At 44.6% G+C, this 72,089-nt stretch overlaps 2 protein-coding genes across 2 annotated transcripts; both read left to right on the plus strand.

Annotated features, from left to right (window-relative positions):
• The first annotated feature begins 23,472 nt into the window (after positions 1 to 23,472).
• Positions 23,473 to 27,280, plus strand: LOC110520472 (protein ABHD13). The gene is made up of 2 exons (XM_021597815.2): positions 23,473 to 23,941; positions 25,029 to 27,280. Exon 2 carries the CDS (start codon positions 25,070 to 25,072, stop codon positions 26,129 to 26,131), a length of 1,062 nt encoding a protein of 353 aa, XP_021453490.1. The 5' UTR covers positions 23,473 to 23,941; positions 25,029 to 25,069; the 3' UTR covers positions 26,132 to 27,280.
• Positions 27,281 to 31,736: 4,456 nt separating this feature from the next.
• LOC110504548 (tumor necrosis factor ligand superfamily member 13B-like) lies at positions 31,737 to 35,702 on the plus strand. Its single transcript, XM_036965140.1, has 6 exons — positions 31,737 to 32,423; positions 32,617 to 32,698; positions 33,071 to 33,142; positions 33,340 to 33,464; positions 34,442 to 34,592; positions 34,675 to 35,702. Exons 1-6 carry the CDS (start codon positions 32,217 to 32,219, stop codon positions 34,785 to 34,787), a joined length of 750 nt encoding a protein of 249 aa, XP_036821035.1. The 5' UTR covers positions 31,737 to 32,216; the 3' UTR covers positions 34,788 to 35,702.
• Positions 35,703 to 72,089: the final 36,387 nt, after the last annotated feature.

Genomic DNA, 72,089 nt, shown 5'->3' on the forward strand with positions numbered 1-72,089 from the left:
AGACATCAGCACCGTGGTTCTCTCGGTGTGCATTAACAATAAGGATAATGACCCATACAAAACTTAAATCAAGCAGATTGCAGCCATGCATAAGGAAACCATAGCCTCTTTCCCCAATGCAATTATCTACATCCCCATTATTCACCATTCACACCTCCTTTCCACAGACCAGAAACGAAACCTTAGTCATTAATGATTGTTAGTTAGAGCAGAGCTTCCTTTATTCATGTGAAGAGGTCTTAAATTCAAACGGTCTCTTGATCATCACCAAGACCACAGACAAGAAGGCTGCTCATTCTGCTGTTCCCACTGCTACTCCCCTTAGCCCCCAACCAGACACACAAACACACACACACACACACACACACACACACACACACACACACACACACACACACACACACACACACACAAACATCAACCAAACACCCACCAGCCCACATTCCCCCACACATACCCCCCTCAACACAGCCCCTTCTCTGCCAATGCTCCCCATGGCTACTCAACCCTGCACCTTAAAGGATGCTGACCAAAATACATAGACTTGGAATCACTGGCCACTTTAATAATGGAACACTAGTCACTTTAATAATGGAACACTAGTCACTTTAATAATGGATCACTAGTCACTTTAATAATGTTTACATACTGCTTTACTCATCTCATATGTATATACTGTATTCTACTCTACTTTATTTAGCCAATGCCACTCCGACAGTACTTATCCTAACATTAATATTTTTCTTAATTCCATTCTTTTACTTTTTGATTTGTGTATTGTTGTGAATAGTTAGATAGTGCTCCACTGTTGGTGATAGGATCACAAGCATTTCGCTACACCCGCAATAACATCTGCTAAATATGTGTATGTGACCAATAAAATGTGATTTGATTTGACCTCCACTCTCAGATCCAGCAGGAGGGGGCAGGCCCCTGCTAGCTGTAGCGTTAGCACCAGTGTAAACAGCAGAAGGTTGGCACTCCAGGGCCCTAGGCTGAGACTGATCCTACACACCCCAGCAGAGAGAGATGGAACCCAGCCCGGAGCTCTCAACCTGCCCCCCATCCTACCCTTCACCCTCCAGCTGGTCAACGTTTGCTTAAGGAAAATACCATGTTAGACTGACTTGCTTGACTTCCCACAACCTTTACCAGTTTAATTGCTCTGAAAGCTGTATGATAATGGCGTCTCTTTCTTACCTAACCTCTATATTTTTGTTTGGATAGAGCTCAAAGAGAAGTATCTCCCCCTTCACACACACACACACACACACACACACACACACACACACACACACACACACACACACACACACACACACACACACACAATCTGTCTCACACACACACCGCCCCCTCATGCTGTGATTTTCACAGAGAACCTGTATGCCTACTAACAGGTGGTGGATCAGAAACGATCCGTGCTGATGGGATTTCCATGAGCGTACTGACATAGGAAGCCTTATCACTGTCACTGTAGATTCTACCAGTGCAGCAATTACATTCTATAATGTAGATTTCCATCGTAGTGATTCAATTAGATATAAAACAAAAGCAACAGCAGTACAGCATTACATTGAATGAGTCAATCAAAGCAGAACATAGTGAGTGAGTGTCTATTTGTGTATTTGGATCTCCATTAGCTCTTGCAGAAGCAGCAACTACTCTAGTGTGGGTAGAGATGATGAGCCAGTCTGCTCTAAATGTGTTTTCCTCTCCCTTGCTAATCTGCTCTGTCAGTGAAAAGCCTGTTCTGATGAAAGGGAGATGTCTGCCTGCCCCTCGAAGCAACACAGGAAACCCCACAGCACAGTCTTTGAAGACCTGGGAGCCCATTCAAGTCCCCATGTAGCTAGCCTGGCTCAGCTAACTGCCACAGAGCCACGCTACGATGCTACACTAGGATTCACCTCTCATCCAGTCCCAGTGGTGGAGTGGTAGTCACTACCACCTGAATAAACACACAGCTCATTCCAAGATCCCTCCCGGGGATATGAGGACTGGAGAGAGGCAAGCTCAGCTCTGCTCCGATGTTATGTCTTTCCCAGCCGGAATTCCGTGCTGAGCTTCAGGACCACAGGAGATGATTTTATTACACCCGCAATCCTCCCCGTCGGCCCTGTCCCCACATCCCCCTGTCCCCACATCCTCACATCCCCCTGTCCCCACATCCCCACATCCCCCTGTCCCCACATCCCCACATCCCCCTGGCCCCACATCCCCCTGTCCCCACATCCCCCTGTCCCCACATCTCCACATCCCCCTGTCCCCACATCTCCACATCCCCCTGTCCCCACATCCCCACATCCCCCTGTCCCCACATCCCCCTGTCCCCACATCCCCACATCCCCCTGTCCCCACATCCAGCCTGTCCCCACATCCCCACATCCCCCTGTCCCCACATCCCCCTGTCCCCACATCCCCACATCCCGCTGTCCCCACATCGCCCTTTCCCCACATCCCCCTTTCCCCACATCCCCCGTCCCCACATCCCCCTTTCCCGACATCCCCCTGTTCCCACATCCCCCTTTCCCCACATCCCCCTGTTCCCACATCCCCCTTTCCCCACACCCCCCTTTCCCCACATCCCCCTGTCCCCACATCCCCCTTTCCCGGCAAGGCAGCAAGAATACTATCAGAGCTCCACCACCATTTCCTCTCTATTACTCCAGGTTCTATCTCTTTCTCAATTGCTCGCTGACTTTCTAATTTTCTCATTCCTGCTGGCAATGCCAACTAAACTACAACAGAGCAGCAGAGGACGTGCTGACTTAACAAATTCAGTCACAGTAGATATATGGTGACTCTAACTTTGAATTAAAATGTCTTCCCTAATGTAGCACTACTCAACTACAACCATCCCAATCTTCCCACATCTCAATGTTCCCATTCTTCTGGCCTGAAACCCGAAAAGAGCAGTTAGCTCCTTGGCTGGGGGCATGTAGGTTACATCAGCATTTAGCTTAACCAGGAACAGTTTTGTCCTTGGTGTGTGTGCTGTGTGTGTTGACAGCCTGGGGGTTTTCAAACATAGCCACTCAAGTATGCAGTGTGTGTGTGTGTGTGTGTGTGTGTGTGTGTGTTTGTGTGTGTGTGTGTGTGTGTGTGTGTGTGTGTGTGTGTGTGTGTGTGTGTGTGTGTGTGTGTGTGTGTGTGTGTGTGTGTGTGTGTAAATCTGTACGTGTAATACTGCATGTACGTGTGTGTGTGTACTCACATATACAGATGTAGGATCTTAATTTGATCACTCTTTTGTTGCTGAGAATTTTCCTGAACAGCGGGAAGTACAAACTTGTTGTGTATTTGAGTTTTAAAAATACTTCTAAAGTTAGTAATTTCCACATAAAATTGTCAGACTTGATTTGCTGTAATGAAAAATGTATCAACCCCTACAAAAATGTCCATTAATTATTGTCCACATAATAATTCAAATGTCCTGTTGCTGCAGGAATATTTACCTACTGTAGCAAACTGGCTCAAATTAAGATCGTACATCTGTACATGCAGAGTGTGTTCTTGGTTCGAGCCTCATTGGGATTGGTAATAGGCAGCACATGCATGCCTCTGCATCAGCGACATCATCAGACAGGGACTAACTGGGTAGGTGACCTCAGATGACTTTGCAGACACAGTACTCTGCAGTCAGGGAGGGAGTCACGTGCAAACCTCACTCCCTGTGGTGGCCCAGCTGGCTGCTCCACTTCTCTTCTGATCACAGCAGCCTGATACATCTGTTGCCCTCTCCTCTCCTCTCCTCTCCTCTCCTCTCCTCTCCTCTCCTCTCCTCTCCTCTCCTCTCCTCTCCTCTCTTTCCTTCTACTTTCCTCTCCTCTCTTCTCTTCTCTTTTCTTCTCTTTGCTTATCCTTTCCTTTCCCCTCCTCTCATCTCCTCTTCTCTGCTCCTCTCCCCTCTACTCTCTTTGCCTCTCCTCTCATCTTCTCTTCTCCTCTCCCCTCTCCTCTCTTTGCCTCTCCTCTCCTCTCCTCTCCTCTTCTCGTCTCTTTGCCTCTTGTAAACTTCCAAACACAAAAATGACCTTGTGTTTGAAAGTGATGTTGATCAAACATGGTGGACAGCACAGAGGCAACAGTGGTGTGGGGTCTGTTGTTGCTGCTGCTGCTGATGCTGCTGTTGAACGTAGCTTTGATGAAATGTCTGGCTCCATGGCAGAACAGCATGACACAGAGTCGTGATCCCTTCCCCTCGCTATACACATCTCCCTCTCTCTTTCTCTCTCTCGCTCTCTCTCTTTCTCTCTGTCTTTCTCTCTCTCTATGTCTTTCTCTCTCTCTCGTCCTCTCTCTCTTTCTCAGACACTCGCCCATCCATCCATCCCTCTCTCTCTCTATCGCTTATCCCCTTCTCATTGGGAGGCTCTGTAAATATTGGCCTCAGACTGAGTAAAGTTTGGGAAAAGGTCAAAAGCGAGAAACGTATCTCTTGTCCCTGTCTTATCTTGCCAATGGAAAAGCTGCAAGACAGAACAAAGTGTGTGTGTGGGGGGGGGGGGGGGGGGGGGGGGGGGGGGTTCCTCTGCAGTGTTTTTGTAAAATGCATCAATTCTACTATATATTGTCCTCTAGGCCTCGCAAAAAGCATTTAGTTGTGACGTCTGATGCATTTCACTGCAGAGAGAAGCTGTATTTCCAGTAAGGAGCGAGGAGAGGGAGAAGAAGTGTTATGTTATGCTAAAATAATGTCTGCCATTAAATCAAGAAGCCGGTAAAGATGGGTATACTGACTCCACAAGTTCCCATCAGGAAGTGGGGCTGATTGATGGGGTCACAGTGGGGTCATGGCTGTCTGTGCTGAGAGACTGTGTAATCAGCCAGGGTCCTTCAGAGGGTGGGATGTAAATAATCAGTCACAGTCATATGCTGCTGAGTATAAGTGATAGTTTATACACATACACACAGTAACATACACACACCTATACACACTGCTCTCTCTTACCTTTAGAAGCCACCTAAACAGCAGACATACTTTTTCACACACTTATCTGTAAGAGAGTCCTACCACACACACACTGCCACGCACTGCCACACACTGCAGGACACTTCCGCACACTGCTGCTCTGCTCTGGATCGTCCTCCACCATTAAAGCAAAATGCCATGGTGTGTGTGTGTGTGCGTGCGTGCGTGCGTGTGTGTGTGTGTGTGTGTGTGTGCGCGTTGGTGCGTGCATGCATGCCTGTGCGAATGTGTGTGTGTGTGTGTGTGTGTGTGTGTGTGTGTGTGTGTGTGTGTGTGTGTGTGTGTGTGTGCGTGTGTGTGTGTTCCTGTCTTTTTACGTGTCTGTGTCCTATGTGTGTGTTTGTGCTTGAGTAATGATCTGAGCTGTGTTTCTGTCTCTATCTTTCCTGTTAAAAGCCTTGCAGTGGAATTATGCAGAGCACATGCAGAACAGCAATTATACTATGGTCAATTATTATTTCTTTCAGATAAATGGATTGTATCTCATCCCCATGAAAGGAGTGGGGAAATACAACAACGCCTCCAGTGTTCATTCACAAAACACAGAAAGTGAGGTGAAAATGATCACATGCTCATAAGGATGTACACTGATTGTACAAAACATTAGGAACACCTTCCTAATATTGAGATGCACAACCCCTCCCCCCCTTGCCCTCAGAACAGCCTCAATTTGTCGGGGTAATGAACTACAAGGTGTCGAAAGCGTTCCACAGGGATGCTGGCCCATGTTGACTCCAATGCTTCCCACAGTTGTGTCAAGTTGGCTGCATGTCGTTTGGGTAATGGACCATTGTTGAAACACACAGGAAACTGCTGAGCATGAAAAACCCAGCAGTGTTGCAGTTCTTGACAAGCTCAAACCGGTGTGCCTGGCACCTACTACCATTTCCTGTTCAAAGGCACTTAAATCTTTTGTCTTGCCCATTCACCCTCTGAATGTCACATATACTGTACACAATCCATGTCTCTACTGTCTCAAGGCTTACAAATCCTTGTTTAACCTGTCTCCTCACCTTCATTTACACTGATAGAGGTGGGTTTAACATGTGACATCAATAAGGGATCATAGCTTTCACCTGGATTCACCTGGACTGTCTGTCATGTAAAGATCAGGTATTCCTAATGTTTTGTACTATCAGTGTACAGGCACACACAAACACGCACACACACACACTCAAACACACAGACACAAACACACACACACACACACACACACACACAAACACACACAAACATACACAGTATGTAACGTATACGACAGTGTGGGTCATCCCCCGCTTACACACACACACACAAACACAAACACATACTTCTTCACATTAAGAGTTCATCACCATTAACTGTGACATTTATAGATGTCTTCCTGGCGCACAGCAGCCAGTCTAAAGTACCTTTTCATTAAGCTCTTACTGTGCTGGCCCCGGGGGCCAGTGTCTGTATGTGTATGTGTGTGTGCGTGTCTGTTGGATATGTGTGTGTGAGAGAAAGAGAGGGAGGGCGCAGTAGCGGGAGGGGAGTGATGTACACCTCAGATGTATAGGTTGAACTCTTGTCACAGGGCTCCCTGGGCAGTAGCCATTCCACTGACTTACTGCCAGGTCATGGGGGCTGCAGTGGGTGATGAGATATGGTGGGCAGACGTTTGGCAAAGCCTGCTGATCTGTCTCCCTCGCTCTACACCCCCCCCCCCCCCCCCCCCCCCCCGTCTCACTCTCTCCCTTTCTCCACACTTCCTTTCTCTTTCTCTGTCCATTCTTACTAACTTTCTGTATCCTTCTCTTCTATCTCATTCCTCTTTCTCTCACCCCCGCCTCATATTAATCCCCCTCTCTACCGCTGAGATCATGCCTTCATGAGTCTATATGGATTTTACATAAACATGATATTCACTTGAATAGCCCCCTCACTGTTATGCAACTTTCACTCCATGTTCTTTCCCATCTGCTGAGGAGTATTCCAGGGTTTGCTCACTGTTTGGTTAGTAATGGCTTTCTGTTATTGACTGTGTAGTGAATGGGCCATATTGAATGGTTGCTTCATTTATGGCTTGTTGTACGCTGGTCAGTTGCTCAGCTGACCGGTCAGTTGGGCGGTGATTTAATATCTTATTGATTTAGTTGGATGATTAACTGATCAATCAACTTGCCTAGTTGGACTTGAGAGCTTTTTAATTGGTTGGCTAAGTGATGAAGTAGATTATGGGCTTGACAGAATAGCCCTCCACAGTAAAGCTTAACAACCATGGTATAGTATGCCTTTATAGCCTTTATAACCTGCCTTAATTCTATGCCATTACGTAGTTGAACCCATTGTCATGCGGGACATTTGCCAACTGTGTTTGTATCACTTTGGGCCAGAGCAATGTACACAAGGAGTAGCCCAATCATCCTGCATTATAGAGCGTAGCCTGGTGACGCGTAGTGATAAATGACTCCCCTCCTCCCACATTGCACCAAATGAACACCAGTCTAAACTAATGGCAATGTTCAGATGAAGAGCACAGACCACAGCTCTGATTCACACACACACTGCCAGGCACTGCCACACACTACAGGACACTTCCGCACACTACTGCTCTGCTCTGGATCGTCCTCCACCATTAAAGCAAAATGCCATGGTCTGTGTGTGTGTGTGTGCGTGTGCGTGTGTGTGTGTGTGTGTGTGTGTGTGTGTGTGTGTGTGTGTGTGTGCGTGCGTGCGTGCGTGCGTTGGTGCGTGCATGCATGCCTGTGCGAATGTGCGTGTGTGTGTGCGTGCGTGTGTTCCTGTCTCTTTACGTGTGTCTGTGTCCTATGTGTGTGTTTGTGCTTGAGTAATGATCTGAGCTGTGTTTCTGCCTCTATCTTTCCTGTTAAAAGCCTTGCAGTGGAATTATGCAGAGCACATGCAGAACAGCAATTATACTATGGTCAATTATTATTTCTTTCAGATAAATGGATTGTATCTCATCCCCATGAAAGGAGTGGGGAAATACAACAACGCCTCCAGTGTTCATTCACAAAACACAGAAAGTGAGGTGAAAATGATCACATGCTCATAAGGATGTACACTGATTGTACAAAACATTAGGAACACCTTCCTAATATTGAGATGCACAACCCCTCCCCCTCTTGCCCTCAGAACAGCCTCAATTTGTCGGGGTAATGAACTACAAGGTGTCGAAAGCGTTCCACAGGGATGCTGGCCCATGTTGACTCCAATGCTTCCCACAGTTGTGTCAAGTTGGCTGCATGTCGTTTGGGTAATGGACCATTGTTGAAACACACAGGAAACTGCTGAGCATGAAAAACCCAGCAGTGTTGCAGTTCTTGACAAGCTCAAACCGGTGTGCCTGGCACCTACTACCATACCCCGTTCAAAGGCCCTTAAATCTTTTGTCTTTACCATTCACCCTCTGAATGTCACATATACTGTACACAATCCATGTCTCTACTGTCTCAAGTCTCCTCACCTCACCTTCATTTACACTGATAGAGGTGGGTTTAACATGTGACATCAATAAGGGATCATAGCTTTCACCTGGATTCACCTGGACAGTCTGTCATGTAAAGATCAGGTATTCCTAATGTTTTGTACACTCAGTGTACAGCCACACACAAACATGCACACACAGACACTCAAACACACACACAAACACACACACACACACACACACACACACACACACACACACAGACACACACACACACACACACACACACACACACAAACATACACAGTATATAACGTATAGACATACGACAGTGTGGGTTATCCCCCGCTTACACACACACACACACACACACACACACACACACACACACACACACACCCTGTGATGGCAAAATTGCAAGATTATGTTATAATACTTTTATTGCATCAAATGCTTGTGTTATGCAACAGAATAGAGTATTCTTAACTACTGTGTGTGTGTTCTACTGAGGATGGGCCTCTGGGAGATAACACTGACAAGAGATTTACCATGTCTTTAAAAAGCATTCCAGAGCATGAGTTAATGTTTCTGTTCTGTACCGTACCAGGGAGAGATGGTTCAAGTTTGGAGTCGGAGGGCCAGACACAGCAGATACTGAAAACTGTTGACACAGCAGATACTGTCTGCTACTGTATGTATTATAGGTATCTAGGTACCACCACCACAACAACAACACACACACACACACACACACACACACACACACACACACACACACACACACACACAGACAGTGATGATAGAATGCCTTTTCTCCACAGGCTTGCTCAGTAACCTTTAGTGTGGACTGCAGGCCTGTCCATTACTACTGGAGACCAGTGTCTCTGTGTCCCCAGACATCAAGTCAATCAGAGAAAAACACAAAACAACTCAAACCATCACTTATTATTGGGCTGAGTGACCTATACAACGTGACTGTGTCCTAGACAAAGGAGATGAACCTGCCTTTTCCCCATGACAGTAGTCTATGAATGGCACGAGGCTACCTTCCCACCCACACACACAAAGTGACTATGGCCTACAGAATGAAAGTGTGAACACAAAGCTAATCATAAGTACAGTGTGCCCTTCACAAAATGAATGTGTGCCCTTCACAAGCACAGTAAGTACCTTTTACAAATTGAGGGAGTGAGTGTCTTTCATGAGTGCAGTGTCTTCCAAACATCTGTAGAGTGAGTATAATTCTCCACATAGTCCACTCTCCACACCTTTAGCAAACTTAGTGTACCGTTCAAATAAAGAGAGTAGCACAAAACCCTCACTAAGTAACAGCACTCTACACAAAAAGAGAATGTCCTACTCTTCAATAAAACCTGCTACTGTAGAGTGGACTATAAAGTGCCGGTGCGATCAGGACTCCTCATGTCCACCAGATGCATCCAAATCTTTGCGTTCCGGCAGAAGTCATTCATTGTCATTGTAGCGGTCCACAATGCTATGTTGGGGATGCCGAACTAGGCTGTGGTGCATTCTGTGTACTGCATACGTTCAATATTTTCAACTTGAACATTGCTTTACCGTGTGGTGGTACAAATGGAAGTTCCATGGCGGGGTGGCACCGTACAGAAGCCAAATAATGACTATTGTGTAGTTAGTTAATTATAGCATATTTTATTGTGCCTTTATAGTCTATCTTTGAAAACTGATGAACTGATACATTTTGCAGGTAAATATGATGTTTTTCCTAAGCAGTCAGTAAATCCATGAAATGTAATCTGTCCTGTGTTTTGTCACATCAATACAGGCCTATGTGATTAAATGGAGGGTCCAGATGATGCCTACAAAATGTAACTATTTGTGCGCGAAAATGTCACATAAATAGCTGAGAGGGAAAGTTCTAGTCATTCCACCATGAGACCAAGGTTGAGGAAGCAAGTTGTGGCCTCTTTGCTGTACTGAAGAAACACAGCCAGCATGATGGTGTGCTAAATTACACACTGAACACTTCTGTGCACTTTTTAGCACGCTATTCTGTTGGTTGTTTTGTGCAGGGCAAGCTAGTGATTTGAAATCAGTACTCTATATCTGAACAGCCAGTTGTTGATGTTGCTGGAGATGAATGTAACAGAAGAATAGAAACCAGCTAGATTCATTGTTGTAGTGCACCCTTGTGCCCGTCAGTCTGTTGGCAGCTCTGCCAGCCTCTGAAACCAGTAGGTGAATGACTTTTCATCTGTTTTAATTCTTGTTTTGTTGATAATAATTATTATTTGCCTACGTTGCAGATTCCTACCATACCATCTTGTACAGCTGCTGTGGGTCACTGCACAGTGGGGAGAATTGTCTCCTCAGTGGCAACAGCCATCTGGAAAGGTCTGGTCGAGGAATACATACCTGTTCCAAAGAAGGATGACTGGGATGCCATTGCTGCAGCTTTCACAGAGAGGTGGGACTTCCCCCACCGTGTCGTGGCCATCAACGGCAAGCATGTCATTATCCAGGCACCACCCTGCTCAGGCTCAATGTACCACAATTACAAGGGGTCCTTTTCCATTGTTCTCCATGCCGTGGCGGATGCAAACTAACTCTTCCGGGTGATTGATGTGGGCGCCTATGGCAAGGCCAGTGATGGAGAGACCCTGAGCAACTGTGCCTTTGGGCAGGTTCTTCAAGGAGGCACCATTGGGCTACCACAGGACACACCACTCCCTTGGCCCAGTCCCCCGTATTTCTCCTCTGCAGCTGGAGCTGTTGTGTGGCAGCAGACGGTGGAGTGATCCATAACCAATACCCCCAAGCTGTAGTTGTTACCACCTTATACCCAAAGTCTCTTTTAAGAGGGGGCGGCCGGGTAGCCTAGTGGTTAGAGCGTTGGACTAGTAACTGCAAGTTCAAACCCCCGAGCTGACAAGGTACAAATCTGTCGTTCTGCCCCTGAACAGGCAGTTAACCCACTGTTCCTAGGCCGTCATTGAAAAAAAGAATTTGTTCTTAACTGACTTGCCTAGTTAAATAAAGGTAAAATAAAAATAAAAATAAAAAGAGCCACCCACTAAGTAAAAATAGCAATTTTCCATCCATATGTCTGCTGTCTGACTTATTCATCATGAATAAACCTCAGAGGCCCTATACGTTCTCCTTTCTTGATAAGCACACTTACTGAATTGATTAAGGGCTTGATAGTAAATAAACTCAAATGTATTCTAACCTTACACAAATGCATAATTTAGAATATCAATTTCCAGGTTTGTGCAGAACATTGTTTTGAGGAAATCTAACACTCATCTTCACTGCATATTGCTAGATATATTTAAAGTAACCAAACTATTCATATTTTATGAATGACAGAACTTAAAGACTTCAATGCCGCTACAATATTGTAGTTGTATTTTTTGTTGACTGGTAATCCAATTCCCTGGAACAGGTGAAGGTGTTCCCTCTGCGAATTGCAGAAGCCTGCAAACAGTCTGATGCTAGCCATAGCAGAGCATACTGCTGTCACTAACAAGATATGTGATAGTTAAGTGTCTGGCTTGTTCCTTTAGTCGTGGATTCTAAGTAGGTTGAAATGTTTGCTTTTGTGTTGGAGTGAAAAACTACATTCTAAGTAGGTTGAAATGTTTGCTTTTGTGTTGGAGTGAAAAACTACACTATACTGGCTTCTAGGAGGAGGATTGGACAGATGTGCTGTAAAGTGTAGGGAGGTGCTTGGTAGAATAGTGTGATTTGTTGCAAGAACCGTGTGCTCTAGCAAATGCTCTGTAGTTCAGTGGTAGGGTATATTGTGCATGTGTGTGTGTGTACGTGTGTGTGTGTGTGTGTGTGTGTTTTTGTGTGTGTGTGTGTGTGTGTGTGTGTGTGTGTGTGTGTGTGTGTGTGTGTGTGTGTGTGTGTGTGTGTGTGTGTGTGTGTGTGTGTGTGTCTGTGTGTGTGTGTGTGTGTGTGTGTGTGTGGAATAACACTTACATTTTAATTCCAAGTCATATAAAAGTTGACCAAGTCGTGGAACAGTCTACCCCTCAAAACATAAGGAGTCAGTGATGTAAAACTCTGTTCAATACAACAGAGACAAAAGGAACGGTTGGTCTACTTCCACCTGTGCTCCACTGATGTATATTAGACCTTGGCACCCGTTGTAATTATACAAACATAACAACCTCCAAGTTTTTTTTAATCTACTTATCTTTTAACAGAGGTGCGTGTTCAGCTAGGCTATCTTAACGTTGTGTCAGAGATTGGTACGCGAGGCTATAGTCATTTGTTGTTCTGATTTATTGAAGTTGAACATAGTCGTGGTGGTCAATTTGTAGGGTGTATGATGTGAATGTACAACTTACATTTGAAATCCAAGTGTTAGAACAGTTGAGCTTTAAAACACAAGGGGGCAGTGATGTCTCTGTAAAGCACAACAGAGAGGGTAAAGAAAAAAAGGGGGATGCCTCTAGGAAATCAGTTGGCCTCACACCGCTTCACGAAGGCTGGAACAGGCTCTTCCATGAGCAGTGCAATCAGCAGTGAGGTTTGTCTACATGATTGACAACAGTTAGAAAAGTGATGGAATTGGCAGCAGACATGGGGTTTGTGTCATATCATTTGCATTGTTTGAAGGTGGATCGAATAATCTGTGATTGAATTTTGACAAGGCCCCAAGGCTCTTACAGTGTCAAGCACAGACTGTCAAGTAAAGTGAAATGTAATGTGAGCGCTGTGGTCAGTCTGGTTAACCAGGATGACAGCAGAGCACAAGAAGACCTTTGTGATTGTTTATGTATAGTATATGTATTGTGTTAGATATGGAGTCTTGATGTTGGGGTCTTGGTCTCAAGAATAATCGACAATACATAAATGCGGTTGTGGTCTGGGATTCGAGAGTTCTGTAAGTGTGCTCGATGATCAATGATGTGTGTGAATGCACGGTACATTTGAAATCCAAGTCATGGAACAGTAGACCCTTGGAACATAAGGAGGCAGTGATGTCTCTGTAAAAGAGATTACAGAAAGACAAAAAGGAGGCAGTGGAGTATCTGTAAAAGATAACGGAGAAAGACAAACTTGAGACATCTATGGCATTGTGTTGTGTGACAAAACTCCACATTTTAAAGTGGCCTTTTATTGTTGCCAGCACAAGGTGCACCTGTGTAATGATAATGCTGTTTCATCAGCTTCTTGATATGCCACACCTGTCAGGTAGATGGATTATCTTGGAAAGTAGAAATGCTCGCTAACATGGATGTAAACACATTTGTGCAGAACATTTGAGAGAAATAGGCTTTTTGTGCATATAGAACATTTCTGTGATTTGCTTATTTCAGCTCATGAATCATGGGACCAACGCTTTACATGTAGCGTTTATATTTGTGTTCAGTGTAGATAGACCAGACATCTACAAAAGACAGACACACACAGACTCCAAATAGCTGGCTTTTAGCTAATTGAAGAGCAGTTTCTCAATTGAGCTAGACACATTTGATTACCTGCTCAATATTTCAAATACCAAACCAAAAACAGTCAAGCCAGGTAGCTAGCTAGCTATCTAACTACAAAGCTAACCACTTTGCTAGCTAGCTATCTAACTACAAAGCTAACCACTTTGCTAGCTAGCTATCTAACTACAAAGCGAACCACTTTGCTAGCTAGCTATCTAACTACAAAGCGAACCACTTTGCTAGATAGCTTAGCTAAGAAATTGCCTGGACCTAGCTTCCACTTTCCAGCTAATTATTTCACATTCAGCATTTTTGGCATGGTCACAATAGCTATCGCCACTTTGGTAGAACAGGGCAGGGAACCCATAGACAGCGAAAATTATCTTCTCCTCCATGCTGCAAACCTTTCTGAAGCCTCGCGAAACACGTGGGTCAAGTACTGAAAATGTTGGTTAGACATCTGGCAAAATCAACATATGGTGGACAAATGGCGTAAAGGTCAAGGTGTAACAAGGTCATCTCTAATGCCTTTCAGAGGAGTCCGTGGGAGTAAAGAGATTACAATGATGCCGATAATGATGGAAATGAAAGCAACTGTGATAGTGCTACTGATAATGATGCTCGGGGATGTAAACAAAGCTATAGATTGAGGTCATTGAGGAGAATAGAGAGGTTATAGTGTCTACTGTTAGATGGGGTGTCATTGATGTCAAAGATGTTTAGCGACAGAAGAGGCCCAGACCACACATGAACGCGTTTGTGAATTCCACATTGCCTGTGATGACGCAATTTCAGCATTGGGCTACTACCACATTAGGAAATCACCATAGTTACAATCAGATGCAGTTCCAGTAAGTCCTGTGTGTTTGGTCAGAGCTCTGCAGTCAGACAGACAGACAGACAGTCAAACAGCCAGCCAGTCAGACAGTCAGATAGTCAGACAGCCAGCCAGTCAGACAGTCAGATAGTCAGACAGTCAGACAGTCAAACAGACATAGAGGATGATGTTGCCATTTATGAATCACACAGCGAGTGTAGTCTAAGCCACAGCACTCTTTCTATTTTTCCTCTTCAGATTACTTTAAAGGTTCAGCGTGAGGTGTCCCTTTTATCTACCTCAAGGTCACCCATGGCCCCCCCCCATGCCCCCCCCCCACCCCCCACGTCCTCGGGTTAAGGGGATGATAGATGTTCATCTGTTCGGGGGGTGAGGCGGGCAAGAGAGAGCAGAATGCTGTGATGCTCATTTGCAAGGGAAATGTAGCCTTTATTAGTTAATGTCTGCCTCTTCGCCACAGGAGGCCCTCTAATTGCCCTCTACGTGCAGCAATTTTTACCCAATGTATTCCTGGCAGGCATGGCGTGGGTCAGCCGAGTGGGCCCACCACAAGCCCCAGATAGGACCAGATATTACTCTTAGCTGATTAGGACCTCTATATACGGTGCACTAGGCTCTCTGGCCTTATCCCTCAGCGATTGACGTTGAGAACAGAGACATCAGAGCAGAACAAAGCAGCAGCTTCTGCCCTGTTAATTATCAATCTGAGGTATTAGGTAGGAAAAAAAGTTAATTATCAGGTATTAGGTAGGAAATAAAGTTAATTATCAGGTATTAGGTAGGAAATAAAGTTAATTATCAGGTATTAGGTAGGAAATAAAGTTAATTATGAATCTGGGGTATTAGGGAGAATTTAGTTAATTATAAATCTGGGGTATTAGGGAGATTTTAGTTCATTATTAATCTGGGGTATTTGTGAGAAAATATAGTTAATTATGAATCAGGTGTATTAGGGAGAATTTAGTTAATTATAAATCTGGGGTATTAGGGAGATTTTAGTTCATTATTAATCTGGGGTATTTGTGAGAAAATAGAGTTAATTATGAATCTGGGGTATTAGGGAGAATTTAGTTAATTATAAATCTGGGTTATTAGGGAGAATTTAGTTCATTATTAATCTGGGGTATTTGTGAGAAAATAGAGTTAATCTGTCGTCCTCTGCTGGTTGACTCACACACACACGCACGGCACATTTCACACTGCCATCTCCCACCTGGACAAGAAGGGAAATAACTATGTGAGAAGGCTATTAAGAGACGACAGCTCAGCGTTCAACACCATAGTCCCCTCCAAGCTCATCACCAAGCTTGGGACTCTGGGACTGAACCATTCCCTCTGCAACTGGATCCTGGACTTCCTGACGGACCGGCAACAGGTGGTGAGAGTAGGTAACAACACCTCCGCATCACAATCATCATGTTTGCTGATGACATGACTCTGGTAGGCCTGATCACTGAAGGTGATGAGTCAGCCTACGGGGATGAGGTCAGAGACTTAGCAGTGTGGTGATAGGACAACAACCTCTCCCTCAACGTCAGTAAGACCATGGAGCTGATCGTGGACTATAGGAGAAAAGGGGAGAGCACGCCCTCACCCACATCGACAGGGCTGTTGTGGAGCGGGTCAAGAGCTTCAAGTTCCTTGGCGTCCACATCACTAAGGACTTAACATGGTTCACATACACCCGCACAGTCGTAAAGAGGGCACTGCAGCTCCTCTTCCCCCTCAGGAGGGGAATTTGGCATGGGCCCTTAAATCCTCGAAACCTTCTACAGCTGCACCATGAAAAGCATACTGACTCTCTGCATCACCGCTTGGTATGGCAAATGCATTGCCCTTGACCGCAAAGCACTACAGAGGGTGGTGTGTAAAGCCCAGTACATCACTGGGGCTGAACTCCCTGCCATCCAGGACCTCTTTATCAGGCGGTCCGAGAGCATCGGCTCTCGGACCAACAGGCTCTGAGACAGCTTCGACCCCAAAGCCATAAAACTGCTAAATAGCCAGACCGCTTAATAGTCAATTATGGTACCCAAACCCTCTGCACTGACTCTATCTTGCACTGACCCATCACACACTCACTAGACTATATGAAAACACCATATACACACTCACTAGACTATATGAAAACACCATATACACACTCACTAGACTATATAAAAACACCATATACACACTCACTAGACTATATAAAAACACCATATACACACTCACTAGACTATATAAAAACACCATATACACACTCACTAGACTATATAAAAACACCATATACACACTCACTAGACTATGTGAAAACACCATATACACACTCACTAGACTATATAAAAACACCATATACACACTCACTCACACACAATACATTGACACTCCCACACACATTCAGATACGCTGCATACGCCAACACACACATAACACACACACGCAGACCGACACAACACAAACATACATACATACTATTAGGTTCGAAATAAACAGAGTAAAATTCACAGAGGACTAGTAAAGCTAAAACCAAGTTTATTCACCCACTGGATCACACAGCTGCATAAGACAAAAACATGTTTACACAAGCTCATATATTTATACCTTCCTCCTATGCCGAGTCTCCTCCTTGCACGTCTGGACAGCCAATAGATCTCTGTTGCAAGACAGGACTTTAGTGATTCCTATTCTTTCTCACTTAATCTGACCTGACCTCGGCCTAAATTCCTCACTCCTCCCCAACTCACGGCTGTCCTACCTCATCTGTTGACTGAAATCAGACTGGCATTTCTCCTCTCCATAGGATACTTGCTGTCTAACAATAACATGTTCTGACAGAATGTAAACATTCTGCATTCCCCTATCTCCGTCAGTAACATGAATAAGGATAGTTCATATTTCAAGTTTAGAAGTCAGTACCCATCAATACACATTACACACACACATGCATACTCACACACACGCACGCACACGCGCACGCGCACACACAGACACACACACACACACACACTCATAATTTTCTGCTGCTACTATTCTTTATTTTACTCTTATTATTATCTATCCTGATGCCTAGTCACTTTACCCTGCCTTCATGTACATATATACCTTCTTGTACATATCTACCTCAAATACCTTGTACATCTGCACATTAATCTGGTACTGGTACACCCTTTATATAGCGCCATTCTGGCACTTACACACACACAAACACGAACACACGAACACACACACACACACACACACACACACGCACACACACACACACACACACGCACGCACGCACACACACACACACACACAAACTCAGAAACACTGGGGTCTGGGGCTGGCTGTGGGCAGTAGTGGATGCTACAGTATGCATCTGTACTCTTTGACTCACTGCCACGCTTGTCTCCAAGGTGACCACTCATCTAGTGTACTGTAGTCACGGACACCAAATCTGTCACCTTGAGTATCACAACCAGTGGCTAGGCAGAATCACAGCAATAACGTTATATTCAACAAACATGAATCAATGAAAATTAGCCATAGCAATCAAGACCAATACCACAACATAGAATGGGAATTTGTGTTACATGTTTGACCAGAATGGAGAGAGGAGATATTAAACACATACCATTTTTTGAAAAAGAAATAGAGTGTTCTTCGTATCTTGAAGTTCACTAACTTCTGTAGATCCAAGGGACTGCCTTTCTACCTCAGACATTGTGTCTTATTGTATGGTCCAAGCCCTCCTCTCGGACCATTGGGCGTGTATTGTGAGTGACATGGCGTGAATGACAAGTCTCTTGGTGTGATGCTATCACATCCCCAGCCAGCCTGTCCCAGTGCCTCTGTGTTATACTAACTCTGTTATTGAGCAGGGGGCCGCCGGCTGTTTAGACTGTGACGTGTTTAGCCATGTCTAAAGTATTTGAGTGGTGGGATTGGGGGAAGTGTCCAGAAGAGGTGTGTGTGTGTGTGTTTGAGCGTGCATATAATATATGTTTTGACTGGCATGTCTAAGTTAATTGAGTCGTAGGAAGAGAAAGTGAACTTGCCAGCTGTCAGTCTCTTATAAGCTGAATCCATCACAATGTCAGTGTCCTTCTAACCCAAAGAGACACGTGTGTGTGTTGTGCCTAAGTGTGTGTGAGCGCACGTGCATGCGAATGTGTGCGTGTGTGTGTGGGAGGGATTGGGTGTGTCCTCATATGCATTTATGTTGTCTTTTAAGCTTATTCACACTAATTACTTTTCTTTGCCTAACAATATATTTTTCCAGCTTATACATTAGTCATGACGAATCCATTTACAGAAGTGGAGATATGCTTGGATCCAGCTGTACTATACTCTTGATGCTGATGCAGCAGAAGCAAGCAGCTAAGCTCTTCCCAGCAGTCCGTTTCAGTAAACAATCTAGACATGAGCCTGATCCACTGAACGCTGGAATCCATGTAGTGAATAAGAATGTACGCTCGTAAGACTTCAGGATGGTTGAACGAGGCTATAGTCCTAAAGAACTTCCTTCCTGATGTGGACATTAGATACACCGTTTCCAGGAAGTTCATGTTACTGTTAACCCTGGCATTTGATCTCCTCTTTAGCTGTCATCCTGGAGTGACACATCCTTATCTCTGGTGATCCCACCTCTTAGCCACAGCTGTGGCATAGTGGATGTGGACGACAGGGGGGAATCTCATTGGCATGGGAGGTTGTCTGTCTCCTTTTGATTGACTTCTATTGCTATATGCTATCATGATCTTCAAACACCTCAGTATCAGCAATATCCCTTGTTATTCAACATCTACTTTGATGCACAGATCTTATTTGGTTGTTTTATTAATTTACTGAATCCTGTAACTTAGGGGTCGGCAACAGTTGCCTGCGGGTCAAAACCAGCCCGCAAGTAATTATTTTGGGGTCGCAAAAGTTTTTAATAACAAAAAATGTGTAAAGAAAATAAAAAATAAAACAATTATATATATATATATATACTGTATGTGTGTGTATGTGATCATGCCACATATTTATTGATAACAAACTATACTTTTGGCAAGTTGGTTAGGACACATACTTGGTGCATGACACAAGTAATTCTGAATCAAGGTATGAAATTACTGTTATTTGAACATTTGAAAATAATAATCTCTTTTTTGGCTTAGTTGTAGATCATTTACAATGTAAAATGTTTTCGAATTATTTTCCAGCCCCTCGACAATCAGTTCCAACAAAAATGATCCTGCGGCTGAATCTAGTTGCCTACCCCTGCTGTACCTTAAATATTTGGGTCTATCTCAAATTCTATTTCATTTGTCTTACAAGACTCCTAGAAAACAAAGAATCTCCTTTTCAATGATTCGGTTGTGAGTTCAACATCTGTGAATCAGATAATCTGATAAATAAAGTTGAAGGACTGAGGAGCAGAGTGGTCAAGAGCTGTTTCTCACTCTGCATGTCATCTGTCTATCTGTTCCCAGCAATGTCAGCCTGGGGAGGATAACTAGTTAGTAACATTAAACATAGCAGAACCTACCGAGTCACCCTGTGAGACTCCAAGTGCAGGATGCCAGTTTAGGAGTGACCAAAGAGGGTGCTTTGTGTCTCTCTTTCTCTCTCTCTCTCACTTCCTGGTGCTTTCACGGATATAGGGTGTGTATGTGTGTGTGTTTGTATTTTTTGGAAGCAAAATGTTTCAATTAGAGGGCCTCCCGATTGCTGCAGCAGTCTAAGGCACTGCATCGCAGTGCTAGAGGCGTCACTACAGACCCGGGTTTGTTCCCGGGGTGTGTCACAACCGGCCGTGATAGGGAGTGCCATAGGGCGGCGCAAAATTGGCCCAGCGTTGTCGGGGTTAGGGGAGGGTTTGGTTTGGGGGGAGGCTTTATTTGGCCGATTGCAATCTAGTGGCTCATTGTGGTGGGCCGGGCGCCTGCAGGCTAACCTCGATCGTCAGTTGGACAGTGTTTCCTCTGAGACATTGGTGTGGCTGGCTTCTGAGTTGAACTTGGCGGGTGTTAAGAAGCGTGGTTTGGTGGGTCATGTTTCGGAGGACGCATAACTCGACCTTTGCCTCCCGAGCCCATTGGGGAGTTACAGCGAATATGATTGAGTAGAACATTGAGTAGAAAAAGGGGGTAAAATACTAAAAAGTATATATGAAAAAGAAAAGTATATCATTTACAGACACTTAGGTTGGAGTCATTAAAACTCATTTTTCAACCACTCCACATATTTCTTGATAACAAACTATACTTTTGGGAAGTCGGTTCGGACATATACTTGGTGCATGACAGAAGTAATTCTTCCAACAATTGTTTATAGACAGATAATTTCAGTTATAATTCACTGTATCACAATTCCAGTGGGTCATAAGTTTACATACACTAAGTTGGCTGTGCCTTTAAACAGCTTGGAAAATTCCAGAAAATGATGTCATGGCTTTAGAAGCTTCTGATAGGCTAATTGACATAATTTGAGTCAATTGGAGGTGTACCTGTGGATGTATTTCAAGGCCTGCCTTCAAACTCAGTGCCTCTTTGCTTGACATCATGGGAAAATCAAAAGAAATCTGCCAAAAAATTGTAGACCTCCAAAATTCTGGTTCATCCTTGGGAGCAATTTCCAAACGCCTAAAGGTACCATGTTCATCTGTACAAACAATAGTACACAAGTATAAACACCATGGGACCACACAGCTATTTACCGCTCAGGAAGGAGACGCGTTCTGTTTCCTAGAGATGAACGTACTTTGATGCGAAAAGTGCAAATCAATCCCATAACATCAGCAAAGGACCTTGTGAAGATGCTGGAGGAAACAGGTACAAAAGTATCTATATCCACAGTAAAACGAGTCCTATATCGACATAACCTGAAAGGCCGCTCAGCAAGGAAGAAGCCACTGCTCCAAAACTGCCATAAAAAAAAGCCAGACTACAGTTTGCAACTGCATATGAGGACAAAGATCATACTTTTTGGAGAAATGTCCTCTGGTCTGATGAAAGAAAAATCAAACTGTTTGGCCATAATGACCATCATTATGTTTGGAGAAAAACGGGGGAGGCTTGCAAGCCGAAGAAAACCACCCCAACCGTGAAGCACGGGGGTGGCAGCATCATGTTGTGGGGATGCTTTCCTGCATGAGGGACTGGTGCACTTCACAAAATAGATGGCATCATGAGGCAGGAACATGATGTGGATATATTGAAGCAACATCTCAAGACATCAGTCAAGTTAAAGCTTGGTCCCATATGGGTCTTCCAAATTAACATTGACCCCAAGCATACTTCCAAAGTTGTGGCAAAATGACTTAAGGACAGCAAAGTCAAGGTATTGGAGTGGCCATCACAAAGCCCTGACCTTAATCCGATAGAAAATTTGTGGGCAGAACTGAAAAAGCGTGTGTGAGCAAGGAGGCCTACAAACCTGTCTCAGTTACACCAACTCTGCCAGGAGGAATGGGCCAAAATTTACCCAACTTATTCTGGGAAGCTTGTGGAAGGCTACCTAAAATGTTTGACCCAAATTAAACAATTTAAAGGCACTGCTACCAAATACTAATTGAGTGTATATAAACTTCTGACCCACTGGGAATGTGATGAAAGAAATAAAAGCTGAAATAAAAAATGTTATCTACTATTATTCTGACATTTCACATTCTTAAGATAAAGTGGTGATCCTAACTGAACTACAACAGGGATTTCTTACTAGGATTAAATGTCAGGAATTGTGAAAAACTGAGTTTAAATGTATTTGGCTAAGGTGTAGGTAAACTTCCGACTTCAACTGTATGTTTCTATTACAAGGCTGCATGGTTGTTTTATTTGAATGCCTTCTATTGTCACGTGCATTAAGTTCACGTGTAGAACTTGCGATAGCCTACTAATTTATTTTGATTGACCTTTTCTTCTCTCTAAACCTCTGGTTTAAAAAAATCAGAGTCACTCTTGCTCGTGTTCTTGTTGATCAGAAGAATATCAGGTGGCCATAATGTGATGTGTGTGCTGTGGGGATGTAGTTTGTTCTTCTGTAGCTCTGCCTTTCATTACAAGGTCACTGGGAGATTAAGCAATTCATGTCAACAGTAAACAACACTGTGCTATTTCTCATTCATCATCATGTTTGGAAAAATAAAGTTAGATATAATTTGATCCCCTGTGTATGACACCTCTGTTTGTGTACTGACATAACTGTGTGGCTACATGTTTGTTTTGTTTCTACAGTCTAATGCCATCTGGCATTACACACACTCGCGCGTGCACATGCCCGCAAACAAATCCAAAAACCGCCCACCTGTGGTATTCCCTCAGTGGACCTTTGTCAGTGTTGTTGTTGAGGAGTGGGAAATAAAGTGCTCATAATTTATGCTGTTCTATTATGAGATATTCAAACAACCTTTTAGTGCAAACACACTCTGTTTAAGATATTCTCAACGTCCACAGGGGGATTACTGTTTCTGTTGGCTCCTGCTGTCTGTGGCACCAAATAAAATCCTGAACAAACAAAAACACTGTTTATTTATGTCAATCCCTGAGGGCATGTCTGCTTAAACACTCATTGTATTTCCTCTCCCATGATTTTGCTTTAACTCTATCAGTCACTAATTGAATTGTTTATCAACCTTGCAGATGATAGAACAAAATTGCTACAAAGTTTTACGAAAGACAATCACTGATGAACTGAGTTTATCGCTAACATAATTTAGGGGTTTAAATATATACAGCACCTAATTAGTTATTATCATTATACCTGTTACAATGTACCATGGATTAGTGTGGGATACTCCAGTTTGGCATCCCACAGTGGGCATTGGCCATAAAAAGCCATATTCGCAGATCACCATCTAGTGGAGACCGGTTGAACATCGTTTTATTGGAAGATGGAAATTAATGTGGAACCTCTTTCTTTTTTTGCCACGTTCTACACGGAATTTCTAAAAGTGACACGGAAGGGAAAAAAATGGTGTCACTAGTCACCACAGCCACAAAGTTATATACCCCGTTTATGATTTCAGACCTAACCCTAAACTCAACCCTTACCTTAACTACACTGCTAACCTTATGTCTAACCGTAACCTTAAAGCACATTTTTGTTTTCAGAATTTTTTGACCGTACACTTTGTGGCTGTGATAACTAATGAAAACAAACCAAAAAATACTCACAGGAAGTCGATAGCTAACTACGTTAGCTTTTCCGCTGGGTTTATTCTGTCAAGCTGCTCATATCTGAAAATACATTTTGTGTGAGCTTCTGGACCAAATGACAGCGACTCCGTTGACTGCAATTGTTTTATCTCGCTGCATGCAGTTAAATCGCTAAATGATGGGAGAGAGGTAAGTATTTAACGTTAGCTAGTTAAATAGATACAGTATATGTGCCAAGTTGACGCTAACGTTAGCTAGGTGGCTAATGTGGTTAACTGGCATTTTCTACTGTGAATTACCAATCGATGTTCACACAGAGAGGAGCTGTAAACTTTAGCATTTCGGGACACGTAACTACTTTTGCAAGCAACGTCTTGTCGACTTTTACATAGCTAGTCTAGATAATGTTTCTGCAAGCACTGCCTGGTCGTGTAACCCCTTTTCCAGTTATACAGCTAGCAAATAGCTGACTGTTCAAATAGTAACGTTTTTTGTTGTTGACAAGACGTGACAGCACGCAAGTTAGATAACGTTAGCAGTTATTTATGTCAATCAATGTTTTTCTTGACATTTGCATTCCTAATTTGACCCATTTGGCAGGTTGCCACGCCCCCGTTGTTTTCAGGTCTAAAACACCATCTCTGATGTGACATGGATGGAATTGTCTGGAAATAAATGACCGTTCTATTCCAATGAGTTGTTGTCATGTGCGTTAGAACCAACCATCCCACATGTTGTATAGTCAAATACCTGTCTCATATTTGCCAACCAATTCACAGTGGCAACCCAACCAGGTATTGTGTAATTGAGGCGTGTTTGGTTCTAATCTGTTAGATGGTCGGGCAGATTAAGCGCAACCGGCTCTTGTATAGTCCAATGGCCCTAGGGTGAAAACAGTCGGCCTAATTTCACCAGTTAACCGCCACTGAGACTGTAGCTATATCAGAGACACGCTTGCTTTAACATTGAGGCCAGGCAGCACATTGGCTGATTGATAGTGTGTGTGTGTCTGTGAGTGTGCGGATGTGCGTGTTGATCCACTGGTTTCTGTTTCATCTCTAAAGTGTAAATGGTTTATTTTAGAGTATTGTTATTACCATCTGTAGAAGGCTTGCTGAGCTGTAAATTGTGAGAGGAGATGAACAATCTCTTGAGTGGTCTTGTCTCTAGTGCATGAGTCATGATTATCTCTCCTCTTCTCCCCCAATCTTCTCTCTCTTTCTCGCTCTCTCCTTCTCCCCTCCTCCCCCAATCCCCTCTCTCTCTCTTTGCAAAGAATGTGTATAATGGTGGTGTGATCCTGTGTGTCTCTGTGCCATGGAGAAGCCGTGGAGGCTTTGGGGCTCGGTGGAGCGCTGTGCCCTGGCCTTGGCCTCCTGGTCCTGGGGTGCCTGTCGCATCTCCCTCCTAGCCCTCATCCTCACCTTCCACCTCTACGGAGGCTTCTTTCTCCTGGCTCTCATCCTGGCCTCGGTGGCCGCCATCCTCTACAAGTTCCAGGACGTGCTGCTCTACTTCCCCGACCAGCCCTCCTCCTCCCGGCTCTATGTGGCCATGCCAACAGGCATCCCCCATGAGAACGTCTACATCCGCACCAAGGACGGCGTGCGCCTCAACCTTATCCTGCTCCGCTACACCGGCGGAGACAGCCTTGATAACCCCGGGGTCGCCCCCGTCAACGCATCTAACCCTGCCTCCACGGCCCCGCCCACGATCCTTTATTTCCACGGCAACGCAGGCAACATCGGGCACCGGGTGCCCAACGCTCTGCTGATGCTGGTGAACCTGAAGGCCAACGTGGTGCTGGTGGACTACCGGGGGTATGGGAAGAGCGAGGGCGAGCCCAGTGAGGACGGCCTGTACCTGGACGCCCAGGCCACGCTGGACTACGTGATGACCCGGCCTGACCTGGACAAGACCAAGGTGATGGTGTTTGGCCGCTCTCTGGGGGGTGCAGTGGCGGTTCGCCTGGCCTCGGCCAACCCTCACCGTGTGGCGGCCATCGTGGTGGAGAACACCTTCCTCAGCATCCCCCACATGGCCGCCACACTCTTCTCCTTCCTGCCCATGAGGCTGCTGCCCCTGTGGTTCTACCGGAACCAGTTCCTGTCCTACAGACAGGTGGCGCTGTGCCGGATGCCCTCGCTGTTCGTGTCGGGCCTGTCAGACCAGCTCATCCCGCCCGTCATGATGAAGCAACTTTACGAGCTGTCGCCGGCACGGACTAAACGTCTGGCCATCTTCTCTGAGGGCACACACAACGACACATGGCAGTGCCAGGGCTACTTCGCCGCACTGGAACAGTTTGTCAAGGACCTGATGAATAGCCACACCCGCGAGGAGAGCGTCCAGTCCACAGCCAGTGTCACAATCATCTAGTCTAGAGAGAAGAAGAGTCTAGAGAAAACCCTACAGTCCATACTCCCTACGTATGTGTGTAGATCCAAAACCATTGAATAGGTGTAATAAGCAGCAATATGGCTAAGGAAATGTGAAGCCAACCACTGCCATATTGGTTATACCTGTCTAGTTGTTTCTGATCTACTTGAAGTGTCTATGGTAGGGTAGCAGTAACTAGGCTGAGCTACTAGGGTCAGGTTGGAGAGAATGTTCATTTCTACACTTTTGTTTTGTTTTCATCATGGTCTTTTTCCATAGTAACTGTACCATATCAAACAATTGGGGAGTACTTTAGGTATGGGGGGTGTTTGGGGTTGATGGAGGGGTGATTAACATGGACATGTCTTCATAAGTCTATTTGTGTGTGATGAATGACTGCAGTGGGTGGACATGTACTTGTTATGGCCTTTTTTGAATAATTTACAAACCATACACAACTTTGATCATCCTGTCAAACACAACCACACTTTTAAAAACACTTTAAAAAGAAAATCAACTACAGGAGGCAAAGCTGCACCTGAACTGCCAGAACTCCATGACAATGTTTAGCTAACATAATAGCATTTCAGTAAATCAATAAGACATTTTTGACTAATATGATAGTGTTTCAGTAATTCAATTAAAAAGTTTATTTTAATTGTGTAATTTGTTATTTCATGACATGCTGTTTAAAGTTACATGCGTGAGGATTTTATAGGCATCATAGCGTCCTTATAGATTCATATTCTACTTTTGACAGAAAATCCTGTTCATATCAGCCGAGAGAGACACAATATGATACAGCCCATAAGGCACTATGTATGTGGCACTCTGAAAAGGAGCATGCACAACCTGAATGTTTCACTCCCAAACTATTTTGTTGTTGTAAATGGCCAGATGATATTCCAATGTTGCATAAATCCCATTCTACACTGTATATTCTCTGACAATAAATGTAAACGCCTATGTGGCTGGAGCTGTTGTCAACTCTTTGCATAGTTGACCCGTTATCTTGGTTGCCAACACCAGGGCTTTCAGACGGATGTGACCATTAGATTTGACATGTAAGGCTTGTCTGTCTGTACAATACATTTTTATCTGCATTGTTCTGAATTCTGCACACTATTAAAAACCAGAACACCCTCACCCAAATACCATGGCCTGGGAAAAACCTAGCTCTGTTAGCGTCCTGTGAAAGTGAAGGACACTTTGTGGGATAGAGTGTGTGTTATGTATGTGAGGGTTACATTTTCATCTCTGTGTTTGTACCATGAGACTTGGGTTACTAAGTTGTATTATTATTTGTGTTATTCTATTCTTCTCAACGTAATGATTGTTCCGTCAAGTAGGCTAGTGTCTCATTTCACCCCATGGCTTTACCTGCTTGGAGTGCTTTTAATGAGCTAATTAACCTTTCCTGCATGTCTTCCAGGGACTGGAGCTGAGGTGGACAAACATAAACTCTAACCCTGCTGGGTCGTGATCATTAACAGGTTATAACAGGGAGGGTATACCTGTCCAATAAGAAATGCTCAATTTTATTTTTTTGTTACAAAATCTATTGCTACATTGTGCGCTAATTGGGGTGGCACATTTTGGGTAATATTCAGAGGTGGAAACGTGCTGTGGGAATTAATGGCAATATATGCAAATTAATATTCATACCATTTTTAAATGTAAATGTTTTTTGCATTGGATGTATTTACCATATCATATGGAGACAAACATAAACATCATATGGAGATAAACATAAGTAGACATAATTGCAAATTATTACATCCTTCCAATAGAAATCATTTAAAAAATTGTTACGAATTTAATTTCAATGAAAAGTTGACTCTTCACATGGGATGATTTCACTGAACAACAAAAGAAAGGAAATATTGAATGATCCCCAATGATCCATCTTATCTCAGAAAAATGTTTTCAACATACATCTGTAAAATGATAGTCTAGAAACTAAATCTTTGGTTGTCTTCCTCTCAGGCTTCCATGTCTTCTCCCTGGACCTCCTCAATGTCCACCTCTTTAACATCAGACTCTGAGGCCTCATCTTCACTGTCACATTCCAACCTTGTTGAGGATGGCTCATTGTCAGGCTCAAAAAGCCTCAAATTTGCCCGAATGGCCACCAATTTTTCAACCCTTGTATTGGTCAGCCTGTTGCGTGCTTTGGTTTTGTTCCCAAACAAGGACCAGTTGCGCTCTGAGGCGGCTGATGTTGGTGGGATTTGGAGGCAATGGGAAAGAACCTCAGATCCACAAAGTCCCTCCCACCAGGTGGCTGATGAGATATGTTGGCACTGCTGCCATAGTGTATCTCCATCCCAAAGACTGTCTAACATGATGACAACACCACCCCAACTGGTGTTGCTGGGCAGCTTCAATGTGGTGCTCTTATTCTTCTCACTTTGCTTGGTGAGGTAGTTTGCTGCTATAACCTGATGACCCTTCACATACTTAACCATTTCCTTGGTTTTATTGTAGTGTATCCATTGTTCAGTGCCACAATGTCCTTGAGGAGCAGATTCAATGCATGAGCAGCACAGCCAATGGGTGTGATGTGAGGGTACAACTCCTCTACTTTAGACCAAGCAGCCTTCATGTTCACAGCATTGTCTGTCACCAGTGCAAATACCTTCTGGGGTCCAAGGTCATTGATGACTGTCTTCAGCTCATCTACAATGTAGAGACCGGTGTGTCTGTTGTCATTGTATCTGTGCTATTTTAGAATACTGGTTGAGGGGTGGAGATGATGTAGTTAATTATTCCATGCCCACAAACATTCGACCATCCATCAGAGATGATTGCAAAACAGTCTGCTTTCTCTATGTTTTGCTTGACCTTCACTTGAACTCTGTTGAACTCTGCATCCAGCAAATTAGTAGATAAAGTATGTCTGGTTGGAGGGGTGTATGCTGGGCGAAGAACATTCAGAAATCTCTTCCAATACACATTGCCTGTGAGCATCAGAGGTGAACCAGTTGCATACACAGCTCGAGCAAGACATTCATCAGCATTTCTCTGACTACGTTCCTCCATTGAGTCAAACAAACTTCTGATTCCAGGAGGACCATGAGCTGTTGCTATCGATAAGGTGTCTGATTCATCATTTTCACCTCAAATAGAGAGAGGGACTTTTGTCAGAGTGTGCAAATGTACACAGCTTTTCCTTCTACATTAGTTGCAGTGAAATGTCTCCACACATCAGATAGTGCCCGTGCCATTTTCTTGTAAAGATGCCACAAGACCTAGAATTGCCTTATGTGTATCCCACAAAAAAAAGTTTCACTGTTAATAGCTAACTTTTTTGATGAATTTAAGCAAAGTTCTCCAAATTCCAGGGCTTAACTTCCCATGGAAAATGTCTGTAAATTCTCTGTTCCGACTCGGTCTCTCTGCAGCATACTACAGTGCAGTTGTACTGTATCAAAGCCATTCTGACACAACAAACAGAGACACTCAGAATCAGCAGACATGTTGGCTCTAGAATCTAACTTCAGACTAAACTGTTTTTATCACAGTGAGCTGATTATTCACTATCTACACTACCGTTCAAAAGTTTGGGGTCACTTAGAGATGTCCTTGTTTTTGAAAGAAAAGCACATTTTTTGTCTATTTAAATAACATCAAATTGATCAGAAATACAGTGTAGACATTGTTAACGTTGTGAATGACTATTGTAGCTGGAAACAGCAGAATTTTTATGGAATATCTACATAGGCGTACAGAGTCTCATTATCAGCAACCGTCATTCCAATGGCATGTTCTGTTAGTTATTCCAAATGTATAATTTAATAAAGCTAATTGATCATTAGAAAACCCTTTTGCAATTATGTTAGCACAGCTGAAAACTGTTGTTCTGATTAAAGAAGCAATAAAACTGGCCTTCTTTAAACTAGTTGAGTATCTGGAGCATCAGCATTTGTGGGGTTGATTACAGGCTCAAAATGTCCAGATACAAATAACTTTCTTCTGAAACTCGTCAGTCTATTCTTGTTCTGAGAAAAGAAGGCTATTCCATGTGAGAAATTGCTAAGAAACTGAAGATCTCGTACAAAGCTGTGTCCTACTCCCTTCACAGAACAGCGCGAACAGGCTCTTACCAGAATAGAAAGAGGAGTGGGAGGCCCTGGTGCACAACTGAGCAAGAGGACAAGTACATTAGAGTGTCTAGTTTGAGAAACACGCCTCACAAGTCCTCAACTGGCAGCTTCATTAAAAAGTACCCGCAAACACCAGTCTCAACTTCAACAGTGAAGAGGCGACTCCGGGATGCTGGCCTTCTGGGCAGAGTTCCTCTGTCCAGTGTCTGTGTTCTTCTGTCCATCTTAATCTTTTATTTTTATTGACCAGTCTGAGATATGGCTTTTTCTTTGCAACTCTGCCTAGAATTCCAGCATCCCGGAGTCGCCTTTTCACTGTTGACGTTGAGACTGGTGTTTTGCTGGTACTATTCAATGAAACTGCCAGTTGAGGACTTGTGAGGCGTGTGTTGGTCTTCAACCAGGTCCGGAGGGCCGCACTGAAAATGTGTTCTATTTCCTCGCCGTCAAAATTTGCAAAGAATAGTCCCTCTATCCATCGTTTCTGGAATTTTGCAATTCAATTTCTGACTTGACTGAATTGGCCCTCACTCCCAGCAGAGCTGTTGGAGTGATACATGTGGGACATGTTGCTGCTAGAGTCTGGCCACCGACCTGGTCCGACCAGATCCTATTGTGAAATAAATGTTATATTGAACTCAAAGCAATTGCTATTCTACATAATGTTGCATTAACATTGTGTAAAATATTCTTTCTAAGGATATTCAATTGTTTATAAGTCTCAGAAATCAAATCAAATTGTATTTGTCACATGCGCCAAATACAACAGGTGTAGTAGACCTTACAGAGAAATGGAATGAAAGCTGGCGTTGATATGCAGGAGAGAATGTTAACATGCTTATACACTGATTTATTGAAGGACTAAACATGCGATGATGATGATGGGTGTTCTCTGAGCTGGAGGCTTATGGGTATTGTAGTTGAGAGCTCTGTACCCTCATGAACTGAACTTAAATTGTGCATCCATTCTGTTTAGGAAAACAACCACTGCAGTCATTTTACTACTCTAGTGTTGATGTGTTAGAGAAGAAGACTGAATAGAAAAAAACACACAATCTCATTTTCTGTTCTTTGTACAGTAACATGCAATAACTGAATAAACCCAAAGTTTTTATAATCTCTCTCTTCTGTGATGTTTAGCATTAGTCTGTGAAGAGTCTGGTTCCACATTCCCAGAAGTATGTTGTCTACAAATAGAGAAAAACATTCTCTACTTCACTTGTTATTTTCTGGAACAGTGATGATGTTTTGCTATGCTGATGTAAAGAGGCAAGGGGTGATTTTTGCACTTCCTTTTCTAGTTGGCCATCCTGTCTATTCCGACCAAAATATGAGTCATCATATTTCTACACTCCATTACTCTTCCACAACACTAATTATGATTTGACATGTGTTTTATAGCTTGTCGTATTTGCATCAGCTGTGACTCCTCTGCTGTGCCCTTTCAGACTAAAGTGGTTGAAGAGAAAGCAGAGTTTGCCGTTTAGAGCACGGAGGATGGACAGAGCGTAGATGGGTAAAAAGAGAGGGTGGTTTGACTTGGCCGTCATCAGTGCAGGAAGTTCTGAGTGTGGTTAACTGAGCGGAACAGAGGAGAGGGAGGGAGGCTGCAGCTCTACCCAGCCTAATACACCATTCAACCATCGTGTTCAGACAGGAGAGAAAGAAATACCTGGGAGAAACAGAAGAGGAAGTAAGGGAAGAACTAACAGAGTCCTGAGCAGAAAGTAAGGGAAGGACTAACACAGTAGTCGTACATAGAAAGTAAGTCCAGAAAAAGCTAAGAAGGAAAGACGACAGGGTGTCTGGAGAGACAAGGGACAGTTAAGAGAGCGGGAGGCAGCCTAGAATTTCCCAGAACATACCAAAAACATTGACTAAAGACTGAAGATCCAGCATTACTATCCCAAGAGGAGAGCCCTTTGGAAGGCAGATCATGCAGCCAGTGTGACCACGGAGGAGGCTGTCTGGTTCCTGTGATGGTGTCTGCAGGTCCAAGTCCTGAGGCTGTTGCCCATGTGCCTGGGCAGGAGTCTGGGGGTCGGAGGCTCTCCTGGCCGGTCCTGCTGCTGATCCTGGCGGCGGTCACCTCATCGTCTCTCTCGGCTTTATCTCTGTTCCATCTGCTGGCCCTCAGGGCCGAGGTGGAGGGGCTCCGGGCAGGAGTATTTCACAGGAGAGAGGAGGTAAGATGTTTACATATTCACTGCTATTCTGTAATGCTGTGCTCTGTAAAATATGTATGATATGAGATGGAGTTGTTTTTGATGCGTTACCCAGACACTGCAACAGATGAGCAGCAGCTACAGAACCAGGAGCAGATCAGCCCCTCCACACCCCCCTGACCCCTAGCCCCCTCCACATCCCCCTGACCCCCAGTCCTCTCCACACCACCCTGAGTCCCAGACTAGGCTGCCCTTCATCAGGGAGAGGAGTGTGAGCACAGGACCTGAGAACACAGGCAAGACTTCCAATACTATTCTCTGGGACTATTTGTATCTGTTTGACATGTTGAAGGGTGATATAGCACGTTGTCAATTCTGTTCTGTTTTTAGATTGTATTCTGGGGCTGTTTCTTTAACACTTCAAACAAGTACACTTATTTCTGGCAAGCGGCATCGTTTTTTGTTTTTGCTCTTTCTAGAAATAACCACAATTATAAGTACAACAAAAATAAAAGTTTGTTCAATCAGTTAAACAAAAACATATTAATTTGAATTGTACATCATACACTCAGTACACAATATAAATCTGTTTGATTATGTGTGAGAGTTAGGCTACATGGAGGGGATTATTGGGTAGTGTAGTTTGAATCAATGCTAAACTCTCCCTCTGTCCTACTCTCTAGTGTCTCAACCTTGTCTACAGATGCTGGCACATAGCAACAGGGAAACATTCCAGAAAGGTACTGTAAACCAGGAATTACAGTCAGACACACAATTTTAGCAGAAATACTTAAGTTGACTTAAGGACAGACAAACTGGGACTTGGGCTATGCTAGCTAGTTCATCGTGTTTGGATTGACTCACGCGTGGTTTGTTTGTCGAGGTTGGTGGTGTTTTGATTGATTCATTTGTGGTTTGTGTTTCTGGTGTTGTGCAGAGTTTGCGTTGGAGCCTCACACAGGGATCCCCTGGCAGGAGGTGCTTAGGAGAGGCTCCGCCCTGGAGGCAGAGAGTGACAGCATTCTTGTCAGAGAGGAGGGATACTATTTTGTCTACAGCCAGGTGAGCACTGGTCGTCTGAGAGAACTTGGTGTATCATATAGGTTAGTGCTAGATCACATGGGGTGAAGGTACAGTAGCTGTAAGCTATTACATAGACACAACAGCTCACAAGCCCCAACTCTCCCATTCTCTCTTCAGGTGTACTACAATATCTCACAAGCCCCAACTCTCCCATTCTCTCTTCAGGTGTACTACAATATCTCACAAGCCCCAACTCTCCCATTCTCTCTTCAGGTGTACTACAATATCTCACAAGCCCCAACTCTCCCATTCTCTCTTCAGGTGTACTACAATATCTCACAAGCCCAACAACATTCATCTTCTTCTCCTGCACATGTTCTGGATACGTCATGGCTCCAACTACTCTCTCTCTCTCTCTCTCTCTCTCTCTCTCTCTCTCTCTCTTTCTCTCTCTCTGTCCATCTCTTTCCTTCTCTGTCCGTCTCTCTTTCTCTGTCTGTCTGTACGTCTCTCTCTCTGTCTGTCTCACTCTGTCTCTGTCTGTCTGTCTCTATCGGTCTCGCACTATCTGTCTGTCTGTCTCTCTGTCTCGCTCTCTCTGTCTCTCTGTCTGTCTCGCTCTGTCTGTCTGTCTGTCTGTCTGTCTGTCTGTCTGTCTGTCTGTCTGTCTGTCTGTCTGTCTGTCTGTCTGTCTGTCTCTCTCTCTCTCGGTCTCTCGGTCTCTCTGTCTCTCTGTCTCTCTGTCTCTCCCTCCCTCCCTCCCTCCCTCCCTGGCTGGCTGTGGCTGTCTGTCTGTCTGTCTGTCTGTCTGTCTGTCTGTCTCTCTCGGTCTCTGTCTGTCTCTCTCGGTCTCTCTGTCTCCCCCTCCCTCCCTCCCTCCCTCGCTGGCTGGCTGTGGCTGTGGCTGTGGCTGTCTGTCTCCCTCCCTCCCTCCCTCCCTCCCTCTCCCTCCCTCCCTCCCTCCCTCCCTCCCTCCCTCCCTCCCTCCCTCCCTCCCTCCCTCCCTCCTTATACAGGTGTACTACATGGACACGATGTTTGCCATGGGTCATGTGGTGACCAGGAAGAAGAGGAACGTTGTGGGAGATGAAGCTCAGCATGTCACACTGTTCCGCTGTATCCAGGACATGAACCCTGTTTACCTATACAACACCTGCTACACAGGGGGTGAGTGTGTACTTGTGCATGTTTGTGTGTGTTTACATGTGTGCCTGTACGGATATGAGTGTGTTAACTCTCTTCTCTGTAGGTATAGTGAAGCTGGAGGTCGGGGACATGGTGGAGCTGCTGATACCTCACTCTACAGCCAATATTTCTCTGGATGGAGATTCTTCTTTCCTGGGGGCCTATAGACTGGTCTGACCAGGGGGGCTGAACCTGGGGGACTAAGGGATACAAACTGGGGGGACTGGAAATGGTGAGCTGGTAGATACTGGCTGTGGTGGAGAAGAGATAATGGTTTTAAATGTAAAATAACTAATGGCTTCTGGGTCTGGTAGCGACATCATCTTTTCTACTATGATGTCAACTGCTTCACAGTGTGACTGAGGGATGGACGGACAGATTCATGGCCTATGACTGGCTGATGCCTGATGCCTTACTAACACAACCAGTGTCATCACAATGCGTGATCTGAAATGTTTGAGGCTCATGTTGGCAGGTGGCTTAACGTTCATTCATGTAGACTCCTTTACACATGTTGTTATGGTCATATACATTGTCAATACACATGTTGTTATGGTCATATACATTGTCAATACACATGTTGTTATGGTCATATACATTGTCAATACACATGTTGTTATGGTCATATACATTGTCAATACACATGTTGTTATGGTCATATACATTGTCAATACACATGTTGTTTAGGACAGTGACAATACCAGTATTGCAATATTTTTTCCATGGCAAAAATGAAAGCACAAAGCAGACCAAACTCCTTTGGCCCTTAAAAGGTGCCTCACATACAATTTATTTAGGAATTTTTGCATTGTAATTTCAGAAAAGATCCATAATATATCTCCAGTTATAGTGGAATGATAGTGTTTCACAGTATTACTTATCTGCCAATGTTGTGATTGGCTGTGATGCCGGAGCGGCTGTTCTGTGGCTGTGTTATCTAGTGGAAATTGCTCTCAATTTCTGGTTGCAAAAAGTCTACACTGTTACCTCAATTTCAGTTTATGTGAGAAAACAAGCACTGAATAGTGTTGGGAATCATTGTACCATCTATACTGAACAAAAATAGAAATGCAACATGCAACAAGTTCAAGATTTTACTGAGTGACAGTTCATATAAGGAAATCAATCAATTGAAATGAATTCATTATGCCCTAATCTATGGATTTCACATGACTGGGCAAGGGTGCAGCCATGGGTGAGCCTGGGAGGGCATAGGCCCACACACTTGGGAGCCAGGCCTAGCCAATCAGAATGAATTTTTCCCCAATAAAAGGCTTTATTACAGACAGAAATACTCCTCAGTTTTATCAGCTGTCCGGGTGGCTGGTGTCAGACGATCCCGCAGGTGAAGAAGCAGGATGTGGAGGTCCTCGGCTGGTGTGATTACACATGGTCTGCAATTTTTAGTCCGGTCAGGTGGATGAATTATCTTGGCAAAGGAGAAATGCTTACTAAAAGGAATGTAAACAAATTTGTGAAGAACATTTGAGAGAAACAATCATTTTGTGCGTTTGGAACATTTCTGGGATCTTTTATTTCAGCTCATGAAACATGGGACCAACACTTTACATGTTGTGCTTATATGTTTTGTTCAGTGTACAGTGAATTGGTGACATTCATGTGTAACTATCCACTGTATACATGAGTTGCAGCAAAGTTGGTTCCTGTTTCAGTCACGTTTTTAGTCATGTTCAGGTGCAGGATGATGGCTGCAGGATGATGGCTGCAGGATGATGTCTGCAGGATGATGGCTGCAGGATGATGTCTGCAGGATGATGGCTGCAGGATGATGTCTGCAGGATGATGGCTGCAGGATGAGGGCTGCAGGATGATGGCTGCAGGATGATGGCTGCAGGCGATAGTTCCTGTGAGCGACTGCAGAAACTTGCAGTAGACTGCAGTCAAAACTTCATGACCTTTGATCACCTGATTTTTGTCATGTTCATGCAGTCGACATGTACAGTAGGGTCTTGTGGGACAATTGTTATCCTCATAATGAGGGACACTTTAAAAGCTGGTGACAATGATTCGCTCAAATGCACCCAATCACTATGGCTGATGGTGCTGATAGTGATGTCATCCATTCCTGAGAGGGGGTTAGTTGTAGCCTACCACTTGTATCCAACAGAGGGAAGCCTTCCCACAGGAAACTACAGTGAAGTACGGTATGGTACACTGGTGCTTCCATGGTGCTTCTCTTCTTGACACATGGAGGCAGCCAGAATGCAGGTCTGTATCCGTCTTTTTTACTGAAAGTCACTAACATGACACTCCCAAAAGTAGTGCTGTATGTACTGTGGTTAGTTGGAGTAAAACTAATGTACACATGCACACACTAGAATGGACATGACTGGCCATTTACCTGCATGTGTTTCTGCCAAAGATGTTAGTCCACTATATTGTGATGAGGTGCAAGGAGAAACAGAGTCATTATAGAGAGAGCAATAGTAATGGCGTCATTTTGTAGGCACTAACAGAGGCTTGCTCCGCCACTACTCATTGGCCAAAGCCTATGGGGAAATTAATGTTTTCTGGGGATAAACGCTGAAAATAAGTTGTGGTGAACACAGACATTAATTTTGAAGCATTTATGTAATCAAAATAAGAACAAAAAGGCTTCATAATAAACATGTTTGCTGACTGATATTATCTCATAGAACAAGAAGTATAAGATCTCCTAATCCTGGGTTGACCTCAGACCTTATTTTCAGCGTTCATCCCCAAGCCCCATTCTTTCCCCATTCATTTTCCCCATAGGAATGGCTGAATTTTTGGGGGGACTATAAACTGGCAAGCTCTATTGTGCGTAGAGCTTCATATTGGTTGATTCTGATTCTTTCAAATGGGAAACTCAGACCTCATTTTTCTACAATTTTCCAAGTCGTAACTTTCTGCGTTTCAGAGTTCTAAGTTGTCTTGAACTCGGCAATAACCATGAATATAGATTCCAAACATTTCCTCAACCACAATGGCAGGACACAGATGAAGAGATGACCCTTGGAAATAGCTATCAGATCAGTATAGAAAAGGACTGGGGCAAGGTTATAACCTCTAAATCAGGGATGGGTGCTCAGAACAATAATAAATACAATTATTGACATTTTTTGGAACTCAGTCGGGGTCTCAACTTACTGTTGAGGGTTAGAATAGTAGAATACACAAGGTGCTTTTTCGAAATTTGGTTGTGCATCAACAGTCACTCAATTAGCCCCTGTCAGCTAAATGTTTTTAGATTGGTAAATTAGTCTAGTGGACAGTTTTCTAAACTTGAAGTAAGCATGGTTGAATTAGCGACCGGCGTAGGCCAATTGCAGCCCAGGTGCATCATTGTGCAAGAAAGGTCAGTGAAAACGCCAGACATGCAGCTCCCATATTGATATTTTTAGGTACAATACATTTATCTTACATAGACTAGCCTACAACACCTCAATGCAATGAATAATTGTGTTATTGTTTTCAAGTGAGTACAACATTCTACTCCAGGCTGCAGTGAAAATGCAATTTGAATAACGGTGCAAAAGCTCTGTAATTTGGATCAGTTGTGGGTTCTACAGTTTATAAGGTCCATAAAGGCACAGTAGCAGGCCAGTCTGCCTATATTTTCACCTCTTTTTTATTCTTTTACTGAGATGCGCTGTCTGTTGCGGATCATCATTCTCCCAAGTCGTCCTATAATAATGTGGCCACAAATGCTCCTGGCAGGCCCAGATATTCAGGAAAGCTTAATGTGAGCTCTGCCTCATCTCTATAGAGCCTAACTGTTACGGTGCGTGAATGAGGACCCAAAAGCGAATTAACTTAAACAGAGCTTCTTTAATTACCAAACATAGGTAGGCTCAGACGGACCGGCAGATTCCGACAGGACAAGACAAGGTTACAGCAAACATGACGACAGTCTGGTTCAGGCATGAAACACAACAAACAAGAATCCGACAAAGACAGGAGCAGAAACAGAGAGAGATATAGGGACCTAATCAGAGGGAAAAAGGGAACAGGTGGGAAAAGGGGTGACGAGGTGGTTAGGAGGAGACAAGGCACAGCTGGGGGAAAGAGGGGGAGAAAAGGTAACCTAACAACGACCAGCAGAGGGAGACAGGGTGAAGGGAAAGGACAGAGACAAGACACAACATGACAGTACATGACAGTACCCCCCCACTCACCGAGCGCCTCCTGGCGCACTCGAGGAGGAAACCTGGCGGCAACGGAGGAAATCCTCGATCAGCGCACGGTCCAGCACGTCCCGAGAGGGAACCCAACTCCTCTCCTCAGGACCGTACCCCTCCCAATCTACGAGGTACTGGTGACCACGGCCCCGAGGACGCATGTCCAAAATTCTACGGACCCTGTAGATGGGTGCGCCCTCGACAAGGATGGGGGGGGGGGGGAAGACGAGCGGGGGCGCGAAGGACGGGCTTGATGCAGGAGACATGGAAGACCGGGTGGACGCGACGAAGGTATCGCGGAAGAAGAAGTCGAACTGCGACAGGATTAATGACCCGAGAAATACGGAACGGACCAATGAACCGCGGGGTCAACTTGCGAGAAGCCGTCTTAAGGGGAAGGTTCTGAGTGGAGAGCCAAACTCTCTGACCGCGACAATATCTAGGACTCTTAGTTCTACGCTTATTAGCAGCCCTCACAGTCTGCGTCCTATAACGGCAAAGTGCAGACCTGACCCTCTTCCAGGTGCGCTCGCAACGTTGGACAAAAGCCTGGGCGGAGGGGACGCTGGACTCGGCGAACTGAGATGAGAACAGCGGAGGCTGGTACCCGAGGCTACTCTGAAAAGGAGATAGCCCGGTCGCAGACGAAGGAAGCGAGTTGTGGGCGTATTCTGCCCAGGGGAGCTGTTCTGACCAAGACGCAGGGTTGCGAAAAGAAAGACTGCGTAAGATGCGACCAATAGTCTGATTGGCCCGTTCTGCTTGACCGTTAGACTGGGGGTGAAAGCCGGAAGAGAGACTGACGGAAGCCCCAATCAAACGGCAAAACTCCCTCCAAAATTGAGACGTGAATTGCGGACCTCTGTCCGAAACGACGTCTGACGGAAGGCCATGAATTCTGAAAACATTCTCGATGATGATTTGTGCCGTCTCTTTAGCAGAAGGAAGCTTAGCAAGGGGAATGAAATGAGCCGCCTTAGAGAACCTATCGACAACCGTAAGAATAACAGTCTTCCCCGCTGACGAAGGCAGTCCGGTGACAAAATCTAAGGCGATGTGAGACCACGGTCGAGAGGGAATAGGAAGCGGCCTGAGACGGCCGGCAGGAGGAGAGTTACCGGACTTAGTCTGCGCGCAGACCGAACAAGCAGCCACGAAACGACGCGTGTCATGCTCCCGGGTGGGCCACCAAAAACGCTGGCGAATGGAAGCAAGCGTACCCCGAACGCCAGGGTGGCCGGCTAACTTGGCAGAGTGAGCCCACTGAAGAACGGCCAGACGAGTAGGAACGGGAACGAAAAGAAGGTTCCTAGGACAAGCGCGCGGCGACGGAGTGTGAGTGAGCGCTTGCTTTACCTGCCTCTCAATTCCCCAGACAGTCAACCCGACAACACACCCCTCAGGGAGAATCCCCTCGGGGTCAGTGGAGGCTACTGAAGAACTGAAGAGACGAGACAAAGCATCAGGCTTGGTGTTCTTAGAGCCCGGACGATAAGAAATCACGAACTCGAAACGAGCGAAAAACAGCGCCCAACGCGCCTGACGCGCATTAAGTCGTTTGGCAGAACGGATGTACTCAAGGTTCCTATGGTCAGTCCAAACGACAAAAGGAACGGTCGCCCCCTCCAACCACTGTCGCCATTCGCCTAGGGCTAACCGGATGGCGAGCAGTTCGCGGTTACCCACATCATAGTTACGTTCCGACGGCGACAGGCGATGAGAAAAATACGCGCATGGGTGGACCTTGTCGTCAGAGAGGGAGCGCTGAGAAAGAATGGCTCCCACGCCCACCTCTGACGCGTCAACCTCGACAACGAACTGTCTAGAGACGTCAGGTGTAACAAGGATAGGAGCGGATGTAAAACGATTCTTGAGGAGATCAAAAGCTCCCTGGGCGGAAACAGACCACTTAAAGCACGTCTTGACAGAAGTAAGGGCTGTGAGAGGAGCTGCCACCTGACCGAAATTACGGATGAAACGACGATAGAAGTTCGCGAAGCCGAGAAAGCGCTGCAGCTCGACGCGTGACTTAGGGACGGGCCAATCAATGACAGCTTGGACCTTAGCGGGATCCATCTTAATGCCTTCAGCGGAAATAACAGAACCGAGAAATGTGACGGAGGAGGCATGAAAAGTGCACTTCTCAGCCTTCACAAAAAGACAATTCTCTAAAAGGCGCTGGAGGACACGTCGAACGTGCTGCACATGAATCTGGAGTGACGGTGAAAAAATCAGGATATCGTCAAGGTAAACGAAAACAAAGATGTTCAGCATGTCTCTCAGGACATCATTGACTAATGCCTGAAAGACAGCTGGAGCGTTAGCGAGGCCGAAAGGAAGAACCCGGTATTCAAAGTGCCCTAACGGAGTGTTAAACGCCGTCTTCCACTCGTCCCCCTCCCTGATGCGCACGAGATGGTAAGCGTTACGAAGGTCCAACTTAGTGAAAAACCTGGCTCCCTGCAGGATCTCGAAGGCTGAAGACATAAGAGGAAGCGGATAACGATTCTTCACTGTTATGTCATTCAGCCCTCGATAATCTATGCAGGGGCGCAGAGACCCGTCCTTCTTCTTGACAAAAAAAAACCCCGCTCCGGCGGGAGAGGAGGAGGGGACTATGGTACCGGCGTCAAGAGCTACAGACAAATAATCTTCGAGAGCCTTACGTTCGGGAGCCGACAGAGAGTATAGTCTACCCCGGGGGGGGGGTGGTTCCCGGAAGGAGATCAATACTACAATCATACGACCGGTGTGGAGGAAGAGAGGTGGCCCTGGACCGACTGAACACCGTGCGCAGATCGTGATATTCCTCCGGCACCCCTGTCAAATCACCAGGCTCCTCCTGTGAAGAAGAGACAGAGGAAACAGGAGGGATAGCAGACATTAAACATTTCACATGACAAGAGACGTTCCAGGAGAGGATAGAATTACTAGACCAATTAATGGAAGGATTATGACAAACTAGCCAGGGATGGCCCAAAACAACAGGTGTAAAAGGTGAACGAAAAATTAAAAAATAAATGGTTTCACTATGATTACCAGAAACAGTGAGGGTTAAAGGTAGCGTCTCACGCTGAATCCTGGGGAGAGGACTACCATCCAGGGCGAACAAGGCCGTGGGCTCCTTTAACTGTCTGAGAGGAATGTCATGTTCCCGAGCCCAGGTCTCGTCCATAAAACAGCCCTCCGCCCCAGAGTCTATTAAGGCACTGCAGGAAGCTGACGAACCGGTCCAGCGTAGATGGACCGACAAGGTAGTGCAGGATCTTGAAGGAGAGACAGGAGTAGTAGCGCTCACCAGTAGCCCTCCGCTTACTGACGAGCTCTGGCCTTTTACTGGACATGAAGTGACAAAATGACCAGCGGAACCGCAATAGAGACAGAGGCGGTTGGTGATTCTCCGTTCCCTCTCCTTAGTCGAGATGCGGATACCTCCCAGCTGCATGGGCTCAGCACCCGAGCCGGCAGAGGAAGATGGTAGTGATGCGGAGAGGGGGGCAACGGAGAACGCGAGCTCCTTTCCACGAGCTCGGTGACGAAGATCAACCCGTCGCTCAATGCGAATAGCGAGTTCAATCAAGGAATCCACGCTGGAAGGAACCTCCCGGGAGAGAATCTCATCCTTTACCTCTGCGCGGAGACCCTCCAGAAAACGAGCGAGCAAAGCCGGCTCGTTCCAGCCACTGGAGGCAGCAAGAGTGCGAAACTCAATAGAGTAGTCTGTTATGGATCGATTACCTTGACATAGGGAAGACAGGGCCCTGGAAGCCTCCTCCCCAAAAACAGATCGATCAAAAACCCGTATCATCTCCTCCTTAAAGTCCTGATACTGGTTAGTACACTCAGCCCTTGCCTCCCAGATTGCCGTGCCCCACTCACGAGCCCGTCCAATAAGGAGAGATATGACGTAGGCGACACGAGCAGTGCTCCTGGAGTAAGTGTTGGGCTGGAGAGAAAACACAATATCACACTGGGTGAGGAACGAGCGGCATTCAGTGGGCTCCCCAGAGTAACACGGCGGGTTATTGATTCTGGGCTCCGGAGATTCGAAAGCCCTGGAAGTGGCCGGTGGATCGAGGCGGAGATGGTGAACCTGTTCTGTGAGGTTGGAGACTTGGGTGGCCAGGGTCTCAACGGCATGTCGAGCAGCAGACACTTCCTGCTCGTGTCTGCCTAGCATCGCTCCCTGGATCCCGACGGCTGAGTGGAGAGGATCCGAAGTCGCTGGGTCCATTCTTGGTCGGATTCTTCTGTTACGGTGCGTGAATGAGGACCCAAAAGCGAATTAACTTAAACAGAGCTTCTTTAATTACCAAACATAGGTAGGCTCAGACGGACCGGCAGATTCCGACAGGACAAGACAAGGTTACAGCAAACATGACGACAGTCTGGTTCAGGCATGAAACACAACAAACAAGAATCCGACAAAGACAGGAGCAGAAACAGAGAGAGATATAGGGACCTAATCAGAGGGAAAAAGGGAACAGGTGGGAAAAGGGGTGACGAGGTGGTTAGGAGGAGACAAGGCACAGCTGGGGGAAAGAGGGGGAGAAAAGGTAACCTAACAACGACCAGCAGAGGGAGACAGGGTGAAGGGAAAGGACAGAGACAAGACACAACATGACAGTACATGACACTAACGCCTCAATAAAGACAAAAAATGTATCTTTTCACTTTGAATATGTATTACATTCGACATGTGGCATAAACACAACTAGTAACAATGTTTTAATCTGATTAGGCTACTTCAAAAGTCTCCTGTAGGCATGCACACTTTCGTCCAAAATATAATTTTAGCATCCTCAAAATGTCTAAACCAGGGAGGGGGTTCTACTAAGCTATATGGAAATGTTTTAAGAAGGTCATACCTAGAATGATTTAGCTATTTGATTTTAAGAACCCTCGAAGTATAAAATAAATATATAAAACAATTATTTGATGAACATTTTGACTGTCATTCATATTCCATTCACCCAGTTCAATGTAACAGTGATAGGTTTAGGCTACTACATGATACTCTAATTTTCCCTGTACCCATCATGATGTTGCTACAACCTAGTCTATGAATTAAAGTTTACAACGTAGGTGCACAGGTCGAGAGAGTTTTGAGTAATCAAGGTGGCAGACTTGCACACTCTTCATTAGTCACTAGTCCAACAGTTGCAAATGAGAGTGTCCTTTGGACAAATTCAGATATTTTTATCCCTGTTTAATTCCGTTTGCTTCCGTTTAAGAAATGTTTTTAAACAGAATTGGCTAAATGAATACACCCCTGATCACACGCAAACACTGTTCACTTTCATAGCAGCCATATAAAAACAGCATCATCACTTTGCTCGAAAATGTATGAATAGTTTTAAAAAAGTAAGGCCCGCATCCATAGAGACACATACCAGCTCTACTGGTAGTACTGCTACTTCCAGCAGTACTACACCTGTACCTGTCGACGACACAAGTTGTTCTGCTTCCACGAGCACATCCAATGCTAGTATCAGCAATTCTACATTTGTTGTTAGCCAAGCTAGCATGGACACTGTGTTAGTGTTTAAATACTGGAGAGTTGAGACCAAATCACGGACGCTGGACAGAGTGGATTTCAGTTGTAACAAAAGACAGTTTTAATGAGTCAAAGATATCTTGTCCCGCAGTTTTACGTGCACGGATCTAGTTCATATAACTCGGCAAGGAGTCAGGTGAAAAAGAGGCCTTATACAACGGTTACATTCATTTTTATACATAGAATAAAGTAGGTGGAGTCTTGTCGTTTTGGTCTTCTGACTGGTCACAAAGGGTTGGAGGCGGGCCTTGCTCTAGCCAGAGCGGGCCCCATTGGTGCACAGCAAAGTCCTTTGCTCTTGGCACCTGACCAGTAGGGGGGGGTGAGATGTGTTTATACTAGGAGATGTTTGTGTCAGGGGTTCGTGAGGTAGAGGGGCAGTTTTTATGGCTGGGTGTATGTGTTCATGCGATGGAGTGTCGTTGTTTCCTGGGGTCGGGAGACAACAAAGCTGAGGGGATAGTATTAGGGGGGTAGTTTTATTGCTGGCTGTGTGAGCTAGTTCCTGTTTTAGCAAGGGTACGTAAGATGACTTGAGTCAGGCGGTTTAGCTTAGCGCTGTATAATATATGAGCTAAGTGTATGAATATTTATATAACAACTGACAGTTGTGAATCTGACTCAGCCACTATCCCCTTACCTGGGAAAGCACCGAACAACAGACAGGGACGTTGGACCATCGAAGAGGTATACAGACAACACCATCAAACAACACTGTTTCACGACGTATCAGTGGCATGGCAGGACATGTTTTGAAACAATTACTGTTTCGCATACAAGCCAGTGAATTCTATACGTTACAGCTGGATGATTCAACAGATGTGGAGGGCCTGGCACAGCTCCTGGTATATGTCCGTCAATTAAGGAAGACATCCTCTTCTGCAAACCACCGGAAACCAGAACAACAGGAGAGGATCATTTTAATGTACTGGACCGCTTTGTGACATCAAATTAACTTTGGTAGTCATGATGTGTTGGTATATGTAGTGATGGCCCAAAAGCCATGACAGGGAGACACAGTGTAGTGGTAACTCGAGTGCAAGAAGTTGCTACCGACGCCACTTGGGTACACTGCAGCATCCACCGAGAGGCTCTTGCTGCCTAGGGAATGTCTGAAGGCTTGAAAGACGTTTTGGACACTACAGTGAAAATGGCCCCTGAACTCTTGTGTATTTTCGGCACTATGCAATGATATGGGCAGCGACCATGTAATGCTTTTACAACATACAGAAGTGCGCTGGTTATCAAGGGGCAAAGTATTGACACGTTTTTTAAATTGAGAGACGAGCTTAAAGTTTTCTTTACTGACCGTCTTTTCACTTGTCTGACTGGTTGCATGATGACGAGTTTCTCACATGACTGGCCTGTCTGGGTGATGTTTTTATCTTTGCCTGAATGATCTAAATCTAGGATTACAAGGACTCTCCGCAACTATATTCAATGTGCGGGACAAAACTGAGACTATGATCAGGTTAGTTAGACCCCAAGTCAGATGTTTTTATTGACACAATAATGGTTAAATGGAAACACACACTAGCAGGCAATTGTCGCATCTTTTTTCTATTCAAACTTTCGAAATGTCGACAAAAAAATCACTAGACAAGTTAATGACAACATAGCCACTGTCTGGATTCTGTCCATGTTCTCTGCAACATGGATTTTCTAGGGCCCTAGAAATTCCCCCTGGGAAATCCCAAGGCAGCATAGGGGAGTTGTAGTCTTTTATTCTGAGAGAGAGGAGGAGGAGGAGAAGGAGTCTACCATGTCCAGAAGCAACTTATCATTAATTGTCTGTATTCATTGTTCACTCGAACATCATTTTAATTTAGCTTTGTTTTAGTGTTGACAGTTAAAGCTGATTTTGGGATTGTATAACGATTTGCTCTCCTTAATAATTCAATGTAAGTCATCCAATTTATTAGTTTCAGTCTCTGAATTGTTTAATCAAACTTTTCACTGCCAGCTCCAGATATCAGGGCATAAAAACTACATCTGTCTCCTGAATTAGCCACTAGCCCCGAGCTTATTTTTCCCTGTTTTCCCCAGTTAAACTGGCTGGTTAGCTGAACTATGCTAGTTTTTGTCCTTATTGCCAAACTTCATACATACTGTACCCTCAACTTCAAAACTCCTTTGCTAGATATGCAATCATGTAACTAAGAAATTCGTTGGAAAGATTAAAAAAAATGATATATTGTTTTATTGAATAATCATGACTGGTTCAAGATATCTGTCGTAAGACGATATCTTGAAGGATATCATTGCTACTTAATGCAGATTCAAGTTCACTCCAGACCTGACTGCCCTCGACCAGTACAAAACATCCTGTGGAGTACAGCACTAGTATCAAATAGTCCCCGCGATATGCAACTTTTCAGGGAAGTTTGGAACCAATACACACAGTCAGTTAGGAAAGCAAAGACTAGCTTTTTCAAACAGAAATTTGCATCCTGCAGCTCTAACTCCAAAAGGCTTTTTTGGGACACTGTGAAGTCCATGGAAAATAAGAGCACATCTTCCCAGCTGCCCAATGCACTGAGGCTAGGAAACACTGTCACCACCAATAAATCCACGATAATCGAGAATTTCGAAAAGCATTTCTCTACGGCTGGCCATTCTTTTCTCCTGGCTAACCCAACCCCGGACAACAGCTCCACACCCCCTGCAACTACTTGCCCAAGCCTCCCCAGATTCTCCTTCACCCAAATCCAGATAGCTGCTGTTCTGAAAGAGCTGTAAAACCTGGACCCATACAAATCAGCTGGGCTAGACAATCTGGACCCTCTCTTTCTAAAATTAGCCACCACCATTGTTGCAACCCCTATTACTAGTCTGTTCAACCTCTCTTTCATATTGTCCAATATTCTAAAAGACCTATATCCATCCTGCCTTGCCTTTCTAAAGTCTTTGAAAGCCAAGTTAATAAACAGATCTGACCATCGAATCCCACCGTACCGTCTCCGCTGTGCAATCTGGTTTCCGAGCTGGTCACGGGTGCACCTCAGCCACGCTTAAGGCATTAAACGATATCATAACCTCCATCGATAAAAGACAGTACTGTGCAGCCGTCTTCAACGACCTGGCTAAGGTTTTCGACTCTGTCAATCACTGTATTCTTATCAGCAGACTCAACAGCCTTGGTTTCTCAAATGACTGCCTCGCCTGGTTCACCAACTACTTCTCTGACAGAGTTCAGTGTGTCAAATCGGAGGGCCTGTGGTCCGGACCTCTGGCAGTCATTATGGGGGTACCACAGTGTTCAATTCTTGGACCGACTCTCTTCTCTGTATACATCAATGATGTCGCTCTTGCTGCTGGTGAGTCTCTGATCCACCTCTACGCAGACGACACCATTCTGTATACTTCTGACCCTTCTTTGGACACTGTGTTAATTAACAACCCTCCAGGCAAGCTTCAATGCCATACAACTCTCCTTCCGTGGCCTCCAATTGCTTTTAAATACAAGTAAAACTAAATGCATGATCTTCAACCGATCGCTGCCTGCACCTGCCCGCCTGTCCAACATCACTACTCTGGACAGCTCTGACTTAGAATACGTGGACAACTACAAATACCTAGGTGTCTGGTTAGACTGTAAACTCTCCTTCCAGACCCACATCAAACATCTCCAATCCAAAGTTAAATCTAGAATTGGCTTCCTATTTCGCAACAAAGCATCCTTCACTCATGCTGCCAAGCATACCCTTGTAAAACTGACCATCCTACCAATCCTCAACTTCGGTGATGTCATTTACAAAATAGCCTCCAATACCCTACTCAACAAATTTGATGCAGTCTATCACAGTTCCATCCGTTTTATCACCGAAGCCCATATACCACTATGCACGCCTCTGTGAAGAGGGAACGCAACACCCTGCTACAACTCAACTCTCCGTGAAGTGAAAGAGGTATGGACTGTAGGTGTGAGTAAGGATGACAAAAGGCAGAGAATTTACCGTTTACTAGGAATTTATTCATTCACACGGTAATATGGGGAAAAGAGGCTGGACGGAACCAAAGCAAAGAAAGTAAATCTCAAAGCCCCTCTCATACCTAACCTGCCTACCCACTACCTATCTAACTTAGCACCACCTGGTGCGCTAACCAAAATACAGGGGGTGGTCAGCCCAGGTCTTACCTAGTGTGCCTAGACAGTGAATATACTACGGGTATATGTATGCCCGCGGGCCTCTTGCCTAAGCACTCCCTAGGTGCCTTCCCTTTCCCCCCCTGGGAACAAATGAAACAGAATAACAAACAATCCACTTCACTACAAAACTGAGAAAACGCTAACTCAGGCCATTAAAGAAGCTCTGACAAAGCAACAAACACAGAACATACCAAAGCTGCTACCAACAACAACTAACATAGTACATACCAACGACCAACATGCTATACCCCTCAGCCATCAACCTCCTCTCTCAGCAATGATCTACAGTGGGGCAAAAAAGTATTTAGTCACCCACCAATTGTGCAAGCTCTCCCACTTAAAAAGATGAGAGAGGCCTGTAATTTTCATCATAGGTACACTTCAACTATGACAGACAAAATGAGAAAAAGAATCCAGAAAATCACATTGTAGGATTTTTAATGAATTTATTTGCAAATTATGGTAGAAAATAAGTATTTGGTCAATAACAAAAGTTTATCTCAATACTTTGTTATATACCCTTTGTTGGCAATGACAGAGGTCAAACTTGTTCTGTAAGTCTTCACAAGGTTTTCACACACTGTTTCTGGTATTTTGGCCCATTCCTCCATGCAGATCTCCTCTAGAGCAGTGATGTTTTGGGGCTGTTGCTGGGCAACACAGACTTTCAACTCCCTCCGAAGATTTTCTATGGGGTTGAGATCTGGAGACTGGCTAGGCCACTCCAGGACCTTGAAATGCTTCTCACGAAGCCACTCCTTCGTTGCCCGGGCAGTGTGTTTGGGATCATTGCCATGCTGAAAGACCCAGCCACGTTTCATCTTCAATGCCCTTACTGATGGAAGGAGGTTTTCACTCAAAATCTCACGATACATGGCCCCATTCATTCTTTCCTTTACACGGATCAGTTGTCCTGGTCCCTTTGCAGAAAAACAGCCCCATAGCATGATGTTTCCACCCCCCATGCTTCACAGTAGGTATGGTGTTCTTTGGATGCAACTCAGCATTCTTTGTCCTCCAAACACGACGAGTTGAGTTTTAAAAGTTCTATTTTGGTTTCATCTGACCATATGACATTCTCCCAATCTTCTTCTGGATCATCCTAATGCTCTCTAGCAAACTTCAGACGGGCCTGGACATGTACTGTCTTAAGCAGGGGGACACGTCTGGATTTGAGTCCCTGGCGGCGTTGTGTGTTTCTCATGGTAGGCTTTGTTACTTTGGTCCCAGCTCTCTACAGGTCATTCACTAGGTCCCCCTGTGTGGTTCTGGGATTTTTGCTCACCGTTCTTGTGATCATTTTGACCCCACGGGGTGAGATCTTGCGTGGAGCCCCAGATCGAGGGAGATTATCAGTGGTCTTGTATGTCTTCCATTTTCTAATAATTGCTCCCAAGCTGCTTACCTATTGCAAATTCAGTCTTCCCAGCCTGGTGCAGGTCTACAATTTTGTTTCTGGTGTCCTTTGACAGCTCTTTGGTCTTGGCCATAGTGGAGTTTGGAGTGTGACTTTTAGAGGTTGTGGACAGGTGTCTTTTATACTGATAACAAGTTCAAACAGGTGCCATTAATACAGGTAACGAGTGGAGAACAGAGGAGCCTCTTAAAAAAGAAGTTACAGGTCTGTGAGAGCCAGAAGTCTTGCTTGTTTGTAGGTGACCAAATACTTATTTTCCACGATAATTTGCAAATAATTTCATAAAAAATCCTACAATGTGATTTTCTGGATTTTTTTTTCTGTGTACCTATGATGAAAATTACAGGCCTCACTCTTCTCTTTAAGTGGGTGAACTTGCACAATTGGTGGCTGACTAAATACTTTTTTGCCCCACTGTAAATCACAATCAATCTCTCCCCTGAAAAACAGAACACTGGCTTTTATAGCTTCAGAAGGCATTGGAAATTAGAGACAGCTGCGTCCTGACGAGGGGGCAGGGTCAGCTCTCCAATTAATCGTGGAGTCGACCAATCAGCGGCTGGGGGATTTCAGGAAGCCATCTCCTGAAACACACTCAAATACACAAACTACAACACAGAAACTGGGGAACGTAACAACCACCCACCACTGCGACCACTATGCTCTCATCGGCTGGCCACTACGCTCTCATCCGTCACCAAACCCACTGGCTCCAGGTCATCTATAAGTCTTTGCTAGGTAAAGCCCCACCTTATCTCAGGTCACCATAGCAACACCCATACATATAGCAACACCCACTCGGGTCACCATAGCAACACCCATAGCACGCGCTCCAGCAGGTATATTGCATTGGTCATCCCCAAAGCCAACACTTCATTTGGCCTCCTTTCATTCCAGTTCTCTGCTGCCAATGACCAGAACAAATAAAAAAATAAATCTGAAGCTGGAGTCTGATATCTCCCTCTCTAACTTTAAACATCACTATACCTGTACACAGCCAATCTGCAAATAGCACACCCGACTACCTCATCCCCATATTATTACTTACCCTCTTGCACTTTTGCACCACATTGTCTCTACTTGCACATCATCATCTGCACATCTATCACTCCAGTATTAATGTTAAATTCGAATTATTTTCGCCTCTATGGCCTATTTATTGCCTACCCCCATATTCTTCTACATTTGCACACATTGTACAAAGATCTTTCTATTTTTCTTTTATTTTGTCTTATTGACTGTATGTTTGTTTATGTGTAACTTTGTGTTGTTGTTTTTGTTGCACTGCTATGTTTTATCTTAGCCAGGTCCTCAACTGGCCTACCTTGTTAAATAAAGGTGAAATAAATAAAATAAAAAGTCACTGGGCTTTAGTTTTAGCTTGTAAGCAGGGATCAGGAGGATAGAATTATGGTCAGATTTTCCAAATGAAGGGAGACAGAGAGCTTTGTACACGTCTCTGTGTGTGGAGAAAAGGTGGTCTAGAGTTTTTTCCCCCCTCTGGTTGCACATTTAACATGCTGGTGTTTACTTTTGACCGTATACAGCTCATTGAGTGCGATCCTAGTGCCAGCATCGGTTTGTGGTGGTATGTAGACAGCTATGAAAAATACAGATGAAAACTCTCTTGGTAAATAATGTGGTCTACGGCTTATCATGAGATACTCTACCTCAGGCGAGACCAACCTTGAGACTTCCTTACATGTTGTACACCAGCTATTGTTTACAAATATACATAGCCTGCCACCCCTTGTCTTACCAGAGGCCGCTGTTCTATCCACCAGCTGTATGTTATTCATGTCGTCGTTTAGCCACGGCTCGGTAAAACGTAAGATATTAAGATATTTCTGTTTTTAATTTCCCATTGGTAGGATATACGTTATTGTAGTTCGCCTATTTTATTATTGATTGATTGTACGTTGGCTAATAGGATCTATGGTAGAGGTAGATTTCCCTTCTTGGCAACGGATCCTAACAAGGCACCCATCCATCTCTTTTTCCCGAGAATGACGGGGATGAGGACCTTGTCGGGCGTCTGAAGTAAATCCTTCGGGTCCGACTCGTTGAAGAAAAGGTATTCCTCCAGTACAGGGTGAGTCATCACTGTCCTGATGTCTAGAAGCTCATTTCGGTCATAAGACAGTGGCAGAAACATTATGTAGAAAATAACTTACAAATAATGTATAAAAACATACAGGATCGTAAAACGGCATCCATCTCCTTCGGCTCCATTAAAAAAAAATTGTTATAGTGGTAATTGCTATGGTTGTTGTAGAGTAAGTACTTGAATTGGTTTATATTCATCTAACTGACCACATCTGGTTCCCCTGTACGCAGAGTATTTTCATCATTGTACTTGGCCATTTTTTTGCCATTATAAAGTTTCTCGGAGTCATTATTTTTCATTTTCACAGACTGTGTGGAGATGGAGAGAGATGTGCTGCCTGCCTCCCTTCCTAGGGATTTTTTTTACTCAGTGTCTGAGAAAGAGGAGCCAGACCCCCAGGGAGAGGAGAGGATAATTGGGATATTACAGGTAGAGAGGAGACAGATGCATCCAATTCCCTTCCTGAGAGCGAGAGAGAGGGATTCAAAGTGGAATAGAGCGATGGAGAGGTAAAGAATTAGGACAGTAAGGATGGCAAGCTGAGGTAGAGTGATGGAAATGCATACACCATTTAGAGAGGTAGCAGGATTGGAAATGGGTACACCATTTAGAGAGGTAGAGGGATTGGAAATGGGTACACCATTTAGAGATGTAGAGGGATTGGAAATGGGTACACCATTTAGAGAGTTAGAAAGATGGAAATGGGTACACCCTTTAGAGAGTTAGAAAGATGGAAATGGGTACACCATTTAGAGAGTTAGAAAGATGGAAATGGGTACACCATTTAGAGAGTTAGAAAGATGGAAATGGGTACACCATTTAGAGAGGTAGAGGGATTGGAAATGGGTACACCATTTAGAGAGGTAGAGGGATTGGAAATGGGTACACCATTTAGAGAGGTAGAGAGATGGAAATGGGTACACCATTTAGAGAGTTAGAAAGATGGAAATGGGTACACCATGTATATGCAGAGAAACAGAGCATACTGCAGTGGCATTAGCAGGCAGTGTGAGTGAGGGAGCTCTAGAGAGAGAGATAGCAGGATTGGAAATGGGTACACCATTTAGAGAGGTAGAGGGATTGGAAATGGGTACACCATTTAGAGAGGTAGAGGGATTGGAAATGGGTACACCATTTAGAGATGTAGAGGGATTGGAAATGGGTACACCATTTAGAGAGTTAGAAAGATGGAAATGGGTACACCCTTTAGAGAGTTAGAAAGATGGAAATGGGTACACCATTTAGAGAGTTAGAAAGATGGAAATGGGTACACCATTTAGAGAGTTAGAAAGATGGAAATGGGTACACCATTTAGAGAGGTAGAGGGATTGGAAATGGGTACACCATTTAGAGAGGTAGAGGGATTGGAAATGGGTACACCATTTAGAGAGGTAGAGAGATGGAAATGGGTACACCATTTAGAGAGGTAGAGGGATTGGAAATGGGTACACCATTTAGAGAGGTAGAGAGATGGAAATGGGTACACCATTTAGAGAGTTAGAAAGATGGAAATGGGTACACCATGTATATGCAGAGAAACAGAGCATACTGCAGTGGCATTAGCAGGCAGTGTGAGTGAGGGAGCTCTAGAGAGAGAGAAAGAGAGTGGTGGAGGCAAAGTTCAAACAAATAAGGAAGGCAGGCCAAGCAGGGGCGAGCCATGGGAGTTGGCTAAAGCTTGCTGATGGCTCTGCAAACACACTAACCGGCTGTGCAAACGCCAATAGATGAGGAGGGGAGAGAGGAAAGGGGAGGAGATGGGACAGGAAAATATGAGATTAGGGGAGGAGGGGAGAGGGGAGAGGGGAGGAGATGGGACAGGAAAAGACGAGATTAGGGGAGGAAGGGAGAGGGGAGAGGGGAGGAGTGTAGTAAATACAACCCATATTTATGCTTATTTATTTTCCCTTGTGTACTTTAACCATTTGTACATTGTTACAAAACTGTATATATATATATATATATATATATATATATATATATATATATATATATATATATATATATATATATATATATATATATTTGTAATGTCTTTATTGTTTTGAAACTTCTGTATGTGTAATGTTTACTGTTAATTGTTATTGTTTATTTCACTTTTGTATATTATCTACCTCACTTGCTTTGGCAATGTTAACACATATTTCCCATGCCAATAAAGCCCCCTTGAATTGAATTGAATTTAGAGGAGAGGGGAGGAGGGGAGAGAAGAGAAGGGAGAAAGATGAGAGAGGGGAGAGGGGAGAGGGGAGGAGGAGGAGAGAGTGTGATCTGTCCCCCTACTGGGTGAATATGTCAAGCAAGATTCTCCCTCTCCCCTCCACCTCACTAACCGGCTGTGCAGACACCAATAGATGAGGAGGGGAGGAGGGGAGAGGGGAGGAGGAGGAATGAGGGGGAGGGGAGAAGGGAAGGGAAGGATAGGGGAGAGGAAGGGAGGAGGGGAGGAGAAGGAGAGAGTGGGATCTGTCCCCCAAATGGGTGAATATGTCAGATTCTCCCCCTCTCCCCTCCCCTCATCTCCTTCTCCCTCTCCTCTCCAAATGTCTTTTTGTGGTGCCATGGCAACGGCTGGTGTGTTGGCGGAAACTGATGTCACTGCAGCTCAGCTCTCAAAGAGAAATGAGCAGCAGTGTGGAGATCAGGAAATGAAACCTGCTGTGTACACGCTGGGGTACACACGCACACACACACACACACACACACACACACACACACACACACACGCGCACACGCACACACGTGCACACACATTGTCCAGACATACAAACACTCAAGCTGTACACAGTTACACAAGAGCATTAGAACTCTCATATTTTCTTCCACATTCCACCATAATTTCCACATCTCCCACCCCCATCTTGCCTTCTTTTATTTCCCTGAACCCCTGTTCTCCCTTTTCATCCCTCACCTCTCCCCCACTCTTTCCCCCTCTCTGCCCACTTGGATAGGCCTGGCTGTTGATAGGCCTGGCTGTTGATAGGCCTGGCTGTTGATAGGCCTGGCTGTTGATAGGTCTGGCTGTTGATAGGCCTGACTGTTGATAGGCCTGGCTGTTGATAGGCCTGGCTGTTGATAGGCCTGGCTGTTGATAGGCCTGGCTGTTGATAGGCCTGGCTGTTGATAGGCCTGGCTGTTGTTAGGCCTGACTGTTGATAGGCCTGGCTGTTGATAGGCCTGGCTGTTGATAGGCCTGGCTGTTGATAGGTCTGGCTGTTGATAGGCCTGACTGTTGATAGGCCTGACTGTTGATAGGCCTGGCTGTTGATAGGCCTGGCTGTTGATAGGCCTGGCTGTTGATAGGCCTGGCTGTTGATAGGCCTGGCTGTTGTTAGGCCTGACTGTAAACTGAATAAGACTGATTAAAATGGCGCCGGAGGAGATGGCCGCCGTTTTACGGTCTCCTAACCAATTGTGCTACTATGTGTTTTTTTGTTGTAAATTATTTTGTACATAATGTTTCTGCAACCGTATCTTACGGCAGAAAACAGCTTCTAGATATCAGGACAGCGATCACTCACCTCGGATTAGACAAAGAGCTTCTGGATATCAGAACAGTGATCACTCACCTCGGACTAGACAAAGAGCTTCTAGATATCAGGACAGCGATCACTCACCTCGGACTAGACAAAGAGGTTCTGGATATCAGGACAGTGATCACTCACCTCGGACTAGACAAAGAGCTTCTAGATATCAGGACAGTGATCACTCACCTCAGACTAGACAAAGAGCTTCTAGATATCAGGACAGTGATCACTCACCTCGGATTAAACAAAGAGCTTCTAGATATCAGGACAGCGATCACTCACCTCGGACTAGACAAAGAGCTTCTAGATATCAGGACAGCGATCACTCACCTCGGACTAGACAAAGAGCTTCTAGATATCAGGACAGCGATCACTCACCTCGGACTAGACAAAGAGGTTCTGGATATCAGGACAGTGATCACTCACCTCGGACTAGACAAAGAGCTTCTAGATATCAGGACAGTGATCACTCACCTCAGACTAGACAAAGAGCTTCTAGATATCAGGACAGTGATCACTCACCTCGGATTAAACAAAGAGCTTCTAGATATTAGGACAGTGATCACTCACCTCGGACTGGACAAAGAGCTTCTAGATATCAGGACAGTGATCACTCACCTCGGACTAGACAAAGAGCTTCTAGATATCAGGACAGCGATCACTCACCTCGGACTAGACAAAGAGGTTCTGGATATCAGGACAGTGATCACTCACCTCGGACTAGACAAAGAGCTTCTAGATATCAGGACAGTGATCACTCACCTCGGATTAGACTAAGAGCTTCTGGATATCAGGACAGCGATCACTCACCTCTGATTAGACAAAGAGCTTCTAGATATCAGGACAGTGATCACTCACCTCGGACTGGACAAAGAGCTTCTAGATATCAGGACAGTGATCACTCACCTCGGACTAGACAAAGAGCTTCTAGATATCAGGACAGTGATCACTCACCTCGGACTAGACAAAGAGCTTCTAGATATCAGGACAGCGATCACTCACCTCGGACTAGACAAAGAGCTTCTAGATATCAGGACAGTGATCACTCACCCCGGATTAGACAAAGAGCTTCTGGATATCAGGACAGCGATCACTCACCTCGGATTATACAAAGAGCTTCTGGATATCAGGACAGAGATCACTACCTAGGACTAGACAAAGAGCTTCTAGATATCAGGACAGTGATCACTCACCTCGGACTGGACAAAGAGCTTCTAGATATCAGGACAGTGATCACTCACCTCGGACTAGACAAAGAGCTTCTAGATATCAGGACAGTGATCACTCACCTCGGATTAGACAAAGAGCTTCTAGATATCAGGACAGCGATCACTACCTCGGACTAGACAAAGAGCTTCTAGATATCAGGACAGTGATCACTCACCTCGGATTAGACAAAGAGCTTCTAGATATCAGGACAGTGATCACTCACCTCGGATTAGACAAAGAGTTTCTAGATATCAGGACAGTGATCACTCACCTCAGGTTTTTTCAACAACAACAACAACAGCAGCAGCAAGCAGGACTCACATGATATTCTCCAAACACCCCACAGGGCAGACATCCCAATTATTCGCAAAAGGAAGCGACGCAGAGGAAGAAGAGCCGGATGCCTCGTCCGGACCCGCAGAAGACAACTAGGAAAGCTGCCGTTACTGTCAATATTACTCGCCAACGTGCAATCATTGGACAATAAACTAGACGTGGTAGATTAATAATATCCTACCAACGGGACATCAAAAACTGTAATATCCTGTGTTTCACGGAGTTGTAGCTGAATGATGACATGGATATTCAGCTAGCGGGATACACGCTGCACCGGCAGGATAGAACAGCATACTCCGGAAAGACGAGGGGGGGGCCGGTCGGTGCATATTTGTAAACAACAGCTGGTGCACTAAATCTAAGGAAGTCTCTAGATATTGCTCGCCTGAAGTTGAGTATATTGTGATAAACTGCAGGCGACACTACTTCCCTAGAGAGTTCTCAGCTATACTTTTTGTGGCTGTTTATTTACCACCACAGACAGATGCTGGCACTAAGACCGCACTCAGTCAGCTGTATAAGGAAATAAGCAAACAGGAAACCACTCACCCAGAGGTGGTGCTCCTAGTGGCCGGAGACTTTAATTTAGGGAAACTTAAATCAGTTCTACCAAATCTCTACCAAATCTCTATCAACATGTTAAATGTGCAACCAGAGGGAAAAAAATTCTAGATCACCTGTACTCCACACACAGAGATGCGTACAAATCTCTCCCTCGCCCTCCATTTGGTAAATCCAACCACAACTCTATCCTCCTGATTCCTGCTTACAAGCAAAAATTAAAGCAGGAAGCACCAGTGACTTGGTCTATAAAAAAATGGCCAGATGAAGCAGATCCTAACTACAGGACTGTTTTGCTATCACAGACTGGAATATGTTCCGGGATTCTTCCGATGACATTGAGGAATACACCACATCAGTCACTGGCTTTATCAATAAGTGCATTGAGGACGTCGTCCCCACAGTGACTGTACGTACATACCCCAACCAGAAGCCATGGATTACAGGCAACATTCGCACTGAGCTAAAGGGTAGAGCTGCCGCTTTCAAGGTGCAGGACTCTAACCCGGAAGCTTACAAGAAATCCCGCTCTGCCCTGCGATGAACCATCAAACAGGCAAAGCGTCAATGCAGGGCTAAGATTGAAGATGAATCATACTACACCAGCTCTGATGCTCGTCGGATGTGGCAGGGCTTGCAAACTATTACAGACTACAAAGGGAAGCAGAACAGTGAGCTGCCCAGTGACACGAGCCTACCAGACGAGCTAAATCACTTCAATGCTCGCTTCGAGGCAAGCAACACTGAGGCATGCATGAGAGCATCAGCTGTTCCAGATGACTGTGTGATCACGCTCTCCGTAGCCGACATTAGTAACTTTAAACAGGTCAACATTTACAAGGCTGCGGGGCCAGATGGATTACCAGGACGTGTGCTCCGGGCATGTGCTGACCAACTGGCAGGTCTGTAATACCAACATGCTTCAAGCAGACCACCATAGTCCCTGTTCCCAAGAACACAAAGGCAACCTGCCTAAATGACTAGAGACCCGTGGCACTCACGTCCGTAGCCATGAAGTGCTTTGAAAGGCTGGTAATGGCTCAAATCAACACCATTATCCCAGAAACCCTAGACCCACTCCAATTTGCATACCGCCCAAACAGATCCACAGATGATGCAATCTCTATTGCACTCCACACTGCCCTTTCCCACTGGATAAAAGGAACACCTGTGTGAGAATGCTATTCATTGACTACAGCTCAGCGTTCAACACCAGAGTACCATCAAAGCTCATCACTAAGCTAAGAAACCTGGGACTAAACACCTCCCTCTGCAACTGGATCCTGGACTTACTGACGGGCTGCACCCAGGTGGTAAGGGTAGGTAGCAACACATCTGCCACGCTGATCCTCAACACTGGAGCTCCCCATTGGTGCGTGCTCAGTCCCCATTTGTACTCCCTGTTCACCCACGACTGCATGGCCAGGCACGACTCCAACACCATCATTAAGTTTGCTGACGACACAACAGTGATAGGCCTGATCACCGACAACGACGAGACAACCTATAGGGAGGAGGTCAGAGACCTGGCCGGGTGGTGCCAGAATAACAACCTATCCCTCAACGTAGCCAAGACAAAGGAGAGGATTGTGGACGACAGGAAAAGGAGCACCGAGCACGTCCCCATTCTCATCGATGGGGCTGTAGTGGAGCAGGTTGAGATCTCCAAATTCCTGGGTGTCCACATCACCAACAAACTAGAATGGTCCAAACACACCAAGACAGTCGTGAAGAGGGCATGACAAAGCCTATTCCCCCTCAGGAAACTAAAAAGATTTTGCATGGGTCCTGAGATCCTCAAAAGGTTCTACAGCTGCAACATCGCGAGCATCCTGACCGGTTGCATCACTGCCTGGTACGGCAATTGCTCGGCCTCCGACCGCAAGGCACTTCAGAGGGTAGTGCGTACGGCCCAGTACATCACTGGGTCAAAGCTGCCTGCCATCCAGGACCTATACACCAGGTGGTGTCAGAGGAAGGCCTTGAAAACTGTCAAAGACCCCAGCCACCCCAGTCATAGACTGTTCTCTCTATTACCGCATGGCAAGCGGTATCGGAGTGCCAAGTCTAGGACAAAAAGGCTTCTCAACAGTTTTTACCCACAAGCCATAAGACTCCTGAACAGGCAACCAAATGGTTAACCAGACTATTTGTATTGTGTGCCCCCCTCCATCCCCTCTTTTACGCTGCTGCTTCTCTCTGTTTATCTTATGTGCATAGTCACTTTAACTATACATTCATGTACATACTACCTCAATTGGCCCAACCAACCAGTGCTCCTGCACATTGGCTAACCGGGCTATCTGCATTGTGTCCCACCACCCGCCAACCCCTCTTTTTACGCTATTGCTACTCTCTGATCATCATATATGCATAGTTACTTTAACCATACCTACATGTACATACTACCTCTATAAGCCTGACTAACAGGTGTTGTATATAGCCTTGCCAGTCTTATTTTCAAATGTATTTTTACTGTTGTTTAATTTCTTTACTTACCTACACACACACACACACACACACACACACACACACACACACACACACACACACACACACACACACACACGTACCTTTTTTCACCCTATTGGTTAGAGCCTGTAGGTAAGCATTTCACTGTAAGGACCTGTTGTATTTTGCGCACGTGACAAATAAACTTTGATTTGATAGGTCTGACTATTGATAGGCCTGACTTTTGATAGGCCTGACTGTTGATAGGCCTGACTGTTGATAGGGGCCAAAGGTGATCCCTGAATCTGGATTATACCACACAGCATGCTCTCTCAGCGTCACGCTATCACACACACTCCACCATGCGTCATGCATGGCATGCAAGCATACACACACACTAATGCACATTCACGCATCTCACACATACACAACTACACACACACCCTTCCTGCCTTACCACACACACACTCCAGCTGCCCTGCACTTGTATTTGGGCAGCTTTACTTTGATCCAAAGAGCCTCTAGCAGAACTGGCACAGTGGAGCGGGGATGTTTGATGTATGTGGGGCTTTGACTGGTTACTGACCACACCGATTATAACTAGTCTGACTGTCAATCCAAATACTATGGTACTGAACTGCAACTCTTACCATCGTCATTAACAAAGCTTCTTCTGTCATGATCTCATTTGATAGATTGGATACTACTTCATACTCTCCACAGGATGTGACTAGTTGTTTTATTTATGAGCTATTTGTAACATTACCATTTCATAAGGTCGGTTTTTCTCCAGACTAACTGCATGATGGGATCTGTTCAAATAAGGTGATCTATAATTCATATGGCGCGAGCTGCCTCTGCCTGGAATCCTACTGTGGAAATGGAGAAACAACACATATTTTGTGTGTGTGTGTGTGTGTGCGAGTGTGCGTGTGTGCGTGTGTGTGTGTGTGTGCGTGTGTGTGCGTGTGTGTGTGTGTGTGTGTGTGTGTGTGTGTGTGTGTGTGTGTGTGTGTGTGTGTGTGTGTGTGTGTGTGTGTGTGACAGAAGTGGAAACAGATTCATGAAGTACTGTGAGTCAGGTCAGTTTGATAAACAATGCTTTATACTCTGGCCTTTCCCATTCCTCTCTTTCCTCCCCGCTCTCTGCTCTACTCTGCCCCTATCTCCTCCTCTTTCTTCCTCTCTTCTGCTCTCTTCCTCATACATTTTCTCCTTCTCCTTGCCCCACTATTCATTTTCCTCTCTCCCCTCTCTATCCTCCCTCTCTTCCTCTCTCTTCTCTCTTCCACTCTATCCCCTCCTCCTCCTCTCTCCCCTTTCTTTCCCCCTTCATCCTCTCTCACCCCTCTCTTACTCTCCCCCTCTTCCTAACTTCCTCTAACCCTCTTCCTATCTTCCTCTGTCTCCCTCTCTCCCCTCTCTTCCTTTCCCTCCTCTCTTCCTCTCTCCCCCCTATTTTCCTCTCTCCCCTCTCTTCCTCTCCTTCCTCTCTTCCTCTCTCCCCCCTCTCTTCCTCTCCACCCTGCTCTCTTCCTCCCCACCCTGCTCTCTTCCTCTCCACCCTGCTCTCTTCCTCTCCACCCTGCTCTCTTCCTCTCCACCATGCTCTCTTCTTCTCCACCCTGCTCTCTCCCTCCTAACCCTGCTCTCTTCCTCTCCCCCCTTTTCTTCCACTCTCCCCATCTCTTTCCCAGTGTCTATTCTTCACTCCCCTCTTTTCCCTACCTCTTCCTCTCTTCCTCTCTCTTCTCCCACTGTTTTCCATCTCTTTTCCCCCTTCTCTTTTCCCTCTCTACCCTCCTCCCTTCCTCTCTCCCATCTCTTCCTATCACACCTCTCTTTTCCTCAATCCCCCTCTCTTCCTCTCTCCCCTCCCCCTCTCTTCCTATCCCCCTCCTCTCTTCCTCTCTCTTCCTATCTCCCCCTAATTTCCTCTCTCCATCTCTCTTCCCCCTCTTCCTCTCTTTTCCTCTCTCCCCATCTCTTCCCGTCTCCCCCTCTCTTCCTCTCTCCCCCTCTCATCCTTTCTTCCTCTCATCTCTCCCCCTCTCTTCCTCTCTCCCCTCTCTCTTCCTCTCCCCCATTTTCTTCCACTCTCCCCATCTCTTTCTCAGTCTATTCTTCTCTCCCATCTCTTTCCCACCTCTTCCTCTCTTCCCCCTCTCTCCCACTCTTCCTCTCTCCCCTCCCCCTATCTTTCTCTCTCCTATCTCTTTTTCCCCCACTCTCTCCCATCTCTTCCTCTCACACCTCTCTTTTCCTCAATCCCTCTCTCTTCCTCTCTCCCCTCCCCTCTCTTCCTATCCCCTCTCCTCTCTTCCTCTCTCTCCTCCATCCCTCTCTCTCCCTCTCTTCCCCTCTTCCCCTTTCTTCCTCTCTCCCTCCTCTCTTCCTCTCTTTCCTCTCTACATCCCCTGTTTGAGAGCTGGCAGATATACAGTAAACACATACAGTTGAAGTCAGAAGTTTACATACACCTTAGACAAACACATTTAAACTCAGTTTTTCACATTTCCTGACATTTAATCTAACTACAAATTCCCTGTTTTAGATCGGTTAGGATCACCACTTTATTTTAAGAATGTGAAATGTCAGAATAATAGCAGAGAGAATTATTTATGTCAGCTTTTATTTATTTCATCACATTCCCAGTGGGTCAGAAGTTTACATACACTCAATTCGTATTTGGTAGCATTGCCTTTAAATGGTTTAACTTGGGTCAAACATTTCGGGTAGCCTTCCACAAGCTTCCCACAATAAGTTGGGTGAATATTGGCCCATTCCTCCTGACAGAACTGGGTTAACTGAGTCAGGTTTGTAGGCCTCCTTGCTCGCACATGCTTTTTCAGTTCTGCCCAGAAATGTTCTATGGGATTGAGGTCAGGGGTTTGTGATGGCCACTCCAATACCTTGACTTTGTTGTCCTTAAGCCATTTTGCTACAACTTTGGAAGTATACTTGGGGTCACTGTTCATTTGGTAGGACCCATTTGGGACCGGCCTGAACTTCCTGACTGATTTCTTGAGATGCTGCTTCAATATATCCAGGTAATTTTCCATTCTCATGATACAATCTATTTTGTGAAGTCCCTCCTACAGCAAATCACCCCCATAACATGATGTTGCCACCCCTATGCTTCACAGTTGGGATGGTGTTTTTTGGCTTGCAAGACTCCCCCTTTTTCCTCCAAACATAACGATGGTCATTATGGCCAAACAGTTCTATTTTTCTTTCATCAGACCAGAGGACATTTCTCCAAAAAGTACGATCTTTGTGCCCATGTGCAGTTGCAAACCATAGTCTGGCTTTTTTTATGGCGGTTTTGGAGCAGTGGATTCTTCCTTGCTGAGCGGCCTTTCAGGTTATGTCGATATAGGACTCGATTTGCTGTGGATATACATTATTTTGTACCTGTTTCCTCCAGCATCTTCACAAGGTACTTTGCTGTTATTCTTGTGTTGATTTGCACTTTTTGAACCGAAGTACGTTCATCTCTAGGGGACAGAAAGCATCTCCTTCCTGAGCGGTATGATGGCAGCGTGGTCCCATGGTGTTTATACTTGTATACTTGTGTTATACTATTGTTTGTACAGATGAATGTGGTACCTTCAGGCGTTGGATTAGGTGGTACTTTCAGGCGTTGGATTAGGTGGTACTTTCAGGCATTGGATTAGGTGGTACTTTTAGGCGTTGGATTAGGTGTTACTTACAAGTATTGGATTAGGTGGTACTTTCAGGCGTTGGATTAAGTGGTATTTACAGGTGTTGGATTAGGTTGTACTTTCAGGCGTTGGATTAGGTGGTATTTACAGGTGTTGGATTAGGTTGTACTTTCAGGCGTTGGATTAGGTGGTATTTACAGGTGTTGGATTAGGTGGTACTTTCAGGCGTTGGATTAGGTGGTACTTTCAGGTGTTGGATTAGGTGGTACTTTCAGGCATTGGATTAGGTGGTACTTTCAGGCGTTGGATTAGGTGGTACTTTCAGGCGTTGGATTAGGTGGTACTTTCAGGCATTGGATTAGGTGGTACTTTTAGGCGTTGGATTAGGTGTTATTTACAAGTATTGGATTAGGTGGTACTTTCAGGCTTTGGATTAAGTGATATTTACAGGTGTTGGATTAGGTGGTACTTTCAGGTGTTGGATTAGGTGGTACTTTCAGGCATTGGATTAGGTGGTACTTTTAGGCGTTGGATTAGGTGTAATTTACAAGTATTGGATTAGGTGGTACTTTCAGGCGTTGGATTAAGTGATATTTACAGGTGTTGGATTAGGTGGTACTTTCAGGCATTGGATTAGGTGGTACTTTCAGGCGTTGGATTAAGTGGTATTTACAGGTGTTGGATTAGGTGGTACTTTCAGGCGTTGGATTAGGTGGTACTTTCAGGCGTTGGAAATTGTAGACCTTGTGGAGGTCTACAATTATTTTTCTGAGGTCTTGGCTGATTTCTTTTGATTTTCGCATGAAGTCAAGCAAAGAAGCACTGAGTTTGAAGGTAGGCCTTGAAATACAACCACAGGTACACCTCCAATTGACTCAAATGATGTTAATTAGCCTATCAGAAGCTTCTAAAGCCATGACATAATTTTCTGGAATTTTCCAAGCTGTTTAAAGGCACAGTCAATTTAGTGTATTTAAACATCTGACTCACTGGAATTGTGATACAGTGAATTATAAGTGAAATAATCTGTCTTTAAACAATTGTTGGAAAAATGACTTGTGTCATTCACAAAGTAAATGTCCTAACCGACTTTCCAAAACTATAGTTTGTTAACAAAAAGTATGTGGAGTGTTGAAAAATGAGTTTTAATGCTCCATTACGTTTTGTCAGCCGGTTATTGACCTTTAATTAATATAAACACATTTACTATCTCCAGGGCTCCACACACACAAGCTGCATAGAAGCCACCTTTGCAACATATATGTGGTATTGTATAAGGTACAATCATCATTTTAATTCAGCTTTTATTTCTGGCTTGGGCTCATAAGATTATGCATATGCACAGACTCTAATATGGGTGTGGGTGTTTTGAATGAATCATGAAAGTGCATTCCAGTTTGTGGTGTTAGGCTTTGAAACAACATCTACAATGACCATGTTTTACGCTCAGTTTCAACCTGCTGTTGAACTGCTTTCTTCAAGATGATGATGACAGTGAGGTGAGTTTTAAAAGCATGATACTGTTTTGATAATCAGTGTTTGATGTCATTTTTTATTGTATTTGCATTGATGTCAGAGTGGTAAGAGGAACAACAGAGCCCTGAGTACCAGACCATTAGAACCTGATGGAGGGAAAGTAGAGCCCTGAGTACCAGGCCATTAGGACCTGATGGAGGGACAATAGAGTGCTGAGTACCAGGCCATTAGGACCTGATGGAGAAACAATAGATCCCTGAGTACCAGGCCATTAGGACCTGATGGAGGGACAATAGAGTGCTGAGTACCAGGCCATTAGGACCTGATGGAGAAACAATAGAGCCTTGAGTACCAGGTCATTAGGACCTCATGGTAGTTAGCAAGTTGGGTACCACCAAACCATCAGCAGACTGCATAAGAGGAGATTACCGTGACTCAACGGTTGCATGGAATTTTACTGTGGTCATGACTCATGACTGCCGGTGTGGCGGTAATACGAACAGCCCTTTGCTGGGGTCACAGTGAAATGGGTCCCCCTGAGTGGAGTTAGGGTTGTATTCTTCTAAATTAGAACAGAATAGTGTCTGACCAGCTGATGTTTGGTACTGAGGTTGAGCTGATGTTTGGTACTGAGGTTGAATTATTGGTTGGTGAGCAGACCCCAGACCTCACAACCATAAAGGGCATTCCTTTTGATGGCATAGAAGGCCCTTCTTTCCTTGTCTCTCAGCTCATCTCTCTCTCTCTCTCTCTCTCTCTCTCTCTCTCTTTCTCTCTGTCTCTGTTACATCAGTCATTGTCATGCTTATATGAACCAAAGCAAGCAGAACCAACAGAGAGAATAGGAGAAACAGTCAAGGCCCCTGAAAGGAGGGAGTGAAAAGAGGAGGGGAGAGAGCAGGAGGGGGGATAGCAGAACGGAGGAGAGCAGGACAGGGGAGAGCAGGACGGGGGAGAGCAGGACGGGGGAGAACAGGACGGGGGAGAGCAGGAGGGGGGAATAGCAGGACGGGGGAGAGCAGGACGGGGAGAGCATAATGAAGGTTCATTTGGCTCATTGTCTCTTTTTAACAGACTTTTTGTTCTCTGATGAGGTGCTTTTCAACGTTAGTTCAGTCTGCCTCAGCTCCTGTATAAGGCTGTGTCTTTTACTTTGTGTTAATGTGTTCTGTTAGTGTGTGTTAGAGAGGCAGAACAGAGACACTATATTAATGACACCCTGAGCCCCCAGCCGTACTTAAGCATACACACACACCCACACATATGCACACTCGTACAAAACACTCACTTACACACACACTACAAGCAGAATATCTGGAGGTTCTGTGTCACTCACTCCCACCAGCTGCTTATGGGCTTGTGTTAAGCAGTTGTAATTACAGATTTAGACTCCTGTCCCCCCCCCCCCCCCCCCCCCCCCACACACACACACACATTGGCTCTAGTTTAGTCACACTCTCTCTCTCAATCTCAAATCAATTTCAATTGAACTTCTTATGGCTTAGATCCTGCTCCCGGGATCGATATGACAACAGCCAGTGAAAGTGCAGGGGCCAAATTCAAAGAACAGAAATCTCATAATTAAAATTCCTCAAACATAGAAGTATTTTACACCATTTTAAAGATAAACTTGTTGTTAATCCAAGCACAGTGTCCAATTTCAAAAAGGCTTTATGACGAAAGCACACCAAAAGATTATGTTAGAGTGCCTAGTCACAGAAAAACATAGCCATTTTTCCAGCCAAAGAGAGGAGTCACAAAAAGCAGAAATAGAGATACAATGAATCACTAACCTTTGATATTCTTCATCAGATGACACTCATAGGACTTCATGTTACACAATACATGTATGTTTTGTTCAAAAATCTCAGTTTACATTGGTGCGTTATGTTCAGTAGTTCCAAAACATCCGGTGATTTTGCAGAGAGCCACATCAATTTACAGAAATACTCATAATAAACATTACTAAAAGATACAAGCGTTATAGATGGAATTTTAGATCCACTTCTCCTTAATGCAACCGCTGTGTCAGATTTAAAAAAACTTTACGGAAAAAGCAAACCATGCAATAATCTGAGTACAGTGCTCAGACACCAAAACAAGCCATACAGATACCCGCCATGTTGTGGAGTCAACAGAAGTCAGAAATACCATTATAAATATTCACTTACCTTTGATGACCTTCATCAGAATGCACTCCCAGGAATCCCAAATACCTCCTTGATGTTCGCATATTTAGTTCACAAATCCATATTCATGAGGCGCGATCACTAGGTCCAGACGAAAAGTAAAAAAGTTCTGTTACCGTCCGTAGAAACATGTCAAATGATGTATAGAATCAATCTTTAGGATGTTTTTAACATAAATCTTCAATAATGTTCCAACCCGGAGAATTCCTTTGTCTTTAGAAATGAAAAGGAACGCAGCTACCTCTCACGGGCAGACACCTGATTGAAAGAGCTCTCATTCCCTCCTCCTTCACAGTAGAAGCCTGAAACAAGGTTCTAAAGACTGTTGACATCTAGTGGAAGCCTTAGGAAGTGCAAACCTCAGATTTCACACTTCCTGTTTGGATTTTTTCTCAGGTTTTTGCCTGCCATATGAGTTTTGTTATACTTACAGACATCAGTTTTAGAAATGTCAGAGTGTTGTCTATCCAAATACTAATAATATGCATATCTTAGCTTCTGGGCCTGAGTAGCAGGCAGTTTACTCTGGGCACCTTATTCATCCAAGCTACTCAATACTGCCCCCAAGCCATAAGAAGTTTTTAAGGGGCTTCATTGGCATGGGAAACATATGTTGACATTGCCAAAGCAAGTGAAATAGATAGTAAATGAAAGTGAAACAAACAATAAAACATTTAGAGTAAACATTAGACTCACAAAAGTTCCAAAATAATAAAGACATTTCAAATGTCATATTATGTCTATATACAGTGTTGTAATGCTGTGCAAATAGGGAAATAGATAAACATAAATATGGGTTATACTTACAATTTGTTCTTCACTGGTTGCCCTTTTCTTGTGGCAACAGGTCACAAGTCTTGCTGCTGTGATGGCACACAGTGGTTTTTCAACCAGTAGATATGGGAGTTATCAAAATTGGATTTGTTTTTGAATTCTTTGTGGGTCTGTGTAATCTGAGGGAAATATTTCTCTCTAATATGGTTATACATTGGGCAGGAGGTTAGGAAGTGCAGCTCAGTTTCCACCTCATTTTGTGGGCAGTGGGCACATAGCATGTCTTCTCTTGAGAGACAGGTCTGCCTACGGCAGCCTTTCTCAATAGCAAGTCTATGCTCACTAAGTCTGTACATAGTCAAAGAATTCCTTTATTTTGGGTCAGTCACCGTGGTCAGGTATTCTGCCACTGTGTACTCTCTGTTTAGGGCCAAATAGCATTCTAGTTTGCTCTGTTTTTTTGTTAATTCTTTCCAATGTGTCAAGTAATTATCTTTTTGTTTTCTCATGATTTGGTTGGGTTTAATTGTGTTGCTGTCCTGGGGCTCTGTGGGGTGCGTTTGTGTTTGTGAACAGAGCCCCAGGACAAGCTTGCTTAGGGTACTCTTCTCCAGGTTCATCTCTCTGCAGGTGATGGCTTTTTAATGAAATCGCTTCCTTTTAGGTGGTTGTGGAATTTAACAGCTCTTTTCTGGATTTTGATAATTAGTGGGTATCGGCCTAATTCTGCTCTGATGGAATTTGTATTCGTGGTCCAGGTAAATTGGACTTTATTGGAACACCCTCATTTATTGTCAGGGCCCAGGTCTGACAGAACTATGAGGAAGATCGAGTTGCTGCTGCAAGCCCTCCTCGGCTGGCGACAGAAGAACACAGTAGACATTTGACTTTGGACTCTAGTATGGTGAGGCCTGGTGCTGCAGATTGTTCTAGAGCCCTCACCAATTTGTTGATATACAGTGCCTTGCGAAAGTATTCGGCCCCCTTGAACTTTGCGACCTTTTGCCACATTTCAGGCTTCAAACATAAAGATATAAAACTGTATTTTTTGGTGAAGAATCAACAACAAGTGGTACACAATCATGAAGTGGAACGACATTTATTGGATATTTCAAACTTTTTTAACAAATCAAAAACTGAAAAATTGGGCGTGCAAAATTATTCAGCCCCTTTACTTTCAGTGCAGCAAACTCTCTCCAGAAGTTCAGTGAGGATCTCTGAATGATCCAATGTTGACCTAAATGACTAATGATGATAAATACAATCCACCTGTGTGTAATCAAGTCTCCGTATAAATGCACCTGCACTGTGATAGTCTCAGAGGTCCGTTAAAAGCGCAGAGAGCATCATGAAGAACAAGGAACACACCAGGCACGTCCGAGATACTGTTGTGAAGAAGTTTAAAGCCGGATTTGGATACAAAAAGATTTCCCAAGCTTTAAACATCCCAAGGAGCACTGTGCAAGCGATAATATTGAAATGGAAGGAGTATCAGACCACTGCAAATCTACCAAGACCTGGCCGTCCCTCTAAACTTTCAGCTCATACAAGGAGAAGACTGATCAGAGATGCAGCCAAGAGGCCCATGATCACTCTGGATGAACTGCAGAGATCTACAGCTGAGGTGGGAGACTCTGTCCATAGGACAACAATCAGTCGTATATTGCACAAATCTGGCCTTTATGGAAGAGTGGCAAGAAGAAAGCCATTTCTTAAAGATATCCATAAAAAGTGTCGTTTAAAGTTTGCCACAAGCCACCTGGGAGACACACCAAACATGTGGAAGAAGGTGCTCTGGTCAGATGAAACCAAAATTGAACTTTTTGTCAACAATGCAAAACATTATGTTTGGCGTAAAAGCAACACAGCTGAACACACCATCCCCACTGTCAAACATGGTGGTGGCAGCATCATGGTTTGGGCCTGCTTTTCTTCAGCAGGGACAGGGAAGATGGTTCAAATTGATGGGAAGATGGATGGAGCCAAATACAGGACCATTCTGGAAGAAAACCTGATGGAGTCTGCAAAAGACCTGAGACTGGGACGGAGATTTGTCTTCCAACAAGACAATGATCCAAAACATAAAGCAAAATCTACAATGGAATGGTTCAAAAATAAACATATCCAGGTGTTAGAATGGCCAAGTCAAAGTCCAGACCTGAATCCAATCGAGAATCTGTGGAAAGAACTGAAAACTGCTGTTCACAAATGCTCTCCATCCAACCTCACTGAGCTAGAGCTGTTTTGCAAGTAGGAATGGGAAAAAATGTCAGTCTCTCGATGTGCAAAACTGATAGAGACATACCCCAAGCGACTTACAGCTGTAATCGCAGCAAAAGGTGGCGTTACAAAGTATTAACTTAAGGGGGCTGAATAATTTTGCACGCCCAATTCTTCAGTTTTTGATTTGTTAAAAAAGTTTGAAATATCCAATAAATGTCGTTCTACTTCATGATTGTGTCCCACTTGTTGTTGATTCTTCACAAAAAAATACAGTTTTATATCTTTATGTTTGAAGCCTGAAATGTGGCAAAAGGTCGCAAAGTTCAAGGGGGCCGAATACTTTCGCAAGGCACTGTATATGTTGAAGAGGGTGAGGCTTAAGCCTCATCCCTGACTCACCCCCGGTGTGTGTGGGATTTTGCCAATATTAACCTCACACTTGTTGTTTGTGTACATTAATTTCATAATGTCATGTGTTTTTCCCCCAACACCAATTTCCATCAATTGGTATTTCAGACCCTCCTGGCAAATTGAGTCAAAGTTGTTGTTTTTAACTAACAAAGCATGAGAAGACTTTGCCTTTGTTTTTATTTGTTTGTTTGTCATTTAGGGTGTGCAGGGTGAATACCTGGTCTGTCAAATGGTAATTTGGTAAAAAGCCAATTTGACATTTGCTCAGTACTTTGTTTACACTGAGAAAATATACGAGTCTGCTGTTAATGATGATGCAGAGGATTTTCTCAAGGTTGCTGTTGACGCATATCCCACGTTAGTTATTGGGGTAAAATCTGTCTCCACTTTTGTAGATTGGGGTGATCAGTCCTTGGTTCCAAATATTGGGGAAGATGCCAGAGCTAAGGATGATGTTAAAGAGTTTAAGTATAGCCAATTGGAATTTGTGGTTTGTATATTTTATAATTTAATTTAGGATACCATCAACACCAAAGGCCTTTTTGGGTTGGAGGGTTTGTATTTTGTTCTGTAGTTCATTCAAGGTATTTGGAGAATCCAGTGTGTTCTGGTAGTCTTCAATAAAGTTTATTCTAAAAATTGTATTTGATCAAAAATGTGTTTTGGCTGTTTCTTCTTTGTTACAGAGACAAAAAGATTGGAGAATTGGTTTATCCATGAATCTCCATTTTGGATAGATCATTCTTTGTGTTGTTTTTTGTTTAGAGTGTTCCAATTTTCTCAGAAGTGGGTTAGATTCTATGGATTCTCCAATTACATTGAGCTGAATTCTGATGTGCTGTTCCTTCTTTTTCCGTAGTCTATTTCTATATTGTTTTCATGATTCACCATAGTGAAGGCTCAGGTTTTCTGGGTCTCTATGTTTTTGGTTGAATAGGTTTCTCAATTTCGTTCTTAGGTTTTTGCATTTGTCATCAAACCATTTGTCATTGCTGTTAATTTTCTTAGGTTGTTTGCCTGACATTTAAACATTTGATAGGGAAAGCTGAGAGATCAAATATACTGTTTAGGTTTTCCAAGGCCAAGTTTACACCTTCACTAGTACAGTGACACATTTTGTCCAGGAAATTGTCTAGACGGGATTGAAATTATTTTTGCCTAATTGTTTTTTGGTAGATTTCCACACTATTTTCCTTCCATCTATAGTATTTCTTGATAGTATTCAGTTTCTTTGGCTTTGATGCCTCGTGATTGAGCATAGCT

Source organism: Oncorhynchus mykiss, chromosome 3 (assembly GCF_013265735.2).
Source record: "Oncorhynchus mykiss isolate Arlee chromosome 3, USDA_OmykA_1.1, whole genome shotgun sequence".
In the NCBI taxonomy this organism is placed as follows: Eukaryota; Metazoa; Chordata; class Actinopteri; order Salmoniformes; family Salmonidae; genus Oncorhynchus; species Oncorhynchus mykiss.

What these genes read in the sequence shown, in the direction of transcription:
- LOC110520472 (XM_021597815.2), top strand. Translation starts at nt 25,070, where the DNA reads ATGGAGAAGCCGTGGAGGCTTTGGGGCTCGGTGGAGCGCTGTGCCCTG.
- LOC110504548 (XM_036965140.1), top strand. Translation starts at nt 32,217, where the DNA reads ATGGTGTCTGCAGGTCCAAGTCCTGAGGCTGTTGCCCATGTGCCTGGG. An exon ending in CACAGGACCTGAGAACACAG is followed by an intron (nt 32,699 to 33,070) that starts GCAAGACTTCCA and finishes AAACTCTCCCTC; the next exon opens with TGTCCTACTCTCTAGTGTCT. An exon ending in CAGGGAAACATTCCAGAAAG is followed by an intron (nt 33,143 to 33,339) that starts GTACTGTAAACC and finishes GGTGTTGTGCAG; the next exon opens with AGTTTGCGTTGGAGCCTCAC.